General features: G+C 44.3%; 3 long non-coding RNA genes across 7 annotated transcripts in view; 2 read left to right on the top strand and 1 right to left on the bottom strand.

Moving 5' to 3' along the window:
- Window positions 1-852, bottom strand: part of LOC140198180 (uncharacterized) — a 9335-nt gene extending 8483 nt beyond the window's left edge. Inside the window, exons 1-2 of one of the 2 annotated variants that reach the window (XR_011886124.1) lie at window positions 301-852; window positions 1-158 (exon numbers count right to left, since the gene is read on the bottom strand). The exon at window positions 1-158 is cut by the window's left edge and continues 98 nt beyond it. This is a non-coding gene — a long non-coding RNA (uncharacterized lncRNA). Of the gene's footprint in view, window positions 247-300 lie in introns of those variants that run through there. The other variant, XR_011886125.1, reaches the window with a different exon arrangement.
- LOC140198178 (uncharacterized) overlaps window positions 1-3451 on the top strand; it is a 3884-nt gene extending 433 nt beyond the window's left edge. Inside the window, exons 1-2 of the long non-coding RNA XR_011886119.1 lie at window positions 1-1198; window positions 2825-3451. The exon at window positions 1-1198 is cut by the window's left edge and continues 433 nt beyond it. This is a non-coding gene — a long non-coding RNA (uncharacterized lncRNA). The remainder of the gene's footprint in view (window positions 1199-2824) is intronic.
- A 24808-nt stretch (window positions 3452-28259) lies between these two features.
- LOC140198179 (uncharacterized) lies at window positions 28260-54702 on the top strand. Of its 4 annotated transcripts, none has more exons than XR_011886123.1 (6): window positions 28260-28874; window positions 39916-40073; window positions 43718-43894; window positions 47281-47368; window positions 48224-48420; window positions 54475-54702. It is a non-coding gene; the product is annotated as an uncharacterized lncRNA (long non-coding RNA). The 4 variants fall into 4 exon arrangements; XR_011886120.1 differs by having other exon boundaries at window positions 48221-48420; XR_011886121.1 differs by lacking the exon at window positions 39916-40073 and having other exon boundaries at window positions 48221-48420.
- The last annotated feature ends 17387 nt before the right edge of the window (window positions 54703-72089 follow it).

The following is a 72089-nucleotide window of genomic DNA, read 5'->3' as shown; positions in this document are numbered from 1 at the left end:
AGATACCTGATCTACGGGCTGTTTCCGGGACACATATCGGTCTACCGTTGAACCTCCTTCCGCATTAGACATTGAAGGACTAAACTCTGGAAATTTCTTCCTTGGCCAGAAGCAACAATGTGAGTGGTAACAGTGACCCGAAGACAGAGGCGCTGACACTATAAATGTATAGAACCAATTATACAATCAATATTTAGGCCGAACGACATACTGAATGTAAATAAAGTTATGCACAATGCATAATGTGTATTTCATCAAGGGCAGGAATCTGTATTAAGGTAGGCGGGGTCCGAAACTTACTGAGGAGTTTTCAGAGTTTCCAACAACCCTTCCGTACCCTCCCCTTCTGCGTGGAGTTCTGCGGATCAAATAAGAACTCCTGCTCTCCGCGCCCATTGCTGTGAAGGTTGTTTTACTAAGAGAGTTCGGGCCGGCAAATTGTGCGACTGCGATGGAACAGTTTCCAGACCTAAAAGAACTCTTGTCGAAACTCGTTCCCACCGCTTTGAGCGTCATCGGGAATGCAGCATTAACAGCCGTTCTGTATGGGCTAGAATATCTGGTGGATAAAAACAGCCCATGTCCCTGTGATCCAAAATGGAATGCTACCCATTCGAATCTTGCTTTTTGTGTACCCACAGTCGTCCTCCTTCTCATCAGTATGCTGGTGGTTCCCGGTTGTCGGCGAATGTTGAAGTGTGGAACGTGCAGTCGATGTCCCGAGTGTGGAAGGCGCAGTGGATGTTGCAAGTGTGGAATGTGCAGTCCATGTCCCGAGTATGGAAGGTGCAGTGGATGTTGCAAGTGTGGAATGTGCAGTGGACGTTCCAACTGTGGAACGTACTGTGGATGTCCCTGGTGTAGAACGAGCTGTGGATGTTGCAAGTGTGGAACGTGCTGTGGATGTCCTTGGTGTGAAGAGTGCAGTCAATGTCCCGAGTGTGGTTCACGGTGTGAATGTAACAATGCAAGCTGTGGTTGCAGGAACACCTGCAGAAAAATTTGTTTTGTATTGAACACACTGATGCAAATATCGATCCCATCTATCATATGGGCTGTTATTTTACTACTGGATGGGGACTATGTCGCCTGCTATTACGCCCCTTCAGTCAACCGGACGCACGGCCATCAGAAATGCAAAGAGTTTTGCAGCCTCGAAACTTTGTCTTCTCTGCGCGAGCATTGCTTCACGTCCCGGGTGAGTATCGTCAGATATTGCTTGAAGTGCGCGATTATAACAGTGCAGGTCTCCGGCTACTGGATCTATCCGCGCCGTTGCTGTCCCGGCACATCTCAATTTAGATGCGAGAAAGCGCCCAGAACTGACACAGAAATGATGGCGCAGGGTTAAAGTGAGAAGGAGAAATTTTCAGGATGATTTGAACGATAGGCTTTCCACAAGATGGTGGTGAATATCTGGAAAGAGGTGCTAGATGAGGCGTTGGAGACGGAAATAGTTAAATGTAGGTGCTTACAGACGAAAAGAGTAAGGGGATCCAGAATAAAGGCAGGGAAATGGGGTTAGCGTCTACGGGCATCGCAGTCGGCAAAGGTCAAAGTTCAAAAGTTCGAAGTAAATTTATTATGCAAGTACATATATGTCACAATTTACATAGAAACACAGAACATAGAAAACCTACAGCACAATACAGGACATTAGCCCACAAACCTGTGCCGAACATGTACTTACTTTAGAAATTACCTAGGGTTACCCGGAGCCCTATATTTTTCTGAGCTCCATGTACCTGTCCAGGAGTTTCTTAAAAGACCCTATTGTATCCGCCTCCACCACCGCCACCAGCAGCCCATTGTAAGTACTCACCGCTCTCCGCATAAAAATACTTATCCCTGACACCTCCTCTGTACCTACTTACTTTAAACTGTGCCTTCTCGTGTTAGCCATTTCAGCCCTGGGGAAAAGCCTCCGACTATTCACACAAGCAATGCCTCTCATCAGCTTATACAGCTCTATCATGTCACCTCTCATCCTCAATTACTCTAAAAGAAAAGGCTGAATTCACTCAACCTACTCTCATAAGGCATGCTCCCCAGTCCAGACAACATCCTTGTCAATCTCCTCTGCACCCCTTCTATGGTTTCCACGTCCTTCCTATAATGAGGCGACCAGAACTGAGCACAGTACTCCAAGTGCGGTCTGGCCAGGGTCCTATATAAATGCAACATTACCTCTCGGCTCCTAAACTCAATCTCATGGTTGAGAAGGCCGATGCACTGTATGCCTTCTTAACCACAGAGTCAACATGCATAGCAGCTTTGAGTGTCCTATGGACTCGGACCCCAAGATCCCTCTGATTCTTAACACTTCCGAGAGTCTTACCATTAATACTATATTCTGTCATCATATTTGACCTACCAAAATGAACCACCTCACACTTATCTGGATTGAACTCCATCTGCCACTTCTCAGCCCAGCTTTGCATCCTATCGATGTCCTGCTGTAACCTCCCTTCAGCCCTCCACACTATCTACAATACTCTCAACATTTCATACCCTGACATTCATTTTCTTGTGGGCATTCAAAGTAATGCAAAGGGAGAAGCTCTTTAGTTTGAGAGTAGGGACCTTATGCAGTTCTCCACCAGTTGGTACCCGGCTCACTCTTTGAATGCATACAAAGCAGTGATTGATGGCTTTCTTTAGATTAGAATGGAAGAATATGATATGGATTTAGTACAGGGAATGAGTATTGGAGCAATAGATGATCTCGCTGAAAAAATACCTGATCAATTTCAGTGACTAGGCAAGCTCAATATTTACTCTCGTTCTACTTATAAGCTTCTGTTTTTTTTTAATATCTTGACAGAAAATTGGCAGCATTTTTCTGATGTTATCTGTGGTCTTTCTGGTATTACTAAAATTCATTCCGAGGTGGACTTCTTGTGACTGTACTGAGGAGGGTTATTACGAGTTCAAGTATCAACGAGCGGTGGAAAAGAAGAAATTGAGCAAGGTGAAGGAAGAGTTGGGGAAGAGAGCGGCAGAGACTGCAAATATGGAGGCCAAAGAGCTAATTTCAAAACTGAAACTCAGCAAATCTGATCAGAGTGAACAGAACTCTAACCAAGGTGAACAGAACTCTAACCAAGGTGAACAGAACTCTAACCAAGGTGAACAGAGCTCGAACTAAACAAGAGATACAAATACTGATGAAGCTGGCCCCAGTGAAAGTTCAGCATAACCAGCTACGGGAGCCATGTATTCTGTGCTGCGCGTTAATTATCTTTATTATAATAAGCAGTCACATTAGTGGGGCTGCGGTAAAAGCAAATGGAATAAATATCATACTATTGCTTATTTCTCTGTATGTTGTAGCTTTGAAATGCAGAGGTCATATTTTTCCTGACTGCTTAATATCACTTGATATTGCTTCAATATTGTATGTTTTCTAATTGCTAATAAAGAATCGAATAAAGGATTCCTCTCTTTGGAACACACATTTAATTGGAGTCGAGGGTGAGTCAAGTAGGTAGAACAACTACCTCTGGGGTCGCAGGCTGGTGGCAATTGTTTGGTTTGGTTTCAGATTTTTGTGTCACCGCTACAAAAACTGTTGACAATGTTACAATGTGGCATCATTTTAATCACCATTTCAATGATCGACCACAACTCAGCAAGGCAGGGTATACTTCCTGAACACCAGCTACAGTACCCTGCAAAAGTATTCAGCCTGAACCCTTTGTTCACATGAATGAGTGTTACAACCAGGGATTTTGAGCTCCCACCCCACCGCACAAAAACCAGGGAAAAATAAAATACCAAAAACTGAAATGTCGGCAGTTCAGGAGTTATGGGGAACTGGAACAGAAGTGTTCAAGCCTGAAACCTATTAGACAGGATCATATGGAAAGGCCCGACAGACCCAAGGGGCCTGGTGGCTACTCTTGCTCCCATTTTGATTTGTTCTTGGGTCCGGAAAAGTTGAGTCTCGGCCATAGAACAGAGATTCACCGAGGCTACAATTCACACAGATGTACAGTATAATGACCTGGAGCCCAAAACTATTCAAATCTTATCAAGCAACATAAGGGAAACGTAAAACACCCTAAACAAAGCCCACACAAATAATTTTAATGCATAAGGAAAGTTGATTTCCATCCCTAGTCTGATCATGATCTACCTTATGACCCACATCAACTTCCTTAATTATTAATCATGACTGCTCCCTCAATGGCATACAGGATTTCTCGATTTTTTTATGCCAAATATCAAAAACTGAAATGTCAGTAGTTCAGAAGTTATGGGGAACTGGAACAGAAGTGTTCAATTTCTCAAATTTTTATGCCATTAACTGAGGGATCCGTGTACCCCAAGTTGTGAACCTCTGCTTTAGAAGGAACTGGCTATTTAAGGTTAACTATTCTGGATAATCCTACGCTGGGTAGAGAGAACAAATAGAGTGAGATCTCAGGCAACTGATACCTGGGCCAAATCAAAACAGGCAAAATGAAGTCAGAGGACAAGCATTGAAAACATGGAAGAACCTCTCGCTGAATGGAAGATGATTAAGGCTGTTGGGAGTCAATCACTCAATTCCCAGAATATGACTGCAGGACTTCCAGTGGCAATGAATAACTAATCACATGTATGGGAGTTGTATTGCTCAAAATCTTCAAAGTCATTTGCCTTCAAAATTATTGGTGTGTCATTTATATGAGTCGAATCCCTACTTACAGTATATATGTGAACTAAAGCGGTGAATGCTTGTTAGAATAGGTGTGTATGAGTGTGTTTCTTTTTGTCACATTCCATCCAAAATTCTTCAGTTATTTTAAATTGCATCAGATATGTTGTTTACTGAAAAGTAATACTGTACATGGATATAGCAGCGTTTCAGTATGTTGATCCGTTTCCTAATTAGCTTTATCCTCGCCCAATTGGTTCAGACTGAAGAGGTGTAATGAAGAATTCATTGTGGATTTGACAGGGGTCACTCATAGAGGAACATTCGATATTAAGGTGGAGTGTGACTGATTAATTCCCAGAGGCCTGGAGTCAGACACTTCCTCATAACTCCCTGCAACATGTGGCTTTGTTCGCCAGACAGTTGTGGACTTCATTTCCATCGGCGATCTTTCCTATATCGCTCCCAGCCTTTAACATGCTGCAGCTTTGTACAGCTCGATTTTACCTCCGTGCCAAAATCCACAAACCAGACTAAGTCTACAGACACTTTTCTTCAGCTGCTCTTGCTCTACCATTTTCTACTCATATCGGTGGCTTCTCCTGATGCCCTCTGTCACCTTGTACATTTCGAATCCTGTGTTCTGAACAGAGTCACCTTCATAGTGGACCTGCATCCCAAAATCCTAGGGAAATCGGAGGGTCAGGCACGATCTGTGGCGGCAAGGAGATGATGGACGGTTCAGTCCATGACACTGCATCATGCAGCTGGGCATGCTTGCCTGAAAGGGAAGACAGCACAACTGAGTTACGTGCCATGAAGGTTCTCCAAAATGCTGAAAAGTTTAGAATGGCTTCTCAGCAGGGGCTAGGGGTGTGTGTGATGGGGTTGGGCGTGACAGGTTGATTTGTTCCCACCTAGGATAACTCCAGCCAATTCATAATGTTTTATGGGGAATGGGGAAGTTTCAGCTTCAAAATAATTTGCAACACTTCAATTCAATGTACATTTATTATCAAAATATGCATACGGTACACAACCCTGAGATTTATCAACACGCACAAAATGCTGGTGGAACGCAGCATTCCTGCCTCTAGCCTGTCCAATCCCTTAAAAATCTTATTTGTTTCAATAGGATCCCCTCTCAGCCTTCCAAATTCCAGTGTATATAAGCCCATTCGCTCCAATCTTTCAACATATGACAGTTCCGCCATCCCGGGAATTAAACTCGTGAACCTACGCTGCACTCCCTCAATAGCAAGAATGTCCTTCCTCAAATTTGGAGACCAAAACTGTACACAATACTCCAGGTTTGGTCTCACCAGGGCTCTGTCCAACCGCAGAAGGACCTCTTTGCTCCAGTACTCAACTCCCCTTGTTATGAAGGCCTACATGCCATTAGCTTTCTTCACTGCCTGCTGTACCTGGTCACTGATGAAGAAGGACACCAAGATATCGTTGTATTTCCCCTTTTCCTAACTTGACATCATTCAGATAGTAATCTACCTTCCTGTTCTTGCCACCAAAGCGGATAACCTCACATTTATCCACATTAAACTGCATCTGCCATGCATCTGCCCACTCACCCAATCTGTCCAAGACCCCCTGCACTCTCATAACAACCTCCTCACATTTCACACTGCCACTAAGCTTAGTGTCATCTGCAAATTTGCTAATGTTACTTTTAATACCATCATCTAAATTATTAATGTATATTGTAAATAGCTGCGGTCCCAGCACCGAAACTTGCAGTAGCCACTAGTCATTGTCTGCATTCTGAAAGGGATTCACTAATTCGTATTCTTTGCTGCCTGTCTGCCAACCAATTTTCTATCCATGTCAGTACCCTACCCGCAATGCTATTTGCTCTAATTTTGCCCACTAATCTTCTATGTGGAACCTTATCAAAGGCTTTCTGGAAGTCCAGGTACACTACAGCCACAGTCTCTCCCTTGTCCATTTTCATAGTTACATCCTCAAAAACTTCAAGAAGATTAGTCAGGCATGATTTCCCCTTCGTAAATCCATGCTGACTCAGCCCGATCCTGTTACTGCTATCCAAATGTGCTGCTATTTCATCTTTTATAATAGACTCCAGCTTCTTCACCACCACTGATGTCAGGCTAACTGGTCTATAATTCCCTGCTTTCTCTTTCCCTCCTTTTTTAAAAAGTGGGATAACATTAGCTACCCTCTAATCCGCAGGAACTGATCCTGAATCTATCAAACATTGGAAAATGATTACCAATGCGTCCACGATTTCTAGAGCCACCTCCTGAAGTACCCTGGGATGCAGACCATCAGGCCCCGGGGGATTTATCAGCCTTCAGTCCCATCAGTCTACCCAACACCATTTTCTGCCTAATCTGAATATCCTTCAGTTCCTCCGTTACCTTAGGTCCTCTGGCCACTATTACATCTGGGAGATTGTTTGTGTCTTCCCTGGTGAAGACAAATCCTGTTCAAAGACAAAGACCTGTTCAAGACGTCTGCCATTTCCTTGTTCCCCATAATAATATCACCCGTTTCTGTCTTCAAGGGACCAGCTTTGGTCTGAACTAATTTTTTCTTCTTCACATACCTAAAGAAGTTTTACTATCCTCCTTTATATTATTGGCTAGCTTACCTTTGTACCTCATCTTTTCTTTTAACATTCAGAATGTTTCTATGACATCACCCCTCATTCAGTTGAACTCCAGGGAAGACAGCCCAAGAACATTCCTCATACGATAACCCTTTCATTCCTGGAATCATTTTCGTGAATTTTCTCTGAACCATCTCCACTGTGAGTATATCCTTTCCAAAATACTGATCCCAAAACTGTACACAATACTCCGTGTGGTCTCATGAGTGCCTTACAGAGCCTCAATATCACATCCGTGCTCTTCTATTCCATACCTCTAGAAATGAATGCCAACATTGCAATCCCCTTCTTCACAACCGACTCAACCTGGAGGTTAAACTTTAGCGTATTCTGCACAATGTCTCCCAAGTCTCTTTTCTTCTCCGCATTTTGAATTCTCTCCCCATCTAAATAATAGCCTTCCTATTTATTTCTTCCACCAAAATGCATGACCATACACTTTCCAACATTTTATTTCATTTTCCACTTCTTTGCCCATTCCCCTAAACTATCCAGATCTCTCTGCAGGCTCACTGTTTCATCAACACTAATCACTCCTCCACCTATCTTTGTATCATCGGCAAATTTAGCCAGAAATCCATTAATACCATAGTTCAATTCATTGACATACATTGTAAAAAGCAGCAGTCCCAACACGGACCCCTGTGGAAATTAGCTGGTAACCGGCAGCCAGCCAGAATAGGATCCCTTTATTCTCACTCTGTTTTCTGCTGCCCAGCTAATGCTCCATCCACTCTAGTAAATACCCTGTAATTCCATGGGCTGTTATCTTGCTAAGCAGCCTCATGTGCGGCACCTCCTCAAAGGTCTTCTGAAAATCCAAGTACTCCACGTCTACTGCATCTCCTTTGTCTACCCTGCTTGTAATTTTTTCAAAGAATTGCAGTAGGTTTGTCAGGCAGGAACTTCCTTTCAGGAAACCATGCTAGTTTTGGCTTATCTTGTCATCTGCTTCCAGGTACTCCACAATCTCATCCCTAACAATCGATTCCAACAACATCTCAAACACTGATGTCAGGCTAATAGGTCTATAGTTTCCGTTCTTCTGCCTCCCACCGCTTAACATTCGCGATTTTCCAGTCATCAGGTACAATGCCAGAATCTATGGATTCCTGAAAGATCATCGTTAATTCCTCCACAATCCCTCTGGCTACTTCCTTCAGAACCCGTGGATGCATTCCATCAGTTCCAGGCGATTTATCCATGCTCAGACCATCAACATAACTAAGCACCTTCTCAGTCGTAATTTTCACGACACTAGCTTCACTTCCCTGACATCGTTGAATATCCGGTATACTGCAGACATCTTCCACTGTGAGGACTATTGCAAAATTGGCATCCAGTTCTTCTGTCAGCTCAGCCTCTCTCATTACAATATCTCCATCGCCATTTTGTATTTGTTGTATATCTACGCTCGGCTCTCTTTTATCCTTTATATACTTAAAGAAGCTTTTAGTATTTTCTTTGATATTAGTCGCTAGCTTCCTCTCATAATTCATTTTTTCCTTCCAAATATCCTTCTTAGTTACCTTCTGCAAGTTTTTAAAAGGTCCCCAATCCTCCATCTTCCCACTAGATCGGGCTTCCTTGTATGTCCTCTCTTTTGCTTTTACTTTGGCTCTGACTTCACTTGTCAGACAGGGTAGAGTCCTTCTTCCTTTTGAAATTTTTTTTCTTATTTGGGATATATCTGGTTTGCACTTCCCTCATTTTTCGCAGAAACTCCAGCCATTACTGCTCTGCTGTCCATCCTACAAATATCCCATTCCAGTCAAATTCAGCCAGTTCCCCTCTCATGCCATTGTAATTTCCTTTATTCCACTGAATTACCGACGCATTGGATTTCTTTTTCCTTCTTAAATTTCAATGTGATCTCTGTTATATTATGCTCACTGTTTCCTAAGCATTCCTTAAACATAAGCTCTCTTATCATCTCCGGATCATTGGACAATACCCAATCGAATACAGCTGATCCGCTAGTGGGCTCAACAACAAGCTGTTCTAAAAAGCCATTCCTTCAACATTCTACAAATTCTCTCTCTGGAGGTCCAGTATTGACCTGGTTTTCTAAATCCACTTTCCTGTTAAAATTCCCAACGATTATCACATTGCCTTTCTGATAGGCTTTTCCTATCTCCTGCTGTAATCTGTAATCCACATCCTGGATGCTCTTTCGGAGGCTGTATACAGCTGCCATTTACCCTTGCCATTTCTTCACTCAACCCATGGAGACTGTACATCTGTCATAATGGTGGGGAACAAGGGAGCGGACCCAAATGCGAGACACAGACACTGACGTACTGGGAACAGGAAAAGGGGACAGGGCCTGGACGAGGACTGCAGTCAGGGATGGGAATGGATGCAGACTAGGAGCTGAGACTAGAACACAGACTTGGAGAAGGATTTGACTAGGAAAGCCGTACCTGGACGAAGAACTAGGAACTTGGAACCTGCACAAGGACTCCGAGCCGGAGACTGGACAAGGACCCGAAACCTGGGTCTTGACTCGGGCTCGGACCCGGAATCTAGCCGAGGACATGGCGAGGCTTGGGTTCTTCGAGGCTTGGGTATGGACTCCAAGCCAGAGACTAGGCAAGGACCCAGGACCTGGGTCTTGACTCGGGCACAGACTCCAGAACTAGGCAAGGACAAGACGTGGCTACATAACTGGATGAGCCACATGGACAGGACAAGAACACCAAGCCTTGACTTGGACAGGACTTGGACAAGACGAGGTTCTTGGACGTGGCTGGGACGAGACGAGGTTCTTGGATAGGACGAGAGACTCCAGCACAGGACGAGGGAACTCTATCACTGAGCTGGGCGACAAACACCTGGTCTGGGCGAGAACACAAAGCCTTGATTTTGTCGAGGGAGAGACAGCAACGCAGAGCCTTGGTCAAGGGAGAGACAGGAATGCAGAGTCTTGGTCGAGGGAGAGACAGGAACGCAGAGCCTTGGTCGAGGGAGAGAAAGGACACATGGAACACAGAGCCGGGACCCCTGCTTGGGAGCAGGACGTTGGGCCGGGACTCATACACAGAACAGTGAGCTGGGACCCCTCCTTGGACACAATACATTGGGCTGGGACTCATACACAGAAAGCTGAACACGAGGAGACAGTACCTAACACTAGGTAGCGGCAAATGACCAGACCTACCTAGCGAAGGCGTGGAAACAGAGACAGTTGAAAACAACGACGGATGTTCCTTATCTTGCTTCAGCAGTTGAACTTGACAGCAATGCAGGCGAAGGTTGCAGGCAAGAGTTACAGGCTTCATGCGAGGCGAGGCTTGAGGCGAGGCCTCAGGCAAGGCAAAGCGAGGTAAGGTGAGGCAAGGCGAGGCAAGGCGAGGCAAGGCGAGGCAAGGCGAGGCAAGACTTCAGACAAGGCGAGGTGAGGCAGGCTCCAGGAGGAAGGTGAAGGTAAGGGAAGGGAACAGTCCAGCAAATGAAGCTGAACCCAGGTGCTATTTGTGTAGCCAGCCCAAAATCAGAATCACCTGCCTCAATTAAGGCACACAACAGGACAAGGGAAAACCGGAAAACCTGGAATACCGATCGATGGACCAGACCGTGAACTGAAATGCGGACCTCACAGACCGGACCATAACAACACCTTCAGATCCTATGTCATCTCTTTCCAATGATTTAATATTATTTCTTCTACACAGAGCCACACCACCCCTTTCTGATACATATATCACTGGACGTTCAGCTCCCAATTTCCCAAGTATCCTGCCATTTACTTTGTACTCTGCCTTGGAGTTTGTCCTTCCAAAGTGTACCACCTCACACTTCTCCGGGTTGAACTCCATCTGCCACTTCTCAGCCCACTCCTGCATCCTATCAATGTCTCTCTGCAATCTATGACAATCCTCTACAGTATCCATAACACCACCAACCTTTGTGGCGTTTGCAAACTTGCCAACCCACCCTTGTACCCCCACATCCAGGTCGTTAATAAAAATCACGAAAAGTAGAGGACCCAGAACCGATCCTTGTGAGACACCACTAGTCACGTTCCTCCATTCCAAATGTACTCCCTGCACCACAACCCTCAGCTTTCTGCAGGCAAGCCAATTCTGAATCCACCTGGCCAAATGTCCTTGGATGCCATGCCTTCTGACATTCTGAATAAGCCTGCAGTGTGGAACCTTGTCAAATGCATTACTAAAACCCATGTAGATCACATCCACTGCACTACAATAGACAATAGACAATAGACAATAAGTGCAGGAGTAGGCCATTCGGCTTTTGGAGCCAGCACCGCCATTCACTGTGATCATGGCTGATCACCCACAATCAGTATCCTGTTCCTGCCTTATCCCCATAACCTTTGATTCCACTACCTTTAAGAGCTCTATCCATCTCTTTCTTGAAAGCATCCAGAGACTTGGCCTCCACTGCCTTCTGGGGCAGAGCATTCTACATCTCCACCACTCAACTTCATTCTAAATGGCCTACCCCTTATTCTTAAACTGTGGCCTGTGTTTCTGGACTCACCCATCAGCGGGAACATGCTTCGTGCCTCCAGCGTGTCCAATCCCTTAATAATCTTATATGTTTTAATCTGATCCCCTCTCATCCTTCTAAATTCCAGAGTATACAAGCCCAGTCGCTCCAATCTTTCAACATATGATAGTCCCGCCATCCTGGGAATTAACCTGGTGAACCTACGCTGCACTCCCTCGTCCCGCCTCAAATTTGGAGACCAAAACTGCACTCAATACTCCAGGTGTGCTCTCACCAGGGCCATGTACAGCAGTAGAATGACCTCTTTGCTCCTGTACTCAATTCCCCTTGTTATGAAGGCCAACATGCAATTAGCTTTCTTCACTGCTTGCTTCAGTGACTGATGAACAAGAACAGCTAGATCTCGTTGTACTTCCCCTTGACCTAACTTGACACCATTCAGATAGTAATCTGCCTTCCTGTTCTTGCTACCAAAGTGGATAACCTCACATTTATCCACATTAAACTGCATCTGTCATGCATCTGCCTAATCACACAACCTGCCCAAGTCACCATTCATTCTCATAACATCCTCCTCACATTTCACACTGCCACCCAGCTTGGTGTCATCTGAAGATTTGCTAATGTTACTTTTAATCCCTTCATCTAAATCATTAATTTATATTGTAAACAGCTGCGGTCCCAGCACTGAACCCTGCGGTACCCCACTGGTCACCGCCTGCCATTCCGAAAGGGACCCGTTAATCGCTACTCTTTGTTTCCTGTCAGCCAGCCAATTTTCAATCCACGTCAGTATTCTGCCCCCATTTCCATGTGCCCTAATTTTGCCCAGTAATCTCCTATGTGGGACCTTATCAAAGGCTTTCTGAAAGTCCAGGTACAGTACATCCACTGGCTCTCCCTTGTCCATTTTCATAGTTACATCCTCAAAAAATTCCAGAAGATTAGTCAAGCACGATTTCCCCTTCGTAAATCCATGGTGACTCTGACCTATCCTGTTACTGCTATCCAAATGTGTCGTAATTTCATCTTTTATAATTGACTCCAGCATCTTTCCCACCATTGAGATCAGGCTAACCGGTCTATAATTCCCTTTTTTTCTCTCTCCCTCCTTTCTTGAAAAGTGGGACAACATTAGGCACCCTCCCATCCACAGGAACTGATCCTGAATCTATACAGCATTGGAAAATGATTACCAATGCGTCCACGATTTCTAAAGCCACCTCCTTAAGTACCCTGGGATGCAGACCATCAGGTCCCGGGGACTTATCAGCCTTCAGACCCAACAGTCTATCCAACACCCTTTCCTGCCTAATATAAATTTCCTTCAGTTCATCCATTACCCTAGGTCCTTTGACCACTATTATATCTGGGAGATTGTTTGTGTCTTCCCTAGTGAAGACAGATCCAAAGTACATGTTCAAGTCATCTGCCATTTCCTTGTTACCCATAATAAATTCACCCGTTTCTGTCTTCAAGGACCCTATTTTGGTCTTAATTTTTTTTTTCCTTTTCACATAGCTAAAGAAGCTTTTACTATCCTCCTTTATATTCTTGTTTAGTTTATCTTCTCACCTCATTTTTTCTCCGTGTATTGCCTTCTTAGTTATCATCTGTTGCACTTTAAAAGTTTCCCAATCCTCCGGCTTCCCACTTGTCTTTGCTATGAAATAGTTCTTCTCTTTTATTTTTCTACTGTCCTTTACTTCGCTTGTTAGCCACGGCCTCCCCTTACTCCCCTTAGGATCTTTCTTCCCCTTTAGAATGAACTGATATTGCACCTTCTGCATTATTCCCAGAAATATCTGCCATTGTTGTTCCACTGTCATCCCTGCTAGGGTATTGTCCCATTGAACTTTGGCCAGCTCCTCCCTCATAGCTCCATACTTCCCTTTGTTCAAATGAAATACTGACACTTCTGATTTTCCCTTCTCCCTCTCAATTTGTAGATTAAAATTTATCATGTTATGGTCACTCCGTCCTCATGGCTCCTTTACCTCGAGGTCCCTGATCAAATCCGGTCCATTGCACAACACTAAATCTAGAATTGCCTTCTCTCTGGTAGGCTCCAGTACAAGCTGTTCTAAGAGTCCATCTCGGAGAGACTCCACAAACTCCCTTTCTTGGGGTCCAATACCAACCTGATTCTTCTAGTCTGTTGAAATCCCCCATAACAACTGTAGCATTACCTTTGCGACCTACCCTCATCTGTATGCCTGGTCACCTCCTCAAAGAACTCCATCAGGCTTGTTAGACACGGTCTGCCCTTCACAAAGCCAAGCTGACTGTCCCTGATCAGACCACGATTCTCTAAATACCCATAGATCCTATCTCTAAGAATCTTTTCCAACAGCTTTCTCACCACAGGCGTAAGGCTCACTGGTCTATAATTACATGGACTATCCCTACTACCTTTTTTGAGCAAGGGGACAACATTCGCCTCCTTTCAATCCTCCAGTACCATTCCCGTGGACAACAAGGACATAAAGATCCTAACCAGAGGCTCAGCAATCTCCTCCCTCACCTCGTGGAGCAGTCTGAGGGATATTCCATCAGGCCCTGGGGCCTTATCCTTCCAATGTATTTCAACAACTACAACACATCCTCTCCCTTAATATCAACATGCTCCAGACATCAACCTCACTCATATTGTCCTCACCATCATCAAGTTCCCTCTCATTGGCGAATATGGAAGAGAAGTATTCATTGAGGACCTCGCTCACTTTCAGGCACGTCTTCCCAGCTTTATCCCTAATTGGTCCTATCTTCACTCCTGTCATCCTTTTGTTCTTCACATAATTGAAGAATGCCTTGGGATTTGCCTTTACTGTACTCACCAAGGCCTTCTCATGCCCCCTTCTTGCTCTCCTCAGCCCCTTCTTAAGCTCCTTTCTTGCTACCCTATATTAAGGCAGAGTTTGATGGATTCTTGATTAGTCAGGGCATTGAGGCCCAATTCTGTCATACATGCTTTGGTCTTATCGTGACGGCAAATATCCAGGTCGCTTAATTAGCCCTATAGCTCACCACCAAAACATATATCACAGGTTTCAACAGTAGAATAACTACAGTTGAAAGAAACAGAAGACATAAATGCAGTAAAAGAAGTAGTATCGTAATACGTCCGGAGGATGTCGCTATTGGGTGTCTTTTTCGCTAGCGTCATCTTCTTCCAGTCTGAAATGTTTATTTCAGGTCAGGCTCTGATTATCATATATGATCCAATTATTATTTGTCTGGACGTCACATAACTTACCTCCACTTACGTAAACTGGAGCCACCTTCCCCAAGAGTGACAATCGGACGCCAAATATACCTGTCCACAGAGCATCGCTTCCTTGGACAGTTAACAACCCTCACCAAAATATGGAGGAGACATGACTATCTGCAGATCATCGCTACCTTCTCGCTTGCGCATGCTCTGTTTGAAGTGAGTGTGTATTATCACAGCCGCATCCCAACCTGTGGACTTACTTTCCAGGAACCTTCACCTCATGTTATCGATATTTATTGCTTATTTATTTATTATTATTTTGGTTTCTTTACAAATTCGCAGAGTTTGTTGTCCTCTGCACAATGGTTGCGCAACACTTGTCTATGTTTTTTTGTAACGCCCCGGGAAGGGTTTCACTACTAATGTAATGGTAATGGTTTCTCTGCAGCAGCAATGTACTTGGGATACGACTAGAGATAACGGGGGTTTGGAATGTGCGACGTCCCATACTGGGGGAGGGAGGTTCTTTCCTGTGTGCCCGAGAGCGAAGGATTCGCGGGCTTTTGTTCAGCGGAAGATGGAGAGAGAATATGTCTGAACGGAGAGGTCATAGACGGCAGGACTGAGTGGACGTGGAATGGGGTCGGGAGTCGACGACGCCTTGGGGGCAAATCCACAGAGAACGAACGGACTTGAAAATCGTGAGCTCCAACTTGCACATGACTGTTTCTTTAAAATGGGCCCTTTTGTTTTCTTTAGTAACCTTCCAGTCAAATTAAGAATTTATAAAGCTAAATCATTTAATTGCATATGGTATACTGTTTGTTATTTCTTGGTACTGATTTGTAACAGGGAAACACATCACACAGCATCCACCCAAACCAGATTTTACCAGTTTGGAGGGGGCGGCGACTGTCTACCCCAAGACTAACAGAAACAATTGTAAAGCATGAAAACCAAATTTTCGAAAATGGAAATATCAGTAATTTAAAACTATTCCCCTTTGCTCAGTACTTAGTTTAAAGACTTCTCGCAGCTATTACAGTCTTTTTGGATAAGCTTCCATCAGAAACATAGAAAATAGGTGCAGGAGTAGGCCATTCGGCCCTTCGAGCCTGCACCGCCATTCAGTATGATTATGGCTGATCATCCAACTCAGAACTCTGTACCAGCCTTCCCTCCATACCCCCGATCCCTTTAGCCACAAAGGCCATATCTAACTCAGATGTTAGATTTGCAGAATACAATTGTAATGTTGAATCAGATTCGCGGGCCTGGCGAGAGAAAACAATGACTGCAAGAAAGTATATTAATCATTTACCGGCTGTAACAAATCGACCAAACATTTATGTTCCCCAGGTTACAGACACTACAAAGCTGAATATTAAAAAATACATACTTAGCTAAAGGCGTGCTCAGAGCATATCTTCCCATTGGTCATGTGCACTGCTTGCCTTAAACAAAGGAAGGGAAAGCAAGCTCCTTCCACGTGTTATTTTATACTTGAGATGTGTGAAACTGGGCACAAGGTAGCAAACCAAAGAGGAAAAGTAGCTGCAGTTTTTTAAACTAACTAATCACGACAGAGACTTTCTGCAGACTGAATACATCACGAACGTTGTTGCGAAACTGATGAGTTAATCTTCAGACTAATATGACCCGCGAATTCCTTCATACCTTACACATGAAACACAAAAGTGCAATACCCAATACTGTCAGCCTAATAGATATCTCCCAGTATACTATGGTAGTCTACCGGCCTCTCTGTGCCCTAAAAGGCTACTAGCCCCATCCTGAGTGTAATAGCTAATGAGTTGGTCTACCAGTCAATCTTATACACTGATTTGCAGATATGATTACCCAGGTGAGTGGTGTTACATGACAAGTCAGGAATGTAAGTGCAGCATTCTTGAGCAGTAACAGTACACGTGCCACCTTCCATTGTGAGTGAGTAATCTAAGGCCATCGAAATCAGTTCCCAGGACAGCCTGGCCGCATTATACTAAGAAAATTCTATCTTTCAAAACATTCCTTCCTTTGCGACAGCCCTTTTACTGACCAGCATGGACAAGCTGCTCTCATCCACGGCATTGGGCCGGGATACATACGCGTATCACATATCAGCCTCGTATCAAACACTCCACCCTGTGGTAATAGAAAAGGCTTGTCAGAAGGGCAGTGTTATGATAATTATGGGAGAGTTTAACATGCGAGTAGATTGGGAAAATCAGGTCGGCACTGGATCTCAAGAGAGAGAATTTGTACAATGTCTGCGAGATGGCTTTTTAGAACAGCTTGTTGTTGAGCCTACTAGGGGATCGGCTGTACTGCATTGGGTATTGTGTAATGAACCAGAGGTGACTGGAGAGATTGAGGTGAAGGAACCCTTAGGAGGCAGTGATCATAACATGATTGAGTTCACTGTGAAATTAGAAAAAGAGAAGCCAAAATCTGATGTGTCAGTATTTCAGTGGAGTAAAGGAAATTACAGTGGCATGAGAGAGGAACTGGCCAAAGTTGACTGGATAGAGACACTGGCGGGAAAGACAGCAGAGCAGCAGTAGCTGGAGTTTATGCGAGAAATGAGGAATGTGCAAGACAGGTATATTCCAAAAAAGAAGAAATTTTCGAGTGGAAAAAGGATGCAACCGTGGTTGACAAGAGAAGTCAAAGCCAAAGTTAAAGCAAATGAGAGGGCATACAAGGAAGCAAAAATTAGTGGGAAGGGAGAGCATTGGGAAGTTTTTAAAACCTTACAAAAGGAAACCAAGAAGGTCATTAAGAGAGAAAAGATTAACTATGAAAGGAAGATAGCAAATAATATTGAAGAGGATACTAAAAGCTTTTTCAAGTATATAAAGAGTAAAAGACAGGTGAGAGTAGATATAGGACCGATAGAAAATGATGCTGGAGAAATTGTAATGGGAGATAAGGAGATGCCAGAGGAACTGAACAAGTATTTTGCATCAGTCTTCACTGAGGAAGACAGCAGTATACCGGACATCTATGACAAGATAGGCAGAACTCAGCATGGATTCCTTAAAGGAAAATCCTGCCTGACAAACCTATTACAATTTTTTGAGGAAATTACCAGTAGGCTAGACAAGGGAGATGCAGTGGATGTTGTATATTTGGATTTTCAGAAGGCCTTTGACAAGGTGCCACACATGAGGCTACTTAACAAGATAAGAGCCCATGGAATTACGGGAAAGTTACATACGTGGATAGAGCGTTGGCTGATTGGCAGGAAACAGAGAGTGGGAATAAAGGGATCCTATTCTGGTTGGCTGCCGGTTACCAGTGGAGTTCCGCAGGGATCAGTGTTGGGGCTGCTTCTTTTTACATTGTACATCAACGATTTAGATTATGGAATAGATGGCTTTGTGGCTAAGTTTGCTGATGATACGAAGATAGGTGGAGGGGCCGGTAGTGCTGAGGAAACGGAAAGTCTGCAGAGAGACTTGGATAGATTGGAAGAATGGGCAGAGAAGTGGCAAATGAAGTATAATGTTGGAAAGTGTATGGTTATGCACTTTGGCAGAAAAAATAAACAGGCAGACTATTATTTAAATGGGGAAAGAATTCAAAGTTCTGAGATGCAATGGGACTTGGGAGTCCTCGTACAGGATACCCTTAAAGTTAACCTCCAGGTTGAGTCAGTAGTGAAGAAGGTGAATGCAATGTTGGCATTCATTTCTAGAGGAATAGAGTATAGGAGCAGGGATGTGATGTTGAGGCTCTATAAGGTGCTGGTGAGACCTCACTTGGAGTACTGTGGACAGTTTTGGTCTCCTTATTTAAGAAAGGATGTGCTGACGTTGGGGAGGGTACAGAGAAGATTCACTAGAATGATTCCGGGAACGAGAGGGTTAACATATGAGGAACGTTTGTCCGCTCTTGGACTGTATTCCTTGGAGTTTAGAAGAATGAGGGGAGACCTCTTAGAAACATTTCGAATGTTACAAGGCATGGACAGAATGGATGTGGCAAAGTTGTTTCCCATGATGGGGGAGTCTAGTACGAGAGGGCATGACTTAAGGATTGAAGGGTGCCCTTTCAGGACAGAAATGCGAAGAAATTTTTTTAATCAGGGGGTGGTGAATCTATGGAATTTGTTGCCACGGGCAGCAGTGGAGGCCAAGTCATTGGGTGTATTTAAGGCAGAGATTGATAGGTATCTGAGTAGCCAGGGCATCAAAGGTTATGGTGAGAAGGCAGGGGAGTGGGACTAAATAGGAGAAAATGGATCAGCTCATGATAAAATGGTGGAGCAGACTCAATGGGCCGAATGGCCTACTTCTGCTCCTTTGTCTTATGGTCTTATGGTCTTATGGTAACCACAGGTAGGCTAGTAATTAAGTACGCAGTAAGTGCCATTCAGCATTCAGAAGATGGTGGCGCGCCTACGTGTGCGCAGCCCCCCAGTGAAAAATGATATCGTATCTGTTAAGTAGGGGTCGTGGACAATTCTGCTTTGATGGAGAATGGACGTGAAAGCACAGAGGAACATCTGGAGAAATTGCTGAAATGCCCATTTGCTGCTGTCGTTACTGTGTGTTCAGGAATCTTTCGGAGGGTAGGCCTTAGAATCCCCGGCCTTGCCTGCATTTGGCGACCGAGAAGGAGGTCGAATCGTTCAGGCAGAGAAGGCGCTCAGTACTCGGTGTCGGAGAGCTGTGAGAGCTCGAAGTTTTCAGATGACTCAGAGCCGGCTTGTGGTCGGCATGGCAGGGAGAGTTATCTTCCTTCTCCCGTCTGCGTGAGATGTTGGACGTTTGAGAAACTTTGAACTTTACTGTGCTCATGGACTTCTTCATCAAGTTATGGTTTTGTTACACTGTTCGTAACTATATGTTATAATTATGTGGTTTTGACAGTTTTTTCAGTCTTGGTCTGTCCTGTGTTTTGTGACATCACACCAGAGGAAATAATGTATCATTTCTTAATGCATGCATTACTAAATAACAATAAAAGAGGACTATGTGTCTTCATAATCATCGTAAAAACCCACCTTGACAACACCACTTGGCATAAACACAGCCATCCCAGGATACTGTTCTTGCTCAAACTTACCATCCACCTCGCACCTTGTACCTGTCCTCAGTATACAACCAACACCAACACTCTGTTAGGTGGGGAAATTACTTTAAGTGTCAAGATTTTCAAATTAAACAAATGGTACGCAGGGACATACCAGCTCTCCGGTGTGAAGGTGCTTCACGCACTCACTCGCATACAAGCTCTTATAGCCCTTAGTCAGTTATCGATACGGATACTGCTGTGTCAACTAACATATCGCATTGCCAGCACCCTAACAATGCTGTTGTTTACAACCGTAGATCACAAGTGCTGGCGGTGGGGGTTCTCCAGCTCTATGATCTGATTGACGGTCAGACTGGTTAAAATAGGTGCTGATGGGATAGTCAACTTTGTGAAAGACGGTACAATGGCCACTGGGACAGCCCACTTTTCTTCGCTGACGGAGCAAAGGTGTTTCACACACTCACACACACACATACACACACACACACAAACACAGACACACACTCACAAATGCACACACACACACACACACACACACACACACACACACACACACACACACACACACACACACATATCTACGGGCTGATTCCCAGACTAACATCAGAAGCTGATGGAAGATCATCTGCTTAATAAAAGACGCCACCAAGCTTCTCGGCCTATACACAGGAAATGGATTTCATTTTGAAAGTATAATTCTCACTGTTATCTACAGCAATTTCCCGCAGTTCGTCAAAAAGTAGTTCAGCTTCATAAACAGGAAATGTGAACCCCACCTTTTAGCTAGAATGTGACAATGGTGATAAATTAAACAGTTCTGGCCAGAGGTTATATCCTCTAAACAATGACTGTGCTTCTTTCGAAACATCCTGTAAGATGTTTCCTTTATTAAGGCCATCATGGGAGCAAATTATCTCAGGAAAACAGATTTGACCACAGGGCCCTCCCTGTCATATCCTTCTCACACAGTCAGCGCCGTCGTGCCCAACACACCGCACTCAGATCTATTGCTATAAGGATGAGACGATCGCCTGTCTCATTGTGGACTGTACATTTGCGAAGAAGGGCTAGAAAGGGACTGAAAAGAAAGAGGGTTGTTGTAGTGGACAATTCCGAGCTATTGTGTGGTAAAGTACTCCATTCTACTGGCTGATTCCAGGAACACACATGGAGACAAACATGAAGATATATAAGAAAGGAAATCTGTATTTAAACACCAAGATATACAGGTGCCCCATCACTGAACACATTTACAAGGTGAGCTACCACAAGAATAGATCCCCATCATCAGGTCATGTTCTCTCCTTGCTACTACCAGCGTGCAGGAGGCACAGGAGCCTTAGGCCCCATTACATCAGATCCAGGAATAATTATTACCATATAAACTTCAGGCTCCTAATTCAGTATGGATAACATCACCTCAACGACGACCTGAATTCACAACCTATAGATTCACTTTCAAGTGTTCTACAACTCAATATTATTTATTTATTTTTGGTTATTTATTATATTTTTCTTCTTTTACACATTGGTTGTTTGTCAGTCTTTGCTATTCGTAATTTTCATAAAATCTATTTTATTCCTTTATTAGCTGAATAGTGACATGTACGTACTTTGACAATAAATTAAACTTTGAATGTTGAAGAGCTCCGGAAGATCAACAACTGGGGGAAAGAGTTCACTGAAGTCCAATCACTACTAGACAATGAGGGGTTTCGTCGTTTGTGGAAAAAAAACTTCTCAAACCTTTCACGTATACTGTACATATCTCAAGGAAGCCATCGAAGCAATTTTCATAACGAAAACCAATTTCCCCCGGGATCAATAAAGTATGACTATGAAGTGTCCATGGTGCCTTGTATGAAGAATGCACGAACATTACAATATATAAACTGAAGGAGATTATGAATTTATTTAAAAAGGCACACTTGTTTGTAGCTCTTGTGGATACTTTTCATCGATAACATTTACTTTGAAATAAGACTGCTCACTCAAGAACGAGTTGTTCAGCTTCATTTGACAGTAGTAAGTTACATCCAATATTTTTTTTTCAAAATCTATTTTATCCTAGTAGCTCACTCTTCCTTCAGTTACTCCTGACGAAGGGTCTCGGCCTGAAACGTCGACTGCACCTCTTCCTAGAGATGCTGCCTGGCCTGCTGCGTTCACCAGCAACTTTTATGTTTGTTGCTTGAATTTCTAGCATCTGCAGAATTCCTGTTGTTTGCGAGCTCAATGATGTGTGCGCTTGGAAAGATGAACCACTGCATAGTGCATTACATCTGGTGTGGCCAGCTGATTCCCTGTAATTACACAGTTACTGGTACACTTGATCCGCTACTCTGTATCTGGGAGCAACAAGAAGGTGAGTCGTATGGATAAACCTGCGTCCACTGTCTCCACGGGCTGCCTCGCCGAGGCTTCTAATACCAGGCACCAGAAACCACCTGCAGTGTCGCAGATCCCATACGAGCACAACGTGCTGAAATTCTTCTAACTCTCGGTGATGCGAAGCAAGAACAAGCCTCATTACCATCTGATAGATGATGGTAATACTGTAACTCACCAAACAAGCATGACTACCTCACTTGGATGGCAACGGGAGGGGCCTGCCCCCTCAGATCCTTTCTTCAAGTCGGAGTTTCTGGCAGGCCTGACTGGACTTGAACCAGTATCTCTGGAGTGACAAACAACAGGAATTCTGCAGATGCTGGAAATTCAAGCAAATTGGACATACTGGAGGCTGTGGTAGAACAACTGACCCTACGGAAAATCCTGGCAATTCTGAACCATGTTTCTCAGCCTCTGCATACCAACTTGACCGAACAGAGGAGCACTTTCAGTAATAGACTAAGGCAACTGCGCTGCTCCAAAGAGCAGTGTATGAGATCATTATTATCCTCGGTCATTGGAACATATAACATAGAACATAGAATAGTACAGCACATTACAGGGACTTCAGCCCACAATATTGTGCCGGCCCTCAAACCCTGCCTCCCATATAATCCCCCCCAACCTTGAATTCCTCCATATACCTGTCTAGTAGTCTCTTAAACCTCACGAGTGTATCTGCCTCCACCACTGATTCAGGCGGTGTAATCCACGCTCCAACCACTCTCTGAGTTGAAAACCTTCCTCTAATATCCCCCTTGAACTTCCCACCCCTTAGCTTAAAGCCATGTCCTCTCGTATTGAGCAGTGGTGCCCTGGGGAAGAGACGCTGGCTATCCACTCTATCAATTCCTCTTATTATCTTGTACACCTCTATCTTGTCTCCTCTCATCCTCATTCTCTCCAAAGAGTAAAGCCAAAGCTCCCATAAACTCTGATAATAATGCATACTCTCTAAACCAGGCAGCATCCTGGTAAATCTCCTCTGTACCCTTTCCAATGCTTCCACATCCTTCCTATAGTGAGGCGACCAGAACTGGACACACTACTCCAAGTGTGGCCTAACCAGAGTTTTTTGAGCTGCATCATTACATCGCGACTCTTAAACTCTATCCCTCGACTTATGAAAGCTAACACCCCATAAGCTTTCTTAACTACCCTATCCACTTGTGAGGCAACTTTCAGGGATCTGTGGACAGGTACCCCCAGATCTCTCTGCTCCTCCACACTACCAAGTATCCTGCCATTTACTTTGTAGTCTGCCTTGGAGTTTGTCCTTCCAAAGTATACCACCTCACACTTCTCCGGGTTGAACTTCATCTGCCACTTCTCAGCCCACTTCTGCATCTTATCAATGTCTCTCTGCAATCTTTGACAATCCTCTACACTATCTACAACACCACCAACCTTTGTGCTGTCAGCAAACTTGCCAACCCACCCTTCTACCCTCACAACCAGGTCGTTAATAAAAATCTTCAAAGTAGAGGTCCCAGAAAAGATCCTTGTAGGACACCCCCAGTCACAATCCACCAATCTGAATGCACTCCCTCCACCACGACCCTCTGCCTTCTGCAGGCAACCGAATTCTGAATCCACCTGGCCAAACTTCCCTGGATCCCATGCCTTCTGACTTTCTGAATAAGCCTACCATGTGGAACCTTGTCAAATGCTTTACAAAAATCCATATAGGTCACATCCACTGCACTACCCTCATCTATATGCCTCGTCACCTCCTCAAAGAACTCTTGTTAGACATGATCTGCATTTCTCAAAGCCATGTTGACTGTCCCTGATCAGACCATGATTCTCTAAATGCCCATAGATCCTATCTCTAAGAATCTTTTCCAACAGCTTTCCCACCACAGACGTAAGGCTCACTGGTCTATAATTACCCGGACTATCCCTACTACCTTTATTGCACAAGGGAACAACATTCACCTACCTCCATTCCTCTGGTACAATTCCCGGGGACAATGAGGACATAAAGATCCTAGACAGAGGCTCAGCAATTTCTTTCCTCACCTCACGGAGCAGCCTGGGGAATATTCCGTCAGGCCCCGGGGACTTATCAGTCCTAATGTATTTTAACAACTCCAACACCTCCTCTCCCTTAATATCAACATGCTCCAGAACATCAACCTCGCACATATTGTCCTCACCATCATCAAGTTCCCTCTCATTGGTGAATACTGAAGAGAGGTATTCATTGAGGACCTCGCTCACTTCCACAGCCTCCAGGCACATCTTCCCACCTTTATCTCTAATCAGTCCTACATTCACTCCTGTCATCCTTTTTTTCTTCACATAATTGAAGAATGACTTGGGGTTTTCCTTTACCCTCTTCGCCGAGGCCTTCTCATGCCCCCTTCTTGCTCTTCTCAGGCCCTTCTTAAGCTTCTTTCTTGCTTCCCTATATTTCTCAATAGACCCATCTGATACTTGCTTCCAAAACCTCATGTATGCTGCCTTCTTCCACCTGACTAGATTTTCCACCTCACTTGTCACCCATGGTTCCTTCACTCTACCATTCTTTATCTTCCTCATTGGGACAAATTTATCCCTAACATCCTGCAAGAGATCTTTCAATTCACACCCGCAAGTTCTAGCCTTATAGCCTCATAATTTGCCCTTCTACAATTAAACATTTTCCTCTCCTCTCTGATTCTACCCTTTTCCATGATAATGCTAAAGGCCAGGGAGTGGTGATCACTGTCCCCAAGATGCTCACCCACTGAGAGATCTGTGACCTGACCCGGTTCATTACCTAGTACTAGATCTAGTATGGCATTCCCCCTAGTCGGCCTGTGCACATACTATGACAGGAATCCGCCCTGGACACACTTAACAAACTCTGCCCCATATAAACTCTTGCAACTGATCGGGTGCCAATTAGTAATAGGGAAGTTAAAATCACCCATGATAACAACCCTGTTATTTTTGCACCTATCCAAAATCTGCCTAGCAATCTGCTCCTCTGTATCTCTGCTGCTACAAGGGGGCCTATAGAATACCCCCAACAGAGCAACTGCTCCCTTCGGAGAAGGAGAAGGATGAAGGAAATCTGAGAATCGGAGCGGGAGTGCGGAGGAAGCCATTTTTGAATTTTTCGGGTTTTTTTCCATCGGCGTTCAGAGAGGCGGGACTACACAGGCGTGTGACGTCGGGCAGTGAAGCGCGGAAGATTTAAAAAGAACACAGCATTATACAGCGGGCAGCGTAGTTTGTGGGCTGCGGAGTGAGCCGGGAGCAGAGTGAAGGCTAATGGGCTTCGCTCAACGGGCTTAGGCGGAAACGGGTGAGGCGAAGAGGGTTTGGTATTAATTTTTTGTTGTTATTTGAGGAGGGGGGCAATATGAGTGTGAGGGCAGCTTGTTGTTCTCGGTGCCAGTTGAGCGAGGTCCTGGAGCCTCCAAGCCCCCCGGACGTCCACATCTGCGCCAGGTGCGCCGAGATGCAGCTCATAAGGGACCGCGTTAGGGAACTGGAGCTGCAGCTCGATGACCTTCGTCTGGTCAGGGAGAGTGAGGAGTTGATGGACAGGAGTTACAGGCAGGTGGTCATACCAGGACCACGGGAGGCAGACAAGTGGGTAACGGTTAGGAAGGGGAAGTGGAAGGGTCAGGTACTAGAGAGTACCCCAGTTGCTGTGCCCCTTGACAATAAATACTCCTGTTTGAACACTGTGGGGGGGGGGGGACAGCTTACCTGGGGGAAGCGACAGTGGCCATGCCTCCGGCACGAAGTCCGGCCCCATAGCTCAGAAGGGTAGGGAAAGGAAGAGGAGGGCAGTTGTAATAGTGGACTCAATAGTAAGGGGGTCAAATAGGAGATTCTGTGGATGCAGTCCAGAGACCCGGATGGTTGTTTGCCTCCCTGGTGCCAGGGTCCGGGATATTTGTGATCACGTCCAAGATATCCTGAAGTGGGAGGGTGAGGGGCCAGAGGTCGTGGTACGTATAGGTACCAATGACATAGGTAGGAAAAGGGAAGAGGTCCTGAAAGGAAAATATAGGGAGTTAGGAAGGGAGTTGAGAAAAAGGACCACAAAGGTAATAATCTCGGGATTACTGCCTGTGCTACGCGACAGTAAGAGGAGGAATGCAGTGAGGTGGAGGATAAATGTGTGACTGACGGATTGGAGCAGGGGGCAGGAATTCAAGTTTTTGGATCATTGGGACCTCTTTTGGCGCAGGTGTGACCTGTACAAAAAAGACAGGTTACACTTGAATCCTAGGGGGACCAATATCCTGGCAGGGAGATTTGCGAGGGCTACTGAGGTGACTTTAAACTAGAATGGTTGGGGGTGGTAATCAAGTTAAAGAGACTGGGAGAGAGGAGGTTAGTTCACAACAGGGGGACAAGTGCAGAGAGACAGAGGGGTGTAAAATGAGGATACAGGCAAAAAGTAGTAAGGTGAAAAGTAAAAGTGGCAGGCCGGCAAATCCAGGGCAAAAATCAAAAAGGGCCACTTTTCAACATAATTGTATAAGGGCTAAGAGTGTTGTAAAAGCAAGCTTGAAGGCTTTGTGTGTCAAAGCAAGGAGCATTCGTAACAAGGTGGATGAATTAAAAGTGCAGATTGTTATTAATGAATATGATATAGCTGGGATCACAGAGACATGGCTCCAGGGTGACCAAGGATGGGAGCTCAACATTCAGGGATATTCAATATTTAGCAGGGATAGACATGAAAGAAAAGGAGGTGGGGTAGCATTGCTGGTTAGAGAGGAGATTAACGCAATAGAAAAGAAGGACATTAGGCGGGAGGATGTGGAATCGATATTGGTAGAGCTGCATAACACTAAGGGGCAGAAAACCCTGGTGGGAGTTGTGTACAGGCCACCTAACAGTAGGAGTGAGGTTGGGGATGGCATTAAACAGGAAATTAGGAATGTGTGCTATAAAAGTACAGCAGTTATAATGGGTGACTTCAATCTACATATAGATTCGGTGAACCAAATTGGTAAGGGTGCTGAGGAAGAGGATTTCTTGGAATGTATGCGAGATGGTTTTATGAACCAACATGTCGAGGAACCAACTAGAGAGCAGGCTATTCTAGAGTGGGTATTGAGCGATGAGGAAGGGTTAATTAGCAATCTTGTCGTGAGAGGCCCCTTGGGTAAGAATGACCATAGTATGATGGAATTCTTTATTAAGATGGAAAGTGACATAGTTAATTCAGAAACAAAGATTCTGAACTTAAAGAAGGGTAACTTTGAAGGTATGAGACGTGAATTAGCTAAGATAGACTGGCAAATGATACTTAAAGGGCTGACGGTGAATATGCAATGGCAAGCATTTGAAGATCGCATGGATGAACAACAACAATCGTTCATCCCAGTTTGGCAAAAGAATAAACCAGGGAAGGTAGTGAACCCGTGGTTGACAAGGGAAATTAGGGATAGTATCATTTCCAAAGAAGAAGCATACAAATTAACCAGAGAAAGCGGCTCACCTGAGTTTCCTTTGGGATCAATAAAGTCTCTATCTATCTACCTATCGAATATCCGACTGTGGCATGGGCCCCAAAGTCCTGACAGTCACCCTCCCAACGCACACGACCCTCTGGACGCCCGCGATAAGAATGAAACAAGGCCCACTTTCTTATGGAGTGAGGATCTGCAACAAATGTCTGTGGAGAGGAACGCAAGGGTCCTTGTTGGGGTTCAAACGAGCAGCTATTTAACAGAGGGTTTCAGATCTACAAACTATTCCCAGGGACACAAACCTGTCTACCGTCGAAATTCCTTTCGCATTAGTCATTGAGGGTCTTAACACGAGAAGTTTCTTTTTTGTCCAGCAGCAACAACATGGGTGGTAACTGCCCTGAGTTTCAACCTACCCTTTCGCAGCTTCCTTTTCTGCGTGTAGTTCAGCGGAAAAATAAGAACGTCTGCTCATTTCCTCGCCCATTGCAGTAGAATGTGTTTTACTAAGAGTGTTAGCACCGGCTAACTGTGTTGGAAAGCGTGAAAGAATTCTTTTTGAACATCTATCCCTCCTCATTGATTGTCATTGGAAATGCAGGGTTAACAGCAATCCTGTGTGGACTTGAATACCTGGTAGATAAAAACAGCCCCTGTCCATGTGATCCGTATTGGAACACTTTCCATACCACTTTTATTTTTATTATACCCGCAGTTGTTCTTCTCCTCAGTATGTTGGTGATACCGAATTCGCGGATATTGTTTAAGTATGGAACGCGCATTCAACGTCCAGAACAGACAGGCACCTCCTGCTGTGACTGCGTGAAATCCCATAACTATGGCAGGTATTTTCTATACAACACACTGGTACAAATATTCATCCCATCTATGCTATGGATCGTTATTTTATTACCGGACGGGGACTATGTCGCCTGTTGTTATGCTACCGCAATCAACCGAACGCAAGTCCATCTTTGCGAGCAGCTTTGCAGCTGCGAAGCTTCGTCTTATCTGCTGAGCAAGTGCCACTGCTCCCGGGTGAGTATCTTCAGATGTTGTTTAAAGTGCAACAGTGCAGAAGTCTGGCCCTTAGATCTATCAGTGCATTAATGCTCCGCAACGTCATTAAGATACGAGAAAGCGTCCAGACTTGATGTAGTAATGGCACAGGTTTAAAATGCGAGGGGAGAAATTTATATAGTTAAATACAGGTACTGTATCTCCAGACGAAAAGGGTAAGGGCATACAGAATAAATGCAGGGAAAGGGGTTTAGCGTCTATGGGCATCGCGGTCGGCAAAGTTCTAAGCAAATTTATTATCAAAGCACTTTTATGTGACCATATTCTTCTCTGATGTTAATTTTCTTGTGGGCACTCATAGTAATTGCAAAGTAACACAATAGAATGAATGTAAAATCGCACGCAACAAGACGGGCAAAGAACCAATGTGCAAGAGACAGCGACCCGTGCAAATAGAAAAACAAAAACACTAATAATCTTAATTCTTATCTTCAGTTGGAAGGTAGTGACCCTTTGCAGTTCTCCACCAGTCAGTAACTGACTCACTCACAAAGTGCATTCAAAGCAGTGATTGATGGGTTTCTTTAGATGACAACGAAGGAAACATATGGATCTAGTACAGGAAAGGAATATTGGAGTAATAGACGACCTCGTTGAAAAAAAAATCTCTTGATCACTTTCAGCGGCCAGGCAGGCTAAAGATTTATATGCTTCTTGTGTGGTTTTTTTATATATACATCCTGACAGATAAGTGGCGAACTTCTGCTGCTGGTATTTGTTGCCATACTGGTAGGACAAAAATTCTGTCCTATGTGGATATGTAGTAAACGCACGCAGGAGGATTATTATAAGGTCAAGTATATCCGTTTGTTGGAGAAGAAGAAACGGATTAAGATGAAAGAGGAATTGGGAAATAAGGTAGAAACGACTGCAAGCAAGGAGGCCAACAATTTAATTTCTAGACTGGAGCTCGGCAATATGAATCAGCAGGATGAACAACCGGATGATCCAATCTGACAACAGATATGAACGCTGATGAACCGGGTCCAAGTCAACCTCCCAGTAACCAATTGTGTGAACCATGTATTCATGTTCTTTGCTAATTATGTTTCTATGGTAAATAGCCGCATTAGAGGGGGCGTGATAGAAGCAAAGGGAGTAAGTTTCATATTCTTGCTTATTTCTTAGCATTTCTTAACTTGGGATCGGAGAGGTGATATCTTTGCTGACTACTTAATATTTCTTCACATCTGTATGTTTGCTAATTGCTAATAAAGGATCGAATAAAGTTGATTCTTTGGAACAATCAATTCATTGGAGCCGAAGGTGAGTCAAGGAAGTATAACAATTCCGTCTGAGGTCAAACGACGGCCGCAATTGTGCGCTTGAACTTGGATTCTTTTTACCGCTGCACCAACTGTTGACAATATCACAATCTTACTCACAATTCCAAACACTTCAATGATCAACCAGAACTCATCAAGGCAGCGTTTACTTCCTGTACACCAGCTACAGTAACTTGTAAATGTACTCAGCCTAGCCCTTTGTTAACACAGAATAATATTACACACTGGGATTTTAATCAACTTAACTGAGAATTTTATCTTCTGTTTATACAATGCTCCTTTTTCAAAGTACACCCATCCGAACCTACCACATACAAAAACAGAGACAATTGTAAAGCATGAAACTAAACTTTCAAAAATTGAAATGGCAGTAATTCAAAATTATTCTCCTTTACTCAGTACTTAGTTGAAAGACCTCTCGCAGCTATTACAGTGTTTTTTGGATAAGCTTCTATTAGCTTTAGACAAAACATTTGTCACGTTGAATCAGGTTCGCGGGTCTGGCGAGTGAAAGAGAAACAATGACTGCGAAGTATATTAATCATTTATTTAAAAGCAGTAACAACTCGACTAAACGTTCATGTTCCCCAAGTTACAGAAACTACAACGCTGAATATTAAAAAAAAACAATCTTCGCTAAAGGCGTGCGCAGAGCATATCTTCTCAATGGGCATGCGCACTGCTTGCCTTAAACAATGGAAGCGAAAGCAAGTTCCTTCCATGTGCTGTTTTATACCTGGGATGTTTGAAACTGGACACCAGGTAGCTAACCAATAGGAAAAATAGCTGCAATTTTTTAAACTAACTATTCGCGACAAAGCGACTTTCTGCAGCCTGAATATATCCCGAACATTGTTGCGAAAGTGATGAATCAAACTTCAGACTAATATGACTCGCGAATTCCTTAATAAGTTACATATAAAACACAAAAGCACAATACCCAATACTGTAAGTCCAATAGTTATCTCCCAGTATACTACGGTAGCCTACCAGCCTTTCTGTGCTGTAAAAGGCTACTAGCCCCACCCCGATTGTAATAACTAATGAGCTGGTCCCGTACTTGATCTTATACACTGACTCTCAGATCTGATCAACCAGGTGCGTGAAGTTACCCGACCGGTCAGGAATGTAGGTGCTGCTTTCTTGACCAAAAACTGTACACGTGCCACTTTCCATTGTGAGTGGGTAGTCTAAGGCCATCGAAATCAGTTCCCGGGACAGTCTGGATGCATTATACTAAGAAAAATCTATCATTCAAAACATTCCTTCCTTTGTGATAGCCTTCTTACTGACCAGCATGGACAAGCTGATCATCCACGGCATTGGGGCGGGATACATACGCGTATCACATATCAGCCTCGTATCAACCACTCCACACTGTGGTAACCACAGATAGGCTAGTAATTAAATACACAGTAAGTGCTATTCAGCACTCAGCAAATACCCATCTTCACAATACCACTTGGCATAAACACAGCCATCCCAGGATACTGTTCTTGCTCAAACTTACCATCCACCCTGTAGCTTGTACCTGTTCTCAGTATACAACCTGCACTAACACTCTGTCAGGTGGGCAAATCACTTTAAGAGTCAGGATTTTCTAATTGAACAAATGTTGTGCAGGGAAATACCAGCTCTTAAAACACTAAGTGCCCAAGGGCTATTAATGCTCAGGTCTCTTAAAGCTGTAAACATATTCTGAGTTGAGGTTGGCTGGAATAAACTATCCCCTCCCAGCACCTCCCCAAATCGAATACCAAAACCCGAGAAGCCAGATAAAGTCGCCCAACGGTCATTTTCTTTGTCAAATAGATCGCATCAGTGGCATCCCAACTACGATGTCGTAAGGAGTCCTCATACAGTGGACCAGCGTCTAAATTCAAAGGCCATCCACAGGAATGTATCACTGGACCTCCCATCACAAGTCAGCATCCACCACTCTGCCAGTCTGTAATGTACAGATATACTGTATAGACATAGTGACTAATCAAGAGCCAGTGCATTTGTATATATAAATAAACAACCCTAATCGAATTGCTCCCCAGTGCTCAACTCCCTCGGAAATGTGGGCACCTCATACCAGAGTTAAAGCTACCCGACTTTGTACCTCATTTACTCAAATTTCATATGTCCAGTATGAAATGAGACATCCCTAAAACCAATTGCATGGGGGAAAACACGTGACAAAGTAACAGATTAAGACACAAACACGTAACGGAGTAAGAAAACAAGAAACAAAGTTACATCCTAAAATAGCATACTCTAAACCTTGTAATAATTGATCACTGTACGTATAGGATGACCAACAGTTCGTGGTATTAAAGAAAGCACTACTTATTTTATTGGAAAACACTTTACTATAACCACATGTCCTATCATTCCCAGAAGTTAATTCAGTATTCTCTGGTGGGATACCTCTGTCGTGGTACAATTCTGTGACAAAAGCCCACAGACGTAGACAATTAGTACACTCCTCGACTGTGCCCCATTCTGCTTGGGGTTTTAAATTCTATTCAGTAAGGGAATGATGCTTAGTTTCAACCACTGCCATTACCCGATCCCATCGTGCTGCATTATGTTCGGAGGAAGCAAGCCACGTCCTTAGTGCGTTACTGATCGCATGTTGAATCGATAAGGCTCCCATCTCTCTGTTAGATAGGATCATATTGCTACCCCCCTCAGCCCATTTTCAAAATTACCCCACGGCCCAAAACTCCACAACCACTTGTCTGTACATATCCCTTAAGCTTGCCAATTCCTTAGCTGAGAATTCTCTGATCTCTGTTGTCTCGAAAGTGCCCATTGCACCATACCCAACACATCCCTGATTCTTTTCCCACCTCCCCCTCCTGAGAGCAGGAACCACTGGCCAATGCCTGCGGGAACGCGTGATCACTGGCCTGACCCATAAGACCATAAGACAAAGGAGCAGAAGTTGGCCATTCTGCCCATCGAGTCTGCTCCACCATTTTATCATGAGCTAATCCATTCTCCCATTTAGTCCCACTCCCCCGCATTCTCACCATAACATTTGATGCCCTGGCTACTCAGATACCTATCAATCTCTGCCTTACATACACCCAATGACTTGGCCTCCACTGCCGCACGAGGCAAAAAATTCCATAGATTCACCACCCTCCGACTAAATAAATTTCTTCGCATTTCTGTTCTGAATGGGCGCCCTTCAATCCTTAAGTCATGCCCTCTCGTACTAGACTCCCCCATCATGGGAAACAACTTTGCCTCATCTACTCTGTCCCTGACTTTCAACATTCAAAATGTTTCTATGAGGTCCCCCCCATTCTTCTAAACTCCAAGGAATACAGTCCAAGAGTGGACAAACGTTCCTCATATGTTAACCCTCTCATTCCTGGAATCATTCTAGTGAATCTTCTCTGTACCCTCTCCAACGTCAGCACATCCCTTCTTAAATAAGCAGCCCAAAACTGCCAAGTCAGGTCTCACCAGCGCCTTATAGAGCCTCAACATCACATCCCTGCTCCTATACTCTATTCCTCTAGAAATGAATGTCAACATTGCATTCGCCTTCTTCACCACCGACTCAACCTGGAGGTTAACCTTAAGGGTATCCTGTACGAGGACTCCCAATTCCCGTTGCATCTCAGAACTTTGAATTCTCTCCCCATTTAAATAATAGTCTGCCCGTTTATTTCCTCTGCCAAAGTGCATAACTATACACTTTCCAACATTGTATTTCATTTGCCACTCTTTTCCCATTCTTCCAATCTATCCAAGTCTCTCTGCAGATTCTCCGTTTCCTCAGCACATGGCTGCTGCGCATGTTGACTCTGTGGTTAAGAAAGCATACGATGCATCGGCCTTCATCAATCGCGGGACTGAGTTTTGGAGCTGAGAGGTAATGGTGCAGCTATGTAGGACCCTGGTCAGACCCCACTTGCAGTACTGTGGTCAGTTCTGGTCGCTTCACTATAGAAAGCATATGGAAACCGTTGAAAGGGTGGAGAGGAAATTTACAAGGATGTTTGATGTTGTCTGAATTGTGGGGGCGGCTAGATAATAGTTAGAGAACAGATTGAGTGAACACGGCCTTTTTTCCTTGGAGCGTCGGAGGTTGAGAGGTGGCCTGATAGAGTTGTGTAAGATGATGAGAGGCATTGATTGTGTGGATAGTCATAGTTTTTTCCCCAGGGCTGAAATGACTAGCACGAGAGGGCACAGTTTTGAGGTGCTTGGAAGTAGGTACAGAGGAGATATCAGGGTAAGTTTTTTTATGCAGAGAGTGGTGAGTGCGTGGAATGGGCTGTTGGTGACAGTGGTGGAGGCAGATAAAATCTCTTAAGAGACTCCTGGACTGGTATACGGAGCTGAGAAAAATATAGTGCTAGTGTAATCCTAGGTAATTTCTCAGGTAAGTACGTGTTCGGAACAGCTTTCTGGGCCGAAGGGCCTATATTGTGCTGTAGGTTTTCTATGTTTCTACGCTTCTATTTTGCATTAGCCTTCACTGTGGATGACACTAGCAGTATGATGGAAGCTCCAGCTTTCAGGAGTCATGAAGTTTGTGAAGTTACTGTTACTAGGGAGAAGAATCGTGGGACACTGAAAGGTCTAAAGTTAGGTAAGTCACCTAGACCAGGGACTGAAAGAGCTGAGTAAAGAGATTGTGGAAGCATTAGTAATGATCTTTCAAGAATCTCCAGATTCTCGTATGGCTCTGGAAGACCAGAATTTGCAAATATCACCCCACTCTTCAAGAAGGGAGAGAGGCAGAAGGAAAGAAATTATTGTCCCTCCTCAGTGGATGGGCAGATGTTGCAGTCAATTGTTAGTGATGTGGTTTCGGGGTATTTGAAGGCACATGATAAAATGGGTTATACAGTAGTCCGCATGATTTCCACAAGGGAAAATCATGCCTGACAAATCAGTTAGAATTCTTTGAGGAAATAACAAGCAGGATAGACAAAGGAGACGCTGTTGATGTTGAGTATTTGGATTTTCAGAAGGCCTTTCACAAGGTGCCACAAATGAGGCTGCTTATCAAGCAAAGAGCTCATTGAGTTACAGAAAATACTGTAGCATAGATAAAGCAGTTGCTTATTGGCAGAAGACGAAGAGTGGGGACAAAGGAACACACATCAAAGTTGCTGGTGAATGCAGCAGGCCAGGCAGCATCTCTAGGAAGAGTTACAATCGACGTTTCAGGCTGAGACCCTTCGTCAGGACTAACTTAGTAAGAGACTTGAAAGTGGGAGGGGGAGGAGGATATCCAAAATGATAGGAGAAGACAGGAGGGGGAAGGATGGAGCCAAGAGCTGGACAGGTGATTGGCAAAGGGGATATGAGAGGATCATGGGACAGGAGGTCCGGGAAGAAAGACAAGCGGGGCGGGGGAACCCAGAGGATGGGCAAGGAGTATAGTCATAGGGACAGAGGGAGAAAAAGGAGAGTGAGGGAAAGAATGTGTGTATAAAAATAAATAACGGATGGGGTACGAGAGGGAGGTGGGGCATTAGCGGAAGTTAGAGAAGTCAATGTTCATGCCATCAGGTTGAAGGCTACCCAGACGGAATATAAGGTGCTGTTCCTCCAACCTAAGTGTGGCTTCATCTTTACAGTAGAGGAGGCCGTGGATAGACATGTCAGAATGGGAATGGGATGTGGAATTAAAATGTGTGGCCACTGGGAGATCCTGCTTTCTCTGGCGGACAGAGCGTAGGTGTTCAGCAAAGTGGTCTCCCAGTCTGCATCGGGTCTCGCCAATATATAGAAGGCCACATCGGGAGCACCGGACGCAGTATATAACCCCCGCCCAATTCACAGGTGAAGTGTTGCCTCACCTGGAAGGACTGTCTGGGGCCCTGAATGGTGGTAAGGGAGGAAGTGTAAGGGCATGTGTAGCACTTGTTCCGCTTACGAGAATAAGTGCCAGGAGGGAGATCAGTGGGGAAGGACGAATGGACAAGGGAGTTGTGTAGGGAGTGATCCCTGCGGAAAGCAGAGAGAGGGGGGGAGGGAAAGACGTGCTTAGTGGTGGGATCCCATTGGAGGTGGCGGAAGCTGTGGAGAATAATATGTTGGACCCGGAGGCTGGTGGGGTGGTAGGTGAGGACCGGGGAACCCTATTCCTAGTGGGGTGGTGGGAGGATGGAGTGAGAGCAGATGTGCGTGAAATGGGGGAGATGCGTTTGAGAGCAGAGTTGATGGTGGAGGAAGGGAAGCCCCTTTCTTTGAAAAAGGAGGACATCTCCCTGGTCCTGGAATGAAAAGCCTCATCCTGAGAACAGATGCCTCTGGACCCCCTCCTGTCTTCTCCTATCATTTTGGATCTCCCCCTCCCCCTCCCACTTTCAAATCTCTTACTAACTCTTCCTTCAGTTAGTCCTGACGAAGGGTCTCGGCCTGAAACGTTGACTGTACCTCTTCCTAGAGATGCTGCCTGGCCTGCTGCATTCACCAGCAACTCTGATGTGTGCTGCTTGAATTTCCAGCATCTGCAGAATTCCTGTTGTTTGCGTGGGAATAAAGGGAGCTTTTTCTTGTTGGCTGCCGGTGACAAGTTATCTTCCACAAGGGTCTGTGTTGGGACCGTTTCTTTTTATGTTATTTGTCAATGATTTGGATGATGGAATAGATGGCTTTGCTGCAACGTTTGCAGACGATATAAAGACAGGTGGAGGAAGGGTTGTTTTGTGGAAATACAGAGGTTACTGGAGAACTTAAACAACTCAGGAAAATGGATTTAAAAAGTGGCAGGTGGAATATATTGTTAGGAAGTGTATGGTCGTGCACTTTGACAGAGGAAATGAAAGTGTTGACAATTTTCTAAATGGACTTAAAATACAAAAAAAAAATGAGGTGGAAAAGGACCTGGGAGTCCTTGTACAGTATTCCCTAAAGGTTAAATTCCATGTTGAGTCTGTGGTAAGGAAGGCAAATGCGGTGTTAACATTCATTTCGAGAGGACAAGAATAAAAACAAGGATAAAATGTTAAAGATGTAAAGAACTGGTGAAACCTCACTTGGAGTATTGAGAATAGTTTTCCACCCCTTATCTTAGAAAGGATGTGCTGAAAATGGAGAGTGTTTAAAGGAGGTTCACGAAAATTATTGCAGGTTTGAATGGCTTCTCAAGTGAAGAGCGTTTTATGGTTCTGGGCCTGTGTTTATTGGAATTCAGAAGAATGAGCGGTGACCTTATTGAAAGCGATCAGATGGCAAAAACCCTTGACAGAGAGGATGTGCAGAGGATGTTTCCTATCGTGGCAGTGTCTGAGTCAGAGGACACAGCCTCAGAATAGAGCGACGTCCTTTTAAAGCCAAGATAAGGAGATATTTCTTTGGCCGGAGAATGATACATCTATGGAATTCGGTCTCACGAGAGACATGAAGACCAAGTCTTTATGTATACGTAAGGCAGAGCTTGCTTGGTCAGGGCATAGAGGTATACGGGGAGAAGGCATTAGATTGGAGCTGTGGAAAAAATGGATCAGTCAGGGTCTGATCAGGGACAGTCAGCATGGCTTTGTGAAGGGCAGATCGTGTCTAAAAAGCCTGATAGAGTTCTTTGAGGAGGTGATCAGGCATATAGATAAAGGTAGTGCAGTGGATGTGATCTATATGGATTTTAGTAAGGCATTTGACAAGGTTCCACACGGTAGGCTTATTCAGAAAGTCAGAAGGCATGGGATCCAGGGAAGTTTGGCCAGGTGGATTCAGAATTGGCTTGCCTGCAGAAGGCAGAGGGTCATGGTGGAGGGAGTACATTCAGATTGGAGGATCGTGACTAGTGGTGTCCTACAAAGATCTGTTCTGGGACCTCTACTTTTCGTGATTTTTATTAACAACCTGGATGTGGGGGTAGAAGGGTGGGTTGGCAAGTTTGCAGATGACACAAAGGTTGGTGGTGTTGTAGATAGTGTAGAGGATTGTCGAAGATTGCAGATAGACATTGATAGGATGCAGAAGTGGGCTGAGAAGTGGCAGATGGAGTTCAACCTGGAGAAATGTGAGGTGGCACATTTTGGAAAGACAAACTCCAAGGCTGAGTACAAAGTAAATGGCAGGATACTTGGTAATGTGGAGGAGCAGAGGGATCTGGGACTACATGTCCACATATCCCTGGAAGTTGCTTCTCAGGTAGATAGGGTAGTTAAGAAAGCTTATGGGGTGTTAGATTTCATGAGTCAAGGGATAGAGTTTAAGAGTCGTGATGTAATGATGCAGCTCTATAAAAGTCTGTTTAGGTCACACTTGGAGTACTGTGTCCAGTTCTGGTCGCCTCACTATAGGAAGGATGTGGAAGCATTGGAAAGGGTACAGAGGAGATTTACCAGGATGCGGCCTGGTTTAGAGAGTGTGCATTATGATCAGAGATTAAGAGAGCTAGGGCTTTACTCTTTGGAGAGAAGGAGGATGAGAGGAGACATGATAGAGGTGTACAAGATATTAAGAGGAATAAATAGAGTGGATAGCCAGCGCCTATTCCCCAGGGCACCACTGCTCAATACAAGGGGACATGTCTATAAGGTAAGCGGTAGGAAGTTCAAGGGGGATATAGAGGAAGGTTTTTTACTCAGAGAGTGGTTGGTGCGTGGAATGCACTGCCTGAGTCAGTGGTGGAGGCAGAAACACTAGTGAAGTTTAAGAGACTACTGGACAGGTATATGGAGGAATTTAAGTTGGGGGGTTATATGGGAGGAAGGGCTTGAGGGTCGGCACAACATTGTGGGCCAAAGGGCCTGTAATGGGCTGTACTATTTATGTTCTATGTTCTATGATGAAATGGTGAGCAGATTCGATGGGTCAAGTGGCCTAATTCTACTACTATATCTTATGGTCTTATACGACAGCTAGGCAGTAGTGTTGCCTGCCCTCCTGCATGTCCTTGAGTCACAAGCCTGGATAGCAAGGCATTGGAAAGTCAATACCAATGTTCTCTCTACAAAAACTCCGCAGGAAGGATAAGTAAACAAATATCAATATCCTCTGCTCTGACAACGCTTCCATCATTGAGTATTTCAGTCCGTTCCGTTGGGCAGACTACAGTGTTGTCCTGAAACAAACATTCTGTTCTGAGCCTTGTCATGGGGCGAAAATGCCAGGTTGATTCAAGGTTCAAAGATTTGCTCCAGAATTCCTGAATGAATATGGTGCTCCCTGTGATTCCAGGGAAGTTATGATCCAATACCCATTCAAAATGGAGAATGCGAATTCGGGATGGAACCATAAATCTCTTCACACGTCCAGAACACGCACATGTCCTGTATTAACTCTATTCAGAGTGGACCCAGTGTTTCCAAATGAATATAAAGTTATGGATGCATAACTCGGGTTCCCATGAATACCATCTCAAGCAATTGTGAAAGATCTCTTCCCTTAGCAGTGCCTAAAATACAACCTCAACACTGTGACACTCGCCACTTCATTCTGTTCCTATTCATTTCGTCACAGTCTGGAAAAAGGGGCCTTCTGCTCATCAGGTCTGTACCCACCAACAGCCGCACATTTAAACTATACCCACATTAATCCTAAATGCCTCCCTCCACATTGGTCATCAACCCGCCCCCAGATTCTGCCATTCACCTGCACAATTTACATCGTCAGACCTACATGTCTTTTGGGTGTGGAATGAAACTGGAGCACAGGGTGAATGTGAAAGCTCCACAATGACAGTACAAGCGTTGGGGTTCCATCCCGCGTCATTGCCTCTCCCCTTTGTGTCACTGTGTCAGATATCGTCCAAGGGATCTCATCCGTACCACACGGTTGGAGAAGGCACCTGGATCAGGCACTTGAAGACATTGACCAGTCTGCAAATGAAAACTGGCACCCTTGGCGTCCCGTAATCTGAGGTGATGCACAGCCCACAGCAGAGTGCAAAAACTGAACAGCTAAGTATTGCCACAAACTGAAGCGAAAATGGGCTGTTTGAGACTGGGGGTTGATAACCATCTTTCTCTGGTTGATTCCTGTGTCACATTCAAGTGAACCGCATGTTCTTGTTTCCTCCTGCCACAGAGTGGGGAGGTGATAAGATCTCCAGCGTTATGCATGTTTCACTCAGTAGGATTTCCGCCCTAGATTTTGTTTATCTGCTGCACAAGGACTGAACGTTATTCTCACCCTTTACAGGTTCTCATCACTGCGTGTCTCCAGAATATTTACACGTTGAAATATTTGTCAGTTGGCGCACTCTGTGAACAGCTTTCTACGTTACAAGAATCATTAGTGCAAATCTTAGTTCTCCAAGTACAAGATGCTCAGAGGATGGCAACAAGGAAATGATCAAAGTTCCTTCTTACCCTAATCATTCTCACTTCTCTTCCTTCCTTCCAAAAGATAGGAAACCTTGCAAACAGGTACCAGCAGGCTGAAGAATGACTTCTATCCCAGTGTTATAACCGACCTCGTCTATGATAAAGATGAATATTTGCATCTTAATTGTGCAGATTGCATTACACTTTCCCTGTAATTCTGACACTATATTTCACAAGCTGCTACTGTTTCTCCCTTTCTACTTACAGTCATTGCCACTTTACAAGGTACATCCTGTACCTGATTAAATGGCCAGTGGGTGCATGTTCATGGTCTTCTGCTGCTGTGGTCCATCCACTTCAAATTTAGAAGTGTTGCATGTTCAGAAATGCTTTTCTGCACAGCGCTGTTGGAACGTGTGATATTTGAACCACTGTCGCCTTCCTGCTGGCTTGAAACAGTTTGGCTTTGTTTTCTAACCTTTCTCATCAACAAGGCGTTTTCGCCCACAGTTCTGCGGTTCACAGAAAGTTACTTGGTTGTTTTTCGCACCATTCTCTATCAACCCCAGAGATCGTTGAGCGTGAACACCCCAGGAAGTCAGCAGTTTCTGAGATAGTCAAAATACCCCTTTCTCACACCAACAATCTCCCCATGGTCAGTGTCACTTACATTATATTTCTTCTCCATTATGGTGTTTGCTCTAAACAACTGATTCTCTTGACCATGCCTGTATGTTTTTATGCACTGAGCTGCTGCCACATGATTGGCAGATTAAATATTTGTATTCATGAGTATGTGTACAGTTTTACCTAACTCTGTGGCTGCTGACTTATGCTTCAAAACGTCTGGCTGGGTGCCATGTATGACAAAACATTCACTGCATCTGACTTTGTGCGACAATAAGAAAACAATGAGAAGGAACTGCTTTTCTCAGAGAGTAGTGGATCTGTGGAATCTCCATCCAAGGAAACATCATTGAATATACTTGATAGATTTTCTGCTTATTGGGGGAAAAGCAGGCAGATGGAGCTGAGCCCACAGCCAGATCTATCATGATCTTATTGAGTTGTGGAGTAGAGTCGATAGACCAGATAGCCGACTCTTGCTCCTAGTGATTATGTGTTCCCATGATTTCCCCTGCAACTCTATGAAATGCAATACCTTTCCATGCGGTAATTCCCTCACACCCAAACAGGAAGGACAAATAACCAAAGTGCAAAACACAACAAACTGCAAATACAATATTAGCAGATAGATAGATAAGCAATAATTATCTTGAGATGAGGAGCCCTTGAATTGAGTCAATAGGTTGTGCAAACAGTTCAGTGATGGGGCAAATGAAGTTGAGAGACTTCATCGCCTCTAGATCAGGAGCCTGATAGTTGAGGGGAAATAACTGCTCCAGAACCTGGTGGTGTGGGTTTCTACCAGATAGTAGCAGCTAGTAGAGAGCATGGCCTGGGTGGTGGGCGTCCTTGATGATGGATGCTTCTTTCCAGTGACGAGGCTCCGTGTTGGTATGCTCAATGGTGCTAAGGTCTTTACCTGTGATGAACAGGGCCATATCCACTACACGTTGTCGGATTTTCCTTTCAAATGCATTGGTGTCCTTCCCAGCCTGTGATGCAGCCAGTCAATATACTCTCCTCCGCACATCTATGGAAATTTGTCGACTTTTTCTTGTAATTTATTTTTATTGAAGTTTATCATCAAACAAACATTTCCATAAGATGCATTTCAGATTTTATACATACTGTATATATCATATAATCATATTTGCCACAAATTTCCAAATAATATTTATCTGAGGTATACACTTATAGAAAAGAGAGGAAAGAAAGAACAACCAAAAGGAGAAAAACATGTACTAAGTAGGGAGTGATCTTTTTTTTACAACGTATTCATTGATTTGTGAGAATAAAATCAGGCCTATGAGGTATTATGTAATTAAACCATTTTCCCAGTATGAATCAAATTGTCCCAACTTATGATTAGCAAATGCTGTTATCGTCTCCATTTTGTAAATGTCCATTGTAATTTCCATCCATGCGTTTAAAGTTGAGCTCTCCTGTGATAACCATTCTTGAGGTACATACCCAAAATATATGGTCTTACTTTCTAAGGGTATTTCACATTTGAAGGTGTCTTGTAGGGCGTTGTGTATCCCACTCCAATAGTCCTTGATAACGGGGCAATCCCAGGAAATATGATAACGGTTTGCATTTTGATTTCCACAATTTCTCCAGCAAACAGGGAGGTTACTATCATAATGGGATTTCTGAGAGGGTGTAATAAAATATCTTATCAAGTTTTTCCATCCAAACTCCCTCCATTTCTGTGAACTGGTACACTTGCATTGATACCTCCATATTATTGTCCATTCTTCCTCAGATATAATTATCCCTCTTTTCTTTTCCCATTTTGTTTTAATGTATGTAGTCGAATGTGTTTTAAGATTTGACAAACCCTTACACACGCTTGAAATGATTCTACTACCGTTAACTGAATTATATGCTTTTCCAAATAGCTCTATCAAATATGTACTTGCCTTGGTTTAATTTTAACCTTCCTATTAGTATACTGTCGCATCTGTAAATACCGATAAAAGTTTTGTTTTTCTAATTAGTGTTTCTCTTTAAGCACTTCAAATCTGAACAGTGTTCCATCTTTCATTATATTCCAAGAAACTGTTATTTCTTTAGCTGTCCAATCCTTAAATCTAGCATCCAGTTTATTTGGCGTAAAATCCGAGTCATACACAAACCATTTAAGAATTGCAATATCTCCCTCTAGTTAATATTCTTTTGTTATAGTTTTCCATATATTAAGAGTCCATTTAGCCCATGGGTTATCAATAGTAGTTATGTAACTTCTTAGGTTGTTATCAGCTAAAATTGCCTGTATAGGGATGGAAATTATCCTCTTTTGAATGTTTTTCCGTTGAGCGTCATATGATGGGTTGCACCACCACATCACAGCTCTCAACTGTGCTGCAAAACAATAATCTCTAAGAGAAGGTCGGCCCCATCCCCCCTTTTCCTTGGCTAATTGCAAAGTTTTGAGATGAACTTTAGGCCTTTTACCTTGCCATATATATCTTGATAACATTTTGTTCCATTCATTGAATTGATTTTGGTTAATCTCCATTGGTAGGGTTTGAAAGAGATAGAATAGTCGGGGCAGTATGTTCATTTTAATGGATTTAATCCTTGAACTGAGACTAGAATAAAGAATTAGGTTCCATCTTGTTATATCTTCCTTATTTTTTATATTTAGGCAAATAATTGCATTCTCATAACTTTGCCAAATCCATTGGATCTTTTGCATCGGGACAACAAGAGTGGCGTGAGTGCTGAATTCTGAAGGAAGGTAGTTTTTTTTAAAAATTCTTCGAGTAAAAAAAGGACGAGACTGCGCAGGCGTGTGACGTAAAAAGTTCACGTGTTTGACGAGGTAAGTGTAATTGATATATGTATTGGAACTAATTCACCTCTTGACTGTACTTTTGCCTTCTTAAAAAATCAATAAATAGATTAATAAAGAAGAAAGAAAAGATGAACTATGAAAGGAAGCTAGCAAATAATATCAAAGAGGATACTAAAAGCTTTTTCAAGTATATGAAGAGTAAAAGACAGGTGAGAGTACATATAGGACGACAGAAAATGATGCTGGAGAAATTGTAATGGGAGATAAGGTGATGGCGGAGGAACTGAACGAATATTTTGCATCAGTCTTCACTGAGGAAGACATCAGCAGTATGCCGGACACTCAAGGGTGTCAGAGAAGAGAAGTATGTGCAGTCACAATTACGACAGAGAAAGTACTCAGGAAGCTGAATAGTCTAAAGGTAGATAAATCTCCCGGACCAGATGGAATGCACCCTCGTGTTCTGAAGGAAGTAGCTGTGGAGATTGTGGAGGCATTAGCGATGATCTTTCAAAAGTCAATAGATTCTGGCATGGTTCTGGAGGACTGGAAGATTGCAAATGTCACTCCGCTATTTAAGAAGGGGGCAAGGAAGCAAAAAGGAAATTATAGACCTGTTAGCTTGACGTCGATGGTTGGGAAGTTGTTGGAGTCAATTGTCAAGGATGAGGTTACAGAGTACCTGGAGGCATATGACAAGATAGGCAGAATTCAGCATGGATTCCTTAAAGGAAAATCCTGCCTGACAAACCTATTGCAACTTTTTGAGGAAATTACAAGTAGGCTAGACAAGGGAGATGCAGTGGATGTTGTATTTTTGGATTTATGAAGGCTTTTGAAAAGGTGCCACACATGAGGCTGCTTAACAAGATAAGATCCCATGGAATTACAGGAAAGTTACATACGGGGATAGAGCGTTGGCTGATTGGCAGGAAACAGAGAGTGGGAATAAAGGGATCCTAGTCTGGTTGGCTGTCGTTTACCAGTGGTGTTTCACAGGGGTCCGTGTTGGGGCCGCTTCTTCTAACGTTGTACATCAACGATTTGGATTATGGAATAGATGGCTTTGTGGATAAGTTTGCTGATGATACAGAGATAGGTGGAGGGACCGGTAGTGCTGAGGAAACAGACAGTCTGCAGAAAGACTTGGATAGATTGGGAGAATGCGCAAAGAAGTGGCAAAGGCAGTACAATGTTGGAAAGTGTATGGTTATGCACTTTGACAGAAAAAATAAACAGGCAGACTATTATTTAAATAGGGAGAGAATTCAAAGTTCTGAGATGCAACGGGACTTGGGAGTCCTCTTGCAGGATACCCTTAAGGTTAACCTCCAGGTTGAGTCAGTGGTGAAGAAGGCGAATGCAAGGTTGGCATTCATTTCTAGAGGAATAGAGTATAGGAGCAGGGATGTGATGTTGAGGCTCTATAAGGCAATGGTAAGACCTCACTTGGAGTACTGTGGACAGTTTTGGGCTCCTTATTTAAGAAACAATGTGCTAACTTTGGAGAGATTTCAGACAAGATTTGTTAGAATGATTCTGGGAATGAGAGGGTTATCATATGAGGAACGTTTGACCGCTCTTGGACTGTACTCCTTGGAGTTTAGAAGAATGAGGGAGGACCTCATAGAAACATTTCGAATATTGAAAGGCATGGACAGAGTGGATGTGTCAAAACTGTTTCCCATGGTGTGGGAGTCAAGTACGAAAGGGCATGATTTAAGGATTGAAGGGCGTCCATTCAGAACAGAGATGCGAAGAAATATTTTTAGCTAGAGTGTGGTGAACCTATGGAATTTGTTGCCACGGGCAGCAGTGGAGGCCAAGTCATTGGGTGTATTTAAGGCAGAGATTGATAGGTATCTGAGTAGCCAGGGCATCAAAGGTTATGGTGAGAAGGCGTGGGAGTGGGACTAAATGGGAGAATGGATCAGCTCATGATAAAATGGCGGAGCAGACTCGATGGGCCGAATAGCCGACTTCTGCTCCTTTGTCTTATGGTCTTACAGTCTCATGATGCCCAGATATGTGAAAGACTCTGTTAGCCATGCCCAGGGATATCTACTTTCAATTTTCTTGGTGGGCTGTAATTGTATGAAGGTAATTGGGTTTTATCTATGTTGATCTTGTATCCTGATAATTGACCATATTGTTCAAAGGATCGCATAAATTTAGGTAAAGAGTATGTTGGTTGCCCTAGATAAGTCATAATGTCTTCCGCATAATAGGCCAATTTACGCTCTGTCTCTTTAATAGTAATTCCCCTGATATATTCATTTTGTCTCATGTATTGAACTAATGGTTCCAGATATAATGCAAAGAGTGACCATGCACAGCCCTGTCTCGTGTCCCTTTATAGGGTAAAACTATTTGATGAATATCCATTGATTTTAATCCTAGCAGTAGGATCGTCATATAGTGCCTGTATAGTTTTAATAATTCTGTCATGTAAACCAATTCTATGTAAAACTCTGTAAAGCAAATTCCAATTAACTGAATCAAATGCTTTTTCAGCGTCCACGCTTATCACTATTGCTTTAGTTTTATTTTTTTGTATATGATCCATAATGTGAAGTGTCCTTCGTATATTGTCTTGTGTTTGGCGTTGTTGTATAAAACCTGTCTGATCATTATGTATCATTTTGGGTAGGAACTCTTCTAATTGTTTGGCCATGATGGAGTTAAATAATCTATAATCCACATTAAGAACAGATATTGGTCTAAATGACCCACATTCCATTTTATCCTTGCCTTCATTCGGTATAGCTGAGATTATCGCCTCTTTCCAGCTGGGTGGCATTTGCGCCTTTTTAGAGCCGAGTTCAGTGTGGGGAGTAAAAGAGGAATTAACTCATTTTTCAAATTTTTTATACCACTTTGCCGTATATCCATCTGATCCTGGTGATTTGCTTAATTTAAGCTTACTAATTGCAGTTTTTAGTTCAGCTTCAGTTATGTCAGCAGTCATCGTTCTGTTTTGTTCTTCGCTTAAAGTGGGTAACTCTAGAGCATTCAGGAAGGTGTCAATTTGGGTTATGCTTCCCCCTGGAACTTTGGAATATAGAGTTTTGTAAAACACTTCAAAAACTTCTTTAATTTCACTTAGCTTATTTTCTATCACTTTGGTTCTTGGATACCTAATTCTATGAATTGTATTTTCTTCTGTCTTTTTCTTATGTTTCCATGCCAGTATTTTCATAGATTTAGATCCACTTTCATAGTGTCTCTGTTTCAGAAACATTAAGTTTTTCCTGATTTCTTGTGTGGCCAAACTATTAACTTCATTCCTAACTATCTTAATTTCCTCTAATGTGTCATGTGCCAAACTCAATTTCTGTGTTGTTTTTTATAGTTCCTTTTGCTTATTTTGTAATTCCTCTAATGTTTTATTTCTTTTTTTTTCTTCTATGAAGATATCGCTATAATTTTCCCTCTTAAGAAAGCCTTCAGAATATCCCATAGAATGAGAGCTGAAACCTCTCTATTATCATTGAATTCGAGGTAAGACCAATTTCTTTTTTAATTTGTTCCTTAAAATAGGGATCATTGAGTAGATTTGAATTTAGGTTCCAAATAGTATTCTTTGTTTATAGGCCAAAATCAACAGATAAATATATAGGTGCATGGTCACTTACATCTATTGTCCCAATTCCACAGGTGATTATTTTGTCTTTACCTTTTCCAAATGTTATGAAATAGTCTATTCTTGTATACACAGAATAGGGGGCATAATAATGAGTGTAATCCCATCTGCCTGGGAAAAGGTCCCTCCGTATATCAATTGGATCAACATCCTCAAAACGTGTGCCAACTTTCTTATGAAAGGACTTTGTTTCATAGGTTTTTCTATTGGAAGAGTCTAACTTTGGTTGTAATTGTAAATTTCAGTCTCCCCCACATATCAAGAGATCTTCTGTTTCTGTTACCATAATATTAGTAATTTTCTGGAAGAAACTAATATCACTTCCCGGGGGTGTGTATATATTGAATAGAGTAACTGAATTTCCATCTATATTCCCCCTTACCAGAATGTATCTGCCCTCTTTATCTCCCATTTCGAATACTTCTTCAAAATTTAGCTTGCTTGAGATGAGAATAGCAACTCCTCTCCTATGTCCTGATTTACATGAGGAGAAAAACAAGTTAGTGAAGCCCATTCTCTTTAGTTTTCCATGCTCATTATCACTTAAGTGAGTTTCCTGTAAATATACTACATGGGTTTGTTCTTTCTTCATTTTTGATAGAATGTTACTGCGTTTGATTGGATTTAAAAGCCCACTAACATTAAAAGAAAAGTATTTTACTTTGTCCATGGCCATGTGTATTTATCTATTAATATCTCATTGAAATTAGCAGAATAAGATTTAATCGATCTACTCCCTGAACCTTCAAGAACCAAGAAAAGCGAATAAAAAGAAAAGTAACGAAGGTGTGATTCCAAGGCTGAGGTCTCCAGTAGTTTGACCCTGCGTTGTGCTAGAGGAAACGTCTAGCCGTGGGGGATAGCCCTTCCTCCCTGTGAGTTGAGGGCCCCCATTACAGTACTCATAAAAGTAAGTGAAAAAACCCTATGTCCATTACACAGAAAAGACTTCCCTGTGTATTCCTCCCATATGTATATATTCTCATTTAAGTGGGGAAAAAGGAGTGAATGAAAGAGTCAAAAATAAAATCATTGAGTAATATTGCATTGTAATATGTATTTCTTGAAATAAGTATGGCACCGTCTATTTTTTTGCTTCTGTTCAGCTTATCAACACTTTTGAAATTAGTCAGGACTTATGGCTCTTCTGGAGGAGGTGAGGTCTGTCTTCTGAAAACTCACAGTCTCCCCCTGACATTCTTCTCTCGCCCTCCTCCCGTCCCCTGCTCTCTCGATTCTCTCACTATTTCCCAAGCAGAGCGGGATAACTGTTCAGCCAGGCTTTCCCTCGGTTTGATCACGCTGACGGGCAACTCTCTGTCCATTCATGTCTACAGTCGCCTCTTCCACTGTCTGATACAGTTGCGTCCCGTCTTCATAAAATACTTGCAGTTTAACAGGGTACGGAGTCTGGAAACTAATCTCTCTTTGCTTTAATACTCGCTTCGCTTCAGAATATTCCTTACATTTCTTCAGGATCACTGTGGGGGTAATCTTGATCAAAATATATTAATTTCCTGTTCAAAAATATCTTCTTCTTTCCCCGGGCCCTGCGCAGAATCTCTGCCTTGGTTTTGTACCGAAGGGATCTAATTACTATTGACCGTGGCTTACCTTCCCTGTCTCCAGAAGGCCTTGGGACGAGCGCGCGGTGTTCTCTCTCAGTGTCGAGTTCCGTACTTGAAGGAATCTCCAGCGTGTCTCGCAATACCTTTGCTACAAACTCCACCACCGACAACCCCTCCGCTCCTTCGGGAACATTACATATCCTGATATTCTTCTGTCGCTACCTTCTTTCTTGGTCGAGTAGCTTATTTTCTTGTTGATTTAATACTTTTAGCATCTTACTTAGCGTCCGTTCCACGATTTGAACGCAATCTTCCACCTTTTCAATTCGTGTCTCTTCCACCGCTATTTTTGATTAACGTTGGTAGCTCTGACTTGATATCATTTAGTTGCTGTTTTATGTCTTTTTGGAATTTCCGTATCTCTTCCACAGTGTTTATTAAATTTGCGGCTTCGTCCGAACGAAGTTCGGCGTCCGCCTCGCCACCACGCGCACGTGCAGGAGAGCCGCTCGCTGCACCTCCCTCGTCCACAGGCTCCGTAGTGATGCTTTTTTTGTCTCCATTCCTTTTGCCCATTCTTGCCCCTCTTACCAGTTCAGATATTTTCGAGATATCTTGTATTTGACGGATTAACGGGGCAAAATAAACGTTTTTCTGTCATGGTCCGGTCCGTGAAGTCCGCTTTCCGGTTCACAGTCCGGTCCATGGACTCAGGACTCCGGGTCTCCCAGCTGTCCCTTGTTTTGGTTGCGTTAATCATAGGCACCTGATTGGAATATAACTAGCCTTGGGGTCGAGTGTGGGCTGCTGGTTTGTCTTGTCAAGATTCCCTGGGAAGCAATCTGCCGGTGGAAGGCTAGAGCGGCCACTTGTCATCTTTACGCCCCGTTAGTGAACCATCGCTTCATGCAGCCTTGCTGTCGGTAGTCGGAGCCGTCTTTGCGGTATGGATTCGGCCGTTTCCGGGACCAGCTGAGTGGCCGTCAGCCACTCAGAGCTAGGTAGGGATCAGGCTATGTTTGTAGCCAGCCTAGGTGGCTGGCCGTAACTGCCACTCGGAGCAACCCCGATGCAGAGATGGAACTGTCTGTCGTTCTTTGGTGATTGTCTCTTCTTGTCCCCGCCTCCGTGGGGTAAGTCAGGCCGTTCTGCCGTTGCCCTGCAGGGGGATCTGTCTTGTCTTGTCCTCGCCTCCGTGGGGTAAGTAACGCCATTCTACCGTTTCCCTGCGGGAGAACCTGTCCTGTTTTGTCTTTGCCTCTGTTGGGTAAGTCCGGCCGTTCTGCCGTTACCCGACGGATGGTCCTGTGCCACCATGGTGTGGAGATAGAGTTGAGTCCCGGCTTGTCCAAGTATAACTCCTGGCTCTATGTCCATGTACTGTCCAGTCTCGTGTTAGTGTCGTGTTAAAGATGAGTTCTGGCTTTTCGAAAGATAAGTCTCGGCTCTATGTTGATGTACAGTTCCCGGTCTGTCTCTGAGTTCCAGCCTCCGAGTTAGCAAGCCACAAGAGCCAAGACCCCAGCCTCAAGCCTCTAGACCCCAGCAACATCCTGTCCTGTAGCCATGTCCTTTCCTTGCCTGGTTCTGGGGTCGGAGCCCGAGGCAAGACCCAGATCCTGGGTCCTTGTACAGTCTCTGGCTCCGAGTCCAAGCCCAGCCTCGTAGTTCATAGTTTCTTTTCCGGGTTCCCTGTGTCTAGTCCACATACTCGCCCAAGTTTGCGTTCTTGTCCCTGCTCCTTGTTTGCATCCCGTCACCTACCTACTCTAGTCAAGTCCGTTCCTTGTACTTTAGTGTCTGTGTCTTTCATTTAGGTCCGCTACCAGCGCCCCCATTGTGACATTTTCAAGAGAAGCTATTATTTTAGGCTGTCATTCTGGACGTTGACATCACCAGAAACTTCCAAAAATTTCTCAAAGATTTAGGTGTCATGCCAGATCTCCACAAACTTGTCAGGTGGTGGAGACTCAGCCATGCTTTCTACTTAAGTGCACTTAAGTGCTGGGCACAGATCAGATCCTTTGAAATGATAACCAAGACTTAATTAAAGTTGCTGACCTGATCGACCTCTGCTCCTAGATGAGGAATGGCACATGGACCTTCGGTTTCCTCCTCCTGAAGTCAATTATCAGCTCCTTGGTCTTACTGACATTCAGTGAGAGGTTTTTATTGTGCGGCCACTCATCCAGGTTTTCAGTCTCCCTCCTATATGCTGATTAGTCAGCACTTTGGATTCGGCCAAAGGTAGTGTTTTAGGCACCAAACTTAAATATGGCATTGGAGCTGTAGTTAGCCTCGCGGTCATCAGCATAAAAAGGGTAGAGCAGGGGAGCTAAGTAAACAGGTTTGTGATACACCTGTACTGACGGGTATTGTGGAGGAAATATTGTTGCCAGTCTGAACTGACTGGGGTCGGCATGTGAGGAAATCAAGGATCCAATAGCGCAAGGAGGTATTGACCCCAAAGACTTAAAGCTTATTGATTAGTTTTTAGGGGATTTTAGTATTGAATGCCGAGCTGTAGTTGTTGAAAAGCATCCTGATCTATGCATATTTTCTGTTCAAATTCTCCAGGGTTGAGTGACGAACCAAAGAATTGGTATCTGGTGTGAACCTAATTTCCCGGTAGGCAAATGGGAGCAGATCCAAGTCGCTTCTCAGGCAGGAGTTAATATGTTTCATTAGCAAACTCAAAGTACTTCATCACAGTGGAGTTAAGTGCTACTGCAAGAGAATCTTTGAACCAGGTTCCCACTGTCTTCTTCGGCACAGGTATAATTGAAGACTGCTTGAAGTAGCTGAGTACCTCAGACTGCCGAAGCGAGTAGTTAAAGGTCTCGGCGAACTTTCAGCCAGTTCATCAACAGAAGTCTTTAATACTCAGCGAGGACCCCGCATCCGGGCCGGATTCTTTCTGTGGGTATACCCTCCTGTAGGATGCTCTTATGTCGGCCTCTGAGGCTGAACTCACAGGGTCATCGGGAGCTGTGAGAGTTCATGACGTTTCCTCCATGTTTTGACGTTCAAAGCGATCATAGAAGGCATTGAGCTCCTCCGGAAGCGAAGCCTTGTTCAAAGTACATTTATTAACAAAGTATCTATACTCTACCGTATACTAAGATTCCTCTTCTTGCAGGCTGTTACGGCAAAAATAAAGAAATGAAATGGAACGTGCGAAGAAACTATCCATGAACAAAGACTGACAAAAGAAAACAAAATGCAAAAGAAGACATATTGTGTAAATAGAAAATAATACTGAACAAATAAGCTGTAAAGAGTCCTTGCAATTGAGTTGTAGGTCAATTCATAACTGTGGTGATTGAAGTTATCCACACCGGTTCAGACGCTTGCTTATTGTTCCGAAGTCTGATAGTGTGGGACCTGAGGTTCCTGCACTTCCTGGTAGTATTGAGAAGAGAGTATGGCCTGGATGGTAGGGTGAGAGGAGTGGGGGGTCTTTGATGCTAATGCTGCTTTCTTGTGTTAGCGTTCCATGTAAAAGTACTCAATTGTTGGAGACTTTGCCTGTGATGGTGTTATGGTCCGGTGCGTCAAGTCCGCCTTCCGGTCCGTGGACTCCAGACTCCGGGTGTTCCGGCTGTCCCTTGTTTCAGTTGGGCTTAATTATAGGCACCTGATGCTCGCCTTGGGGCTGGGAATATAAGTGGCCCTGAGTTCGAGTTCGAGTGCGGGTGCTGGATCGTCTCGTCAGTATCCCGTCCTCGCCTCCGTAGGGTAAGTCAGGCCGTCTTTGCCGTTACTCTGCAGTTGGATCTGTCCCTTCCCGTCCTTGTCTCCGTTGGATAAACCAGGCCGTCTTTGCCGTTACCCTGAGGCTGGACTGCTCCCTTCCCTTCCCCTTCTTTCTGAAATCCTTGGCTGTAGCCTCGCCTGCTACCTTTCACCTTGAAGCCTCGCCTACTATTTTTCGCCTGAAGCTTCGCCTGCGTCCTCACCTTTTCTCGACGTCAATTGTACCGCCGGAGCAAGACCGGAGCCTTGCTGTGTCTCGATAGGGAACTGTCTTTCCTTGATTGGAACTGTCTCTTTGTGTCCTCGCCTTCGCCAGTTAGGTCCAGCCGTTTGCCGCTACCTTGTGTTGGAACTAGCTCTGTGTCCACGCCTTCGCTAGATAGGTCCGGCTGTTTGCCTCTACCAAGTGTTGGGAGCCGTCTCTGTGTCCACGCCCTGGCTAGGTAGGTCCGGCCGTTTGCCGCTACCTTGTTTTGGGTACCGTCTCGTCGTGTTCAGCATTCTCTGCATGAGTCCCGGCCCTACGTCCTGTTTCCAAGGAGGGGTCCCAGTTTGTGTTCCATGTTCCTGCCTTTCAAGACCAAGGCTCTGGGCTCTGCGTTCCTGTCTCCCTCGACCAAGGCTCTGCGTTCCTGTCTCCCTCGACCAACACAAGGCTTCGTGTTCTCGTCCTGTCCTTGTGCCTCGCCCAGCCCAGGAGTACCTCGCCCAGCCGAGTGCTGAAGATTCCTCGTCCTGTGCTGGAGTTCCCTCGTCCTGTCCAGGAGATTGTCGTCCCATCCTGTAGCCACGCCACGTCCTGTAGCCACGTCTTCCCCTCGCCTGGATCTGGGTTCCGAGCCCGAGTCAAGACCCAGGTTCTGGGTCCCTGTCCAGTGTCTGGCTCGGTGTCCTAGTCCAGGCTCCTCGTTCCTAGTTCCACGTCCAGGTCCCGTGTCTCTCGTCCAAGTCCTAGCCCAGGCCCTGAATCCTTGTCTCGTCCATGGCTTGTGTCAATGTCCAAGGTCATTTCTTTCCCACTTCCCTCTCTTTCTTGACAAACCTAGTCCAGTTCCTAGTACTTCAGTGTCTGTGTCTTTAATTTGGGTCCGCCATCAACGCCCATTTTATGACAGATGGACTGGTCTGTCTCCAATGTTTCTGTAGTCTTTTCCATTCCTGTATCAATGCTGTCTGGGACATGCTGCACTGTTCATCTGTAAAAGTTTATCAAAGTTCTTGGTAACATTCTAAATTTACGCAAACTTCTAAGAAAGTAAGGGTGTTGTGGTGACTTCTTTGATTGTTCTTATGTTCTGATCTGATAATGCCCAGGAATACCAGCACAAATACTAGAGGAGAGAACGACACCCTTAATTTCTATCAATAACATGTCTGTCTATATCCAAGACAATACGACGCCACTTATCACTAGTTCCTTTCGTGCCCTTGTTCCTGGGATATACCCCGAACCCTAACACGAGGACTTTTGCACATATCTAACTTCTGGAAATTGTCCTTTGAAAAGACTGATATTAATCACTGATCCAATATAAAAGTAACGGTTCCTTGTTCCAGGACCGCTGAGAAAAGCAGTCGTTTGGTACTATGCTCTGTTCCTATTGCAAAGAGTCTATGTCTTATCCTTGTTTATTCAACAGGAACATTCTGCAGGAACTCCAGCAACAATGAATCACCTACAGCCACCGTGGCGAATCTGCTGGTAACGGCCGGGTGGTGCAAGTTGTGAAGTCACTCCGAGCTGAAATGCAGGGTTTGCTGCTGCTGCTTCGAAGGCCTGGTGTTTTTTTCATTATTATTATTATTATTATTATTATTATTACTGTTATATCATTACACACCTCATCATACCTCATTAAAATGAACAGTAAATACGACTGGTAGACGACTCCGCACTCATCATACATTTCGATGCAATCACTTACAATGTTTCCTATTAAACGATGAACCCTTTCAGAGTCTGCTGCACAGAACCGAGCTTCCACATTGCCCTGCTATGGGAGGGCCATGGACTATGGATCTTCACCACAGAGTCTTTGGGTTGGCTGCATCAGTTACATCACATCCCTCCTGAACTCTGGAATTTGCCATTTAGCGGCATTTGCCTGCAGACATTACCAAGCAATGTTAGCTCGTGTTTTGGGCACACCAAACTATTCTTGCACCCAAATGATAATCTCCCATCAGCATTTGGTGATAATCGTGATATGCCATCCCTCCTCACGCCATGTGCATCAGAAAGTCCTCTATTACACAGCTGACTACCAAGGTTCCTTACATTCTATTCTTGAAGAAGGTCCCTACTTGATAAATGTACAGTCCACGAGAAATTCAAATACTTTCTCACCCATATTGAAGTCAGACTCCAGCTGTGTAGGCAGGGTTTCATACGAGGTTACCTCTTATTGGGAACCAAGCAAGACATCTGCCAACTTATTGCAGGGCTTATTGAGAAAGTAAGGAGGCATGGGATCCAAGGGAACATTGCTTTGTGGATCCAGAACTGACTTGCCCACAGAAGCCAAAGAGTGGTTGTAGACGGGTCATATTCTGCAAGGAGGCCGGTGACTAGTGGTGTGCCTCTGGGATCTGTTCTGGAATCCCTACTATTTGTATTTTTTATAAATGACCTGCAAAAGGAAGCGGAGGGATGTGTTAGTACATCTGCTGAAGAAAAAAAAGTTGAGGTGTTGTGGATAGTGTGGAGGGCTGTCAGAGGTTACAACGGGAGATTGATATGATGCAAAACTGGGCTGAGAAGTGTCAATTGGAGTTCAACCCAGATACGTGTGACGTGGTTCATTTTGGTAGTTCAAATATGATGGCAGAATATAGCATTAATGGTAAGACTCCTGGCAGTGTGGAGGATCAGAGAGATCTTGGGGTCCGAGTCCATAGGACATTCAAAGCTGCTGCGCAGGTTGACTCTGTGGTTCAGAAAGCACACGGTGCATTGGCCTTCATCAATCGTGGGACTGAGCTTAAGAGCTGAGAGGTAATGTTGCAGCTATATAGGACCATGGTCAGATCCCACTTGGAGTACTGTGCTCAATTCTGGTCGCCTCACAACAGGAAGGACGTGGAAACCATATAAAGGGCGCAGAGATTTACAATGATGTTGCCTGGATTTGGGAGCATGCCTTATGAGAAAAGTTTGAGTGAAATCGGACTTTTCTCCTTGGAGCGACGGAGGATGAGAGGGGACCTGATAGCGGTGTATAAGATGATGAGAGGCATTGATCGTGTGGATAGTCAGAGGCTTTTTCCCCTAGGGCTGTTTGGCTAGCACGAGAGGGCACAGTTTTAGGGTGCTTGGAAGTAGGTACAGAGGAGATGTCGGGGGTAAGTTTTTTTATGCGGAGAGTGGTGAGTGCGTGGAATGGGCTGCCGGTGGTGGTGGTGGAGGCGGAAACGATAGGGTCTTTTAAGACACTCCTGGATGGCTGCATGGAGGTTAGAAAAATAGAGGGCTGTGGTTAAAGCTTAGGTAGTTCTAAGGTAGGGACATGATCGGCACAGCTTTGTGGGCTGAAGGGCCTGTATTGTGTTGTATTTTTTCTATGTTTCTAGTTTCTAACTGTCCTGGCTAACGTCAGAAATCAGAGTCAAGAAACGCTGCATTTCTTATCGGATAATTAGATACAGATTTAACATCACCGGCATATGTCGTGAATTTGTTACGACAGCAGTAGAAGATAAATAAATATCGATGAAAAACTGAGTTACATTAAGTAAATTAAAGTCTGTAGTTATAGTAAATTTAACTAAGTAATGCACAATAACAGAAAAACGAAGTAGTGAGGGGTTCAATGTCCGTTTAGAGGGGGAGAAGCTGTTCCTGAATGGCTGAGTGTGTCACGGTACACTTGTGGAGGATTTCGGGTGTTTTAGTTGACAAACCAAATCTCGTCAGATTCCTAAATCCTAAAGAAATGTAGCCGTTGCCTTTCCTTCTTTATAGCTGCATCAATTTGGTGCGTCCAGGTTAGGTCCTCGGAAATGTTGACACCCAGGAGCTTGAGATTGCTCATTCTGTCCACTTCTAGTCCCTCTGTAAGGATTGGTTCGTGTTCTCTCGTCCTACCCTTCCTGAACTCCTCAATCAGATCTTTGATCTCGCTGACGCTGAGTGTAAGGTTGTTTCTGCAACATCACTCAAATAACTGGTCTATCTCGCTCCTGTACGCCCTCTCATCACCATCTGAAATTCTGCCAACAATGGTTGTATCATCTGCAAATTTATAGATGTTGTTTGAGCTATGCCTGGCCACCACAGTCATGGGTGTGGAGAATAGAGCAACAGGCTAAGCTAGTGTTAATTGTCAGCGAGGTGGAGGTATTATCTCCAATCTCCACAGATCGTGGCATTCCAGTTAGGAAGAGGAGCATCCAGTTGCAGAGAGAGGCACAGAGGCCTAGGTTCTGTAGCCTTTCGATCAAGACTGTAGGAATGATGGTGTTAAATGCAGAGCTATAGTCAAAAGCAGCATTCTGACATAAGTATTTGCATTGTCCAGGGGATCCAAGGCTGTGTGTAGAGCCATTGAGATCGCGTCTGCTGTAGACCTAGTGTTGGAATAGGAAACCTGCAGCGGGTCCAGGTCCTTCCCGAATGCGGTGTTGATTCTAGCCATGACCAATATCTCAGAGCATTTAATCACTGTAGAGAGGAGCGCTACTGGACGGTAGTCATTGAGGCAGCTCACTCTGCTTTTCTTGGGCACTGGTATAAATATTGCCTTTTTGAAGCAGGTGGGAATTTCTGACAGTAGCAGTGAGAGATTGAAAAATGCCTGTGAATACCCCCGCCAGTTGGTTGGCACGGGTTTACAGAGCCTTAGGAGGGGTCTTCCTTGTGAAAGATAGCCTGACGTCGACCTCCGGGACAAAGACCACAGGGTCATCGGGTGCAGCAGGGATCCTCATATCTGTGGTTTTAGCCTCCCTTTCAAAGCGAGCATAAAAGGCGTTGAGCTGGCCTGGTAGTCAAGCATCGCTGCTATTCGTGATGTTGGGTTTTGCTTTGTAGAACGTAATGGCCTGCAAAATCTGTCAGAGTTGGCGTACATCCCGTGCTGCTTCCAACATCTCCCAGAATTGTTCCTTAGCTCTTGAAATAGCACTCCGCAAGTCATACCCGGTATTCTTGTACAAACCTGGGTCACCAGACTTAAGTGCCGTAGATGTAGCCCTCCGCATACTACGAACCTCCTGGATCATCGATAGCTTTTGGTTGGGAGTGTACGGTAAGTTTTTGTGAGCACACACTCATCCACACAGGTTTTCATGAAGTCGGTGACAACTCTAACATATTCATCCAGGCTTGAAGATGACTCCCTGCACACAATCTATTCCACTGATTCAAAGCAGTCCTATAAGCACTCCCGCGACCTTCTGGTCCATACCTTGTCGGTCCTCACCACTGGCGCTGCAGTCTTCGGTGTCTGACTATACTCGGGTTGTATATGGGGTGTATGGGGTGTCAGGGAGGGGTAGCACCTATGGTGGGGGAACATGTCGCGTCCTTTACAAGGCAGTTAGTCCACCTTTCGTCCCCACCTGGCACTGAACTCTCACCTGTGGCTCCCCGTAGCTGTTTGCATGCGACAGCGGCCGCACCCCGGGGAACGGCTTCGACAAGCCGGCTAAACCAGGTGAGGGTAGCCGGCGGGTCTCAAACCCTCGGTGAGATAGGGAGTTGTCTATCCCAGCATGTGAAGACAGACTCCGGCGGACTGAGCGGACGAGACCAATGGAAGGTCCAACGGTCAAGAAGGCGGTCTCTGCAAGCGTCGTGGAACGTGTAGAGCAGGAGACAAAGCACAGAAGACGTCCTGGTCATCCACTGCGCCTAGTCCCATCTCCAGCCGTCTAGACTCTGTCTTGCCACTGGATCCAGATGGAAATTGGGAAGAGAGAGTGAGGCTAACGCTGCGCAACTCTCCCTCACTTAAATCCAAATCACGCGCTAGTCTCGACACCACTTGGTATCGAGGTCCTCATCAGCGTCGACGATGGACGAACAACAATACTCGGGAAGTAGAAGTACAGCCAGGTGCAGACTTACCTAAGTGCAGCGTGGGTTAGCCCGACAGACTCTTGAACTTAGTGTAACAGTGCTCCAATGTGTTATTTCCTTTGATATTATTGTTGTTTCGCTGATAATAATTTTTAGGGATTTTATCAAGCTGGCCTGCTTAAAATCCCACAAATTGATGGGGAAGGCGTTAGTATGTGCTGTTTTATCCTTGTCGATTAAATCGTTCAGTTCCTCTAGAACCAGTTTGACATTAGCCCAAGGTGCAATGTACACTTCTATCAAAAATATCGCTAAGGTCTCCCGCGGCAGGTAATATGGCCAGCACTTAATTGCGAGGTATTCCAGGTCTGATGAGCAATGTTGGGACTTCACAGACACTTTAGTACACCACGAGGAGTTGATGATGAGGCACCTCTGTAATTGTGAGACGCAACCGACTTATCTTGATAATGAAGTGTAAAGCTCTCTATTCGAATCACTGCACCAGCACGGAAGGGGTTAACCAAGACTCCGTAAAACAAAAGACGCACGTGTTCCTAATGTCCTTCTGATAATTTAAATCTTTCGCTAACCGCACTTTATGAAGTCCCTTTTCTACTTGTCTTTTATGTTAATAGAACTCATTCTATGTTTAAATAATTGAATTTCCTGCTTTCACAATTTTAGGTTAATGCACCCTTCGGCCTGTAGGAAGAAAATGTTTATTTCACAGACACCAGCGCCATCTGCGGGTCAAAGAAATACATACTATAATACCTTACATACCTGATCCTGTTCTGAGTCAGAATATCACAAATTATATTACGGCTGATCAGTTATTAGCGATAGGATAATCTATAATTACCATTTGAATATAATACAGGATAAACAAGCAAGAATAACTTATTTATTAGATATGGCCATTCCAAACACACGTAACTTACAGAATGAAAACATCAGGAATATGCTGAATTAAAAGAGGAAATTGAAAGACTATAACACATGAGCAGGGTATACATTGTTCCTATAATAAGATTTACAACGGCTATCATCCTTAAGGAACTACACAATAACATTAAACAATTTGGGCTACACAGCAACCTGCTGGTTGAGTGGAAATAACTTCCTGAATCTGGTGGTGGAGAAGCAAAGGTCTCCAGTTCCTGCTTCCTGGTGGCAGCAGCGAGAAGTGCGCATGTCCTGGATGAAGAGGTTCATTGATGATGGATGCAGCGCTTCTTGTAGTTCTCCTCAATAGTGAAGCAGACTTTTCTTCTGATAGACAGGGCTGTACCCGCCAGTTTCGTAGGGGTTTTTTTTTCATTCATGAACATCGGTGTTTCCATACAAGGCCGTGACGTACCAATCGGGATACTCTTCACTGTTCATGTATAGACGTTTGTCAAACTTTCAGATGACATTCTGCATCTATGGAAACATCGAAGGAAGCAGAGGCGCTGCCTTCGGTTAATGATAGAAAATCAGAATGACTACACTGAAACAAACAGGGCAACATGTGCATGTGGTTGTTGCTGTGTGCTTCCACTTATGTGAATGTACAAGTGTGTGTGTGTGTGTGTGTGTGTGTGTGTGTGTCTGTCTGTCTGTCTGTCTGTGTATGTGTCTGTGTGTGGGGGGGGAGTGTGTGTGTGTGTGTGTGTCTGTGTGTGGGGGGGGAGTGTGTGTGTGTGTGTGTTTGTCTGTGCCTGTGTGTGTGTGTATGTTTGTGTATGTGTGTGTGGCTCTGTCTGTCTGTGTTTCTGTGGGGGGGGGGAGTGTGTGTGAGTGGGTGGGTGTCTGTGTGTGTGCATGTTTGTGTGTGTCTGTGTCTGTGTCTGTGTGTGGGTGTATGTTTGTGTATGTGTGTGTGGCTCTGTCTGTGTGTCTGTGTGTGGGGGGGAGTGTGTGTGGGTGGGTGTCTGTGTGCATGTTTGTGTGTGTGTGTCTGTGTGTCTTTGTGTCTGTGTGTGGGTGGGTGTGTGTGTCTGTGTGCGTGTGTGTGGGTGGGAGTGTGTGTGAGTGGGTGGGTGTCTGTGGGGGGGAGTGTGTGTGTGTGTGTGTGTGTGTGTGTGTGTGTGTGTGTGAGAGTGGGTGGGTGTCTGTGTGTATGTGTGGGGGGGGAGGACTGTGTGTGAGTGGGTGGGTGTTTGTGAGCGAGACAGAGAGCGTCCTGGTTTCCCTGTCAATATTGCACAGTTTCTAAACTCTCCCGCTTCCTGGGAACGGGCCTGCCTGGTACCGTTAGGTGTCTCGTACATGCAATACAGACTTAGGATCAATCTTAAATGCATCGTGGCTTCAGGTGATACCAGATTAAAATAACATTTTTGAAAATATTCCTTAATTTACCGATACACCTCTGCCCTGGGTAACATTGATGTGGGCAGTGCAGGGAGTATTCTACAGAAATTGATTTTTCAATTCAACATAAACTAATTAAGTTTGTAAACAAGGTGTGACGATATCCTGAATTATCCTTTATGGACTGTACCTTTAAAAAGAGAGAGTGAGTGCAACTGATTCAGTGAGAGAGCAACGAGCAGCTTGTGAGTCGTCATGGTAACCGCGGGCGGTGTTAGGTGATGGACAGCTGGTGTTCAGCATGCTGAGATAAATACAGGGTCAGCTGGTTGTTAGACACACACACAGGGTTTGGGACACTGGATGAGCTTTGTGTGCCCACAGAAAGCTGGGTTTTTCGAGGATCGATCAGGGTAATCGATCAATGGCTCTCGCAGTGTGTAAAAAGGGTGAACGGTGGGAAGTTATCAGTGTGTCCAACCCTCTCGTGGGTGGATAGCTTCACCGCAGCAGACCATCTCCTTGCTATGGTCACATTCGGAGACTTCAAAGGATTTCGGAGGATAATGGAGGATCGACGGCATCGTTTTACCTGGAGAACTAAACACCCCTCTCTCTCTCTCCAACACTACTCAACACAATAATACCAACTGAACTGACTCCCTTTATCTATCACCGTAAGACGGCATTACTTCGCACCTGAGCTCGAAGGAATCTTGTTTTTTATACTTCCTCACTTATATATATGCATGAACTTTGCTAACCTGTTTGATTTACCTGAATTTATATTACTGTATTGCGTAATTACTAATAAACGAACTTTAGTAAGTAGCAATACCAGACTCCAGGTGTTTTCCATTTTTTCTGGTTCTTTAGCCCGTCCCGGGTCCCTAAAAGAATTGGGGCCTGCTTCCGGGATTTGAACAAATTGGTTGGGGGCTTATTTGAATTGATTGGGGAAGATCCCTTTTGATTTGGCTGTGTGCAAAAAGAGCAGAAATGGATGTTGGGAAATTTCTGGCATCGCCAGACCCTGTGGCTTTGAAGAAAGCTGGAAAGGATGAGTTGCAGGAAATTGTTGAGGAACTGAAACTTACGGAGGTCAAGAAGGGTATGACAAAGGCAGAAATTCGAAGGGAAATAGTTGAACACTATGTCTCTGTGAAGAGATTTGATGAGAAGGTTTTAAAGGGGTTTCCTGTCGGTAAAGAGAAGTTTCAGTTAAGACTGGAACAAATGAAGTTAGATAAACTTAAATTAGAGGAGGAGAAAGAGCGAAGACAGCATGAGTTGAAAGACGGTCTATCTGCTGGTGGTTTAACCCGTTATGGGGTACGTAACAAAATAATAAACTTAAGGTAAACAATTGTTCTTGCCACTTTGCTTGTGGCAATGGAACAGAGAGTCTCATTTCGACTCTACGACACAACCCTGCTTTCACTAAAGATGGTTAAGTTGCAGAGCTTGAGGCTTTGGCTCTAGAGGCTTCTGTGAGAAGATGCAGAGGCTAAGCTAAGATTATAGTAAATTCCTTTCTTTCTTATTGAGCAAGTAGAAGCGTAGGAAAACGAGGCGTGGCTGTGGAATGCTCGTTTAGCGGGATGTGGGAAAACAGGGAGACATCCAGTAGCCCTGACGTCTAAACCTCAAGAAGTGCATTCTGCTGTTGCTTCTTACCGTGTTAGGGAACTGCAGCTGGAGCTACACGAACTCTCGATCATGTGGAAATCTGAGCGGTTGATTGACAAGAGATCCAGGAGATACAGGGTGGCAGTTACACCTAAGGTGCAGGACACTATTAACTGAGTGACTGTCAGGACAGGGATTGGGAAAAAGCAGACAGTGTAGAGTACCGCTGTTGTCCTTCCCCTCGATAACAAGTATACCGCTTTGGATACGGTTTGGAAGAGGAGGTAATCCAGCAGGAGAATACCACTTTAAGTCAGGTGTTTAGCTTTGAGTCTCTCTCTCTCTCCGTGGCTTAGAAAGGAAGAATAAAGAAGAAGCGAGAAGTAGTACGGAAGGGGTGTCGTTGATTAGAACAAACAGGAGGATCTGTGCAAGAGAACGAAACTCCCTCATGCTGGGGTCAGAATCATCGTGGATCGAATCCAAAGGGAGAAGTTGAGCAGCCAGAGATCATGGACCATATTGGTATCAATTACATGGGCAGGAAGGGTCCTGCAAATTCGTTCAGGGACTTAGAGAATAGAACATCCAGGATTATGATCTCAGGATTGCGAACCGTGCCCCGTGCTAGTGAGACTAAAAATAGGAAGGTAATACACTTTAACAATGGCTAAGGAGATGGTACCGGAGATGGGGGGCTGGACTTTATAATTTTGTATCAGGGAAGGTGGTACTTGGATAGACAGGACGATATACACGTGAACTGCAGGGGGATCAATCCCCACTCAACATTTCATGAGTGTGTACATTTGGAAGCGGTCTAGCATAGAATTCCAGAGAGAGGATCTCCATCGCTCTCTGAATGACCAAGGTCCCACTTTCGAGGGTGGCCTCTGGGACTCATTCGATTTCTCTGTACCTTAACGCCCGATGGTTCTCTACGAATAAGTGAAGTCTATAGTCCTCCGTTACAGCTATTAAGTCTGAACTCACCTGGGTGGGGGTACATCTAGAGAGGAAACAAAGATACAAGTTCAACGAACTCAGAATTATGTTATACATTTGTTATAAACAGTAAACAGCCCATTAACTAGCTGAAGAGATAGACAATATCGGATGTGACATGTGGAGGTCAGCAGGGCTCTGCAGCAGGGAGTTAAAACTGCCCAACGCATTCACGACAGCAGTTTACCCGCATGAAGTAGAGACGTATGTACAGAAAGCTGCCAGGAAAAGACCAGCAATATCACCACTGCTGTGCGCTCTATCAAAGGTGTGATGAATCAGCATACAAGAGGGAATCTGAAAACTTGGCCGACTGGTGTAATAACAACAGCCTCTCACTCAATCTCAATAACACCAAGGAACTGATCGCAGACTTCATGGGAGGGAAACCGGAGGTCTATGAGCCAATAATCATCGGAGGATCAGAGGTGGAGGAGGTCAGCAACTTTAAATTCCTGGGTGTCGCTATCTCAGAGGACCCGTCCTGGACCCATCATATAAATATAATTGCGAAGAAAGCACGACTTCGTCGGGAAACTACGGAGATTTGGCACGTCATCAAAATCCTTTGCAAACTTCTATAGATGTATGTTGGAAAGTATGCAGACTGGCTGCATTACGGCCCGGTATGGGAACACCAATGCCTTTGACAGAAAAATACTACAAAAGACCGTGGAGTCGTCCCAATACATCATGTGTAAAAAACCCTACCAACCATTGAGCTCATCTACATGAAACATTGCCCTAGAAAAGCAGCATCCATCATCAAAAATCCTCACCACCCAGGCCATCCGGTTTTCCCACTGCAGCCGTCAGGCAGAAGGCACAGGCGGCTCAGGACTTGCACCACCAGGTCCTAGAACAGGTACTACTCCTGAACCATCAGGCTATCAAGCAAAAGGGGATAATTACATTCACCTTGGACTCTTTTATCTTGTTAATGCATGCTCACTATTTATTGCTATTTATTTATTGTCTGCAGTTTTGCACAGTTTACAGTTCCTGATATTTGCAGTTCGCAGATCTTGTTTACACTTAATATTCTAGAGATATGCCAAGTATTCAGGTAGAAAGAGGATTTCGGGGTTCTGTATGGTGACATATACTGTGTGCACTCCCATAATAAGTGAACGTTGAACTTTTTGAAATTCATGATGGATCCCACCCACCCTGTCTAAAGACTGGTTGTACCACTTCCATCCACGACAGTAGTAACGAGACACAAAAGTACTTATATCCCCCAAGCTGTCAGCACGATCAACAACCGCACCCTTTAACTCTCCCCATCTCTACCACTGCATCCACATCAGTCACTCCTTTCCACAACCCCTCAACACCGTTCTTCCCCGTGCACCTACTCTACACACCTCATACCTGCACTGACAGTCACTGTCCTATTGTGTTTCCATGTGTCCTGCTGCTACCTGAGCACTTTATCACTTCCTGTCAAAGTCACCTTATCTACAGATACTCCGGCACCTAATGTTACTTTATGTACATTCCAGTAGTCCAAGTACATAAGCTAATCTTATGCATATACGACCACGCTTAAACAGTTACTTTACAGGATTGCTTTAATATTTATATTTATTGTTATTTAATATTGTCTCCTTTGTGCTTATTGTGGTTTTATGTTGTATTGGATACGGAGTTACAATTACTTCGTTATCCGTTATACTCATGTACTGAAGAATGAGAATAAGCAATCTTATCTCTTGAATCCTGAATTTTACAGTGTGCATATATTCCATATCCTGGGGTTGGCGCGACTGACTTCTGATAAACACCACCATCTTTCCTTCTGTGAGTTATAACTCCAACATTTGAAGGTTTATCCACTGAATTCCGTTTTACGTTTTTTGCTTTGGCCACAAATCCTATTTCGAGTGCCTTAACCTACCCCAGAGTGAGATTATAAAAGGGAATTGATGTTAAAGAGCAATTTCCTTTAAAAGTGGTTGTGTGCTGTTGAATAATTAGTTATGATTAATAGTTAAGGAGGTCGATTGGAATCCTCGTGTAGGTGATGATTGGACCGAGCATTTGGTTTATCTACCAGAAAGTTTGTCCAGATTCTCTGTATGGGTTATGCTTTGTTTTTTTTTTTGTTTGTTTTTTTGTCTCATTAGGTGCTTCGGCATCATGTCTAAAACTTTAGGCAACAGACATCAAAGTTGCTGGTGAACGCAGCAGGCCAGGCAGCATCTCTAGGAAGAGGTACAGTCGAAAACTTTGCTCATCTGAGTCAGAGACGTCCTCTCGGTTTATCAGTGGTCGCCTTGTCCCTTAGGTCAGCGTTCTCCAACTCCTTAAGAACAAAAGAGCACGCTAAAATAGCAGGAGCAGAGATAGGCCACTCAAGCTTGCCCCGCTGTTTAACATGACCGTGTCTGATATGCCCTAGGCTTTAAGCTCTCCTCTGTTCCAATTCAATGCTTTAGGAACGTTGGCCATTATAAATCAAAATATCGAGTACGAGAGAGGTGATGTTATGTTGAAAACATTGGTGAAGGCTAATTTGGAGTATTGTGTAGTTTCGGTAACCTACCTGTAGGGAAGATGTAAGATTGAAAGAGTACAGAGAAAATTTACAAGGATGTTGCCAGGTCTGAGGGACCTGAAGTACGAGGAAAGATTAAACATGTTAGGACATTATTCCTTTGAACATAGAAAATTGAGAAGAAATTTGATAGAGGTATACAAAGTTATAAGGGGTATAGATAATGTAAATGCAAGCAGGCTTTTTCCGCAGAAGTTCGGTGGCACTACACCTAGATGTCATGGGTTAAGAGTAACACTCACAACACGCTGGAAGAACTCAGCAGGTCGGGCAGCATCCGTGGAAACGATCAGTCAACGTTTCGGGCCGGAATCATTCGTCAGGACTGAAGAGGGAAGGGGCTGAGGCCCTGTAAAGAAGGTGGGGGAGGGTGGGAAGGAGAAGGCTGGTAGTTGCCAGGTGAAAAACCAGTAAGGGGAAAGATAAAGGGGTGGGGGGGGAAGCAGGGAGGGAATAGGCAGGAAAGGTGAAGAAAGAATGGGGAAAGCACAATGGGTAGTAGAAGGAGGCGGAAACATGAGGAAGATGATAGGCAGCTGGGGAGGGGGCAGAGTGAAACTGGGATGGGGGAAGTGAGGGGAGGGAATTACCGGAAGTTGGAGAACATGTGACATGAACATTGACTGATCGTTTCCACGGGTGCTGCCCGACCTGCTGAGTTCCTCCAGCGTGTTGTGAGTGTTGCTTTGACCTCAGCATCAGCAGAGTATCTTATGGGTTAAGAGTAAAAGGTGAAAAGTTTAAGGAGAGCATAATGGGAAACGTCTTCACTCAGAGGCTGCTGAGAGGAGGGAACGAGCTCTCAGCGCAGGCGGTGTACACGAGCTCCAGTTCAAAGTGTAAGAGAAGTTTGGAAAAGTACTTAGATGGTAGGGGTCTTCAGGGATATGGTTCCGGTGCAGTTTGATGGGACAAGGCAGTTTAAATGGTTTAGCACTGGCTAGATGGGCCGAAGGGCCTGGTTGTATGCTGAACTCGATAACTCAATCCATCTATGACTCGATCGCCCTTAATTTGCATATCTCTAAAACAATTATCTATCTTCAGCGCAAATATGCCCGTTTTCGATCATTCTCGCTGCAGAGAATTCTAGAGACTGACCACGCTCTGTGACAAAAAAAATTCTGCTCACTTCTGTTTTAAATAGTCGTTCTTTATTTTTACAACTTTATCCTCTTGTTCTGGAAACGGGCCATGATGGATCAACGGGTTCCAAATGTCAGTGATGTACAGATAGAGGCATCATGCTTCCTTCTGTTTCGGAAGCTGCTTAATTTCTCCCAATTTTCATATCATCAGTAAAGTTGGTGCATCACCGAAGTTCCTTTGGTAGAAAACAGCCCATTTAGGAGACTCTGCTTTTGGTTCTGGACATGTGCATTAACGTCCCAGGTGGTTGATCCTAGAGCTAGTTTAGAAGAATGAGAGGGGATCTCATTGAAACCTATCGAATATTGAAAGTCTAAACAGAGTGGACGTGTAGCGGTTGTTTCATATTCTGGGGGAATCGATGACCAGAGAGCACAGACTCAGAAAACAAGAATCTCCCTTTAGAACAGAGATGAGGTGGGATGTCTTTAGCCAGCGTGTGATGAATCTGTGGAATTCATTGCTTGGACACCAAGTCAGTGGCTATATTTAAAGGAGAGGTTGATAGGTTCTTGGTTAGTAAGGACATCATAGGTTACGGGGACTCCACATGTTTCAATTGAAACACTGTTGTTTAAAGTCTATTTAGTAAATCCACACGAGTGTCGCCACATCCAAAATTGATCATGAGCTTCATCTATATCATCCAGGGAAATTGTCAGAAGGTGCTTATCAATTACAGTGAGTAAATAACAGGAGGAGATGTCCCGCTGCCCCAAGATGATGCTTATCGGCAACCTGGACCATACGGCCACTTCCAGCTTTCTGCATGGCACAGATCCAAAACACGGGTCCAGAGCCGTCCTGAAGCTTCGGCAAAGACCCGTGAATCCATTTCCAGATGGATAATTGCAAGCACAGCGCCCACAGCGAGGTGGGTGATTGTCTCACCCTCGTAACAAAGAGCCCGGGGCAATGTGTTTTGGGAGTGAGCCTCGGCCCATGCAGGAAAGTTCGGATAGCGAGGACCCTTCTCGCTGCCAGCCACTGACACGGTCTTGGTGATTTATAAGTTCTGGCAAAGAGGCATTCTGCCATCTGCCTTTGACAGACTTCTACTGGAAACAACCCAGAAGATAACTAGTGTCCTCCTCCCGCGGTGCGGGCAGGACATTCTCTATTGATCACTACCTGTTGGTCAGTATAACACTGTTCTCCTGAACGCGATCCCATATTTCAGTCTCCCTCCCATCTGAAATCTCATTATGTTTACCGCGCTGGTTTATCGAAAGCACAGCAAAATAAAAAATGTAACTGATCAATAAGGAGCTGAGAGATGGGAATGGATCTCCATCGTAGATAATGTCTCGGATCCATGTGTTCCAGGGCTGGGTTCACGTCAGATCTTCGACTGTAGCATCACATTTTCCGTCGGGTGTATTGTTCCCAGGTGCTGTGTATCCTCTTTTGCTGCAAGAGTGGAGGATGCAATGACTGCAAGGACACTTCACCAGTCCTGATGAAGGAGCTCGACCCAAGACGTTAACGGTCCAACTCAGTCCAAAGATGCTGTCTGACGATGGAGTTCCTTCAGATTCTGTGTTTCGTCGGATTTCCCGCATCTGCAGCCTCCAGTGTCTCTGTTCCGGTTCTTCTGTTATCCTGCTGCCACCTTGCGGCTGTGGTTTCTAGTTGCAGTGCTCTCACATTCTGGCTGGTGACCCACAGTGTCTCCGTGTCCAGGTCCAAATTTGGAGAGAAGCAGCATGCAAACGAATGATGCGGGTTTTTTTGTCCGTGCTGCCAATCGATCACCCATTCATACTAGCCTCACATTCATCTTTTTTTTTTTACATTTGAATATCGTACCCGAGTATTCTGCCATTCATCTGCACGCAATTAACCTACCGACTCATATGTCTTTTCGATCAGGGGACAAGTTGGAACTCGAGGGAAGCCCATTATTGTTACTACGAAAAGGTGCAAACTCCATGCAGAAATCATGACGGGCACGACTTCCTTTAGTCAGAGGGTGATGAATCAGTGGAATTCATGGTCATACAGCTGTGGAGGCCAAGTCGTTGGGTAAATTTAAAGGGGAGGTTAATTAATAAGGGTGTAATAGGTTATGGGTGGACGCAAAAGTTTGGGATTGAGCGGGATAATAAATCATCTATGATGAGATGGCGGAGCAGACTAGATGGATCAAATGGCCTAATTCTGCTACAATGTCTTATCTTCTTATCATAGAAAGTCTGGAGCAAACCTGGGTAACTGCGCTTTAAGACACAGAATCTACTAGAAATTGTTTGAGATATCCTTCCAGAATACAGATTTTGATATCAACAACAGAGGCATAAAAAGGGAGGAGATCCTGAAAACAGAATACAGGTAGTTAGGTAGGAAGTTGAGAAGCAGGACCTCAAGGATATTAATCTCGGGATTGCTCCTTGTACCACGCGACAGTGAGGGCAGGAATAGCATGAGATGGCAGATAAAGGCATTGCTGAAGAATTTGAGCAGGGAGCAGAGATTCAGATTTTTGGATCACTGGGACCTCTTCTGGGACAGGTGTCACCTGTACAAAAGGGCCGGTTTGCACTTGAATTCGAGGGGGACCATAATACTTGCGGCCAGGTTTGATAAAGCTGTTGGGAATGGTTTACACTTATACGGCAGTGGACGGAGGCAAGTATGATAGAGCTGAGGATGAGCCAACAGGCTTACAAGCAGATGATGGGTGTAATATGAAGATAAGGAAGGACAAGCCAATCATTGGGTACAAATGCAGACAGTGCAAAGAGTTAAATTGTACCACAGAGTTAAAATTCAAAAGGGAGAAGAATGCAGGACTGAAGGTGCAGTATATAAATGCGAATAGAATTCAGAATAAGGTGGAAGAACTCATGGCACAATTAGAGATTTGTCAGTATGATGTTCTGAGCATCACTTTGGCGTGGCTCGGAGAAGGTCTTAGTTGGGACCTTAATATCAAAGGATATACTTTGGAAAGGACGGGCAGGAAAGCATAGGCTGTGGTGTGCCTCTGTTGGTAAAAGATGGAATACCATCTTTAGAAAGAGATGACATAGGGTCAGAGAATGTTGAATCTTTGTGGGTGGAGTTAAGAAACTGCAAGGGTTAAAACAAAACATTATAGGAATCATATATATGTCTAAGAGGTAGCCAAGATGTGAGGTGAGATTGCCAAGGGAGGTGGAAAGGGCATGTAATAATGTCAGCGTTGTAACGGGGGATATCTATATACAAGCGGATTGGGTAAATCAAATTAGCGTTGGATCACAAGAAAGACAACATGTTAAATGCTGAGAGATAGTTTTTTAGAGCGGTGCTGCTTGAGCCTACTAGGGTAATGCTGTCTTAGTTTGGGTGTTGTGTAATAAACCAGATCTTATTAGGGAGCTTAACGTAAAGCAACTCATATTCCAATTTGAGAGGGAGAAACGTAAATCAGATGGATCACTGTCATAATGAAATAAAGGGAATTACAGGGGCATGAGAGAGGAGCTTGCCCAGATGGATTGGAAGGCAGAGCAGAGGTGGCTGAAATTTCTGGAAATAGTTAACCAGGCGCAGGATAGATAGGTCCCACAGAGGAAGAGGTTCTCAAATGGCAGGTGTAGACCATGGCTGACAAGTGAAGTTGAGGACTGTATAGAAGCCAAGGAAATGGAATATGATGTAGCAAAAGTGAATGGAAATTTGGATGATTCGGAAGTTTCTAAATACCACAAAAGGCAACTTTAAAAAGCCATAAGAAGGGAAAAGATGAAATATGAGGGCAAACAATCCAATAATACAAAGCAGGACACTAAAAGATTTTCAAGTTATATAAAGAATAAAAGAGAGCCTTGAGTTGACATTGGACCAATGAAAATGATTCCGCTGAGGTAGTAATAGGGGACAAAGAAGTGGTGCCAGAGGTCCGTGAGTGTCAGGGCGCAGGAGTGAGTGCCATTGTTATTATAAAGGAAAAGGTGCGAGGCAAACAGAAAGGTCATGAGACAGATAAGCCACATGGACTAAACGGACAACATCCCAGAATTCTAAAAGAGTTTGCTGAAGAGATAGTAGATGCATTGGTTATGGTCTTTCAAGAATCACTTGATTCTGGCATGGTTCGGGAGGACTGGAAAATTGCAATAGTCACTTCACTCTTTGAGAAGGGAGGAGACCAAAAGAAAGGAAATTATAGGACTGTTAGCCTAACGTCAGTGGTTAACAACGTGTTGGACCTCTATTATTAAAGGATGAAGTTTTTGGGTACTCGGAGACTAATGATAAAATGTCAAAGTCAGCATGGTTTCTGTGAAGGGAAATCTTGCCTGACAAATCTGTTAGAGTTCTTCGAGGAAGTAACAAGCAGGGTGGACAGAGTAGAAACAGTGGATGTCTTTCACTTGGATTTTCTGAAGGCATTTGATAAGGTGCCACATATGAGGCCGGTGAACAAGATAAAATCCCATGGCATACAGGAAGGATACTAGAAAAGGCATAGGAATGGCTGTCGGGAAGAAGGCAGCGAGTGGGAGTAAAGAGCGCTTGTTCTGGTTGGCTGCCAGTGACTACTGGTATTCCTCAGGGATCAGTATTGGCACCGCTACTATTGACGTTGTTTGTCAATGATTTAG

This window comes from Mobula birostris, chromosome 5 (assembly GCF_030028105.1).
Source record: "Mobula birostris isolate sMobBir1 chromosome 5, sMobBir1.hap1, whole genome shotgun sequence".
Lineage (NCBI taxonomy): Eukaryota > Metazoa > Chordata > Chondrichthyes > Myliobatiformes > Myliobatidae > Mobula > Mobula birostris.
This window is presented reverse-complemented; position numbering and strand designations above follow the sequence as displayed.